This window comes from Felis catus, chromosome D4 (genome assembly GCF_018350175.1).
Source record: "Felis catus isolate Fca126 chromosome D4, F.catus_Fca126_mat1.0, whole genome shotgun sequence".
NCBI classification, from domain to species: Eukaryota; Metazoa; Chordata; class Mammalia; order Carnivora; family Felidae; genus Felis; species Felis catus.
This window is the reverse complement of record NC_058380.1, coordinates 5,747,232-5,817,296: the sequence shown is the minus strand read 5'-3', so window position 1 is coordinate 5,817,296 and position 70,065 is coordinate 5,747,232. Positions and strand designations below refer to the sequence as shown.

At 41.0% G+C, this 70,065-nt stretch overlaps 1 long non-coding RNA gene across 1 annotated transcript; it reads left to right on the top strand.

The window, feature by feature from the left end:
* The first annotated feature begins 18,070 nt into the window (after positions 1 to 18,070).
* Positions 18,071 to 31,329, top strand: LOC123381633. The gene is made up of 3 exons (XR_006588895.1): positions 18,071 to 18,341; positions 21,327 to 21,487; positions 31,098 to 31,329. It is a non-coding gene; the product is annotated as an uncharacterized LOC123381633 (long non-coding RNA).
* Positions 31,330 to 70,065: the final 38,736 nt, after the last annotated feature.

The window sequence follows — 70,065 nt, the reverse complement described above, 5'->3', positions numbered from 1 at the left end:
ACTACAGTTACTTTCCTGTGGTTACTATGAGCGTCACATATAACACCTTATGTATATAATCATCTGTTTTATGTTGCCACTAACTTAAATGTGAACATATTTTAAAGATCTGCATTTTTACTTCTTTCCCCACACGTTTAATGCTTTTGATGTCACATTTACCTCTTTTTATTTTATGGATCTCTTAAATAAGTATTGTAGTTCTTGTTAATTTTACGATTTTTGTCTTTTAACATTCATACTAGCTTTATAAGTAATTTATTCACTATCTTTGCTGTGTATGTACCATATATTATCTTTTCTGTTAAGAATTTACTTTAACATATTTTCTTGTTATTAACTATGCCATTACTTTTCAGTTTAAATAAAAGTCCCTTAAACATCTCTTGTAAGGCCAGTTTAGTGGTAATGAACTCCTTTATTGTTGCTTATTTGGAAAACTCTAAATCTCCCTATTAATTCTGAATAATAACCTTGTTGGGTAGAGTATTCTTGGTTGGAAGATTTTTTTCTTTCTGCACTTTGAATATGTCATGCTACTCTCTTCTGGCCTATAGAATTTGTGCTGAATAATCTGCTGATAGTGTAATGGGGTTTCCCCGGTGCACAAACAATTTTTTTTTTTTTTTTGCTGCTTTTTATATTCTTTCTAACTTTTGACATTCTAATTATAATGTGTCTTGCTGTTGGTCTCTTTTTTTATATTTGAAACTCCCTGTGGTTCCTGGACCTGGATGTGTGTTTTCTTCTCCAGGTTAGGAAAGTTTTCAGCCGTGATTTCTTCAAATGGGTTTTTTGTACCTTTCTCTCTCTCTTCTCCTTTTGGGACCCCTTTAATTTGAACATTATTTTGCTTGATGTTGTTCCATAGGTTTCTTAAGTTATCTTTAATGTATATATTTTTAATGTTTGTTTATTTTTGAGAGAGAGAGAGAGAGAGAGAGAAACAGAACATGAGCAGGGGAGAGGCAGAGAGAGAGGGAGACACAGAATCCAAAGCAGGCTCCAGACTCCGAGATGTCAGCACAGAGCCCCATGCAGGGCTCAAGCTCATGAACTGCAAGATCATGACCTGAGCCAAAGTCAGATGCTTAACCAACTGAGCCACCCAGGTGCCCAGTTATCTTTAATATTTTAAATTCATTTCTCTTTCTGCCACGCTAGCTGGGTGAATTTTAATGCTTTGTCTTCCAGCTCTCAGACCCTATTTTCTGTTTCATCCAGTCTACTGTTGAACCTCTGTAGTGTACTTTTCAGTTTAATTATTGTATTCTTCAACTCTGTGACTTCTAGTTGGTACCTTCTCACACTTCCTATTTCTGTTGAAGTACCCACTGTGTTCATGCATTCTTCTCCTAGGTTCGATGAGCATCTTTATGAAATTGGAGTCATTACATGTAGATTACTTATCTCCGTATCGTTAAGGTTTTTCTGAAGTTTTATCTTCTTCTGTTATTTGGAACATATTTCTCCGTTTCCTCGTTTTGCTGGACTTTCTGTGTTTCCCTATATTTGGCAAAACAACAACTTTTCAGTCTTGAAGGAGTTGCCACGTGTAAAGATGAATTTTCTCGCTCACACTTGTCCTAGTTCTTGGTTGTTTCCTACCTTTTGTTATTGTCTAAACAGGCTGATTTATTTTGATATGCTGCCACTGTTGAGGGGGTGCCAAGATCTGGCAATGTTCCAAGGAGAGGAATCTAATTTAACCCTTAGTTTCAGGCTGATTGGAAGCCAGACCCTCAGGCAGAAGCTTTTAAAGTGTGAATATATTTATAGTCCTGTAGGGCCACAATCATAAACCCAGCTGGACTCCAGATTGGGGAACCTGGAGGTGTCCCTGGGTGACAATTTAAAACATCAGGGCCCTAGATAAATGTTTAAGGTCCTTTCTGGGATGTTTGGCAGAGCTATAGTGAGGCCAGTGGGGTGCCCAGGGATGGTGTCTCCCTGCTTCTATTCCCTGGGAGTCTGAGAAACCTGAAGCTTGTCCCTCAGGTTGAAGGGTAAGTAAATCGGTCTTTCTCACAGGAAGACTGGGGGTGTGTTTCTGTCGTCTGTGCAGTGCCCTGGGGCAGTTGACCTGCCAAGGAGTGTCTTTCCAATTGTTATGGTCCCCTGGAGCCTAGCAGTGCTGACTCCCTTGGCCACCAGGGCCATGCAAACAAGGGGCATCTCTTGTGTGGTTTGCACATGCCTACTGGCTTTAGCAAGGCAGCTGGTATGTGTAGGGGGCAAAGCACGCTCTCTGGCTTCAGAAAGAGAACAGGAAAATGCCTTGAATGCATGCACTCATGGCTTCCAGCAATGCTGCAAGAGATCGCCCTGTCCCAGGTCCCAGGCTGGGGGCAGGAAGATGCCACGACTCGTCCTGCTAGCCTGCCCTAGTCAGGGAGTGAACTAGCCCTAGTCAGGCACAGGTGTGCCCACCTGTGCCAGCAGAGTAGGTGGAAAGCCCACAGTGTCTGCCAGAGCCTCCAGAGAGGCCCCTGACTCTCCCCTGCCCCTCCAGCAGATACCCTCAGGTGAGCAAGGGTCTCAGAGACTTTGACGTACAGTCTAGGCGCTTTTAAAATTGGTGCTTTTGAACAGGCTCCCCCGGTGAGTGAGACCGAACAGGAGCCATTTAAAAGGAGAATCTCTGTTTCCTGTAGCACTTGGGTTCCTGGGATGGCAGCCTCCAGGGTTTTCTAAGCCAGGCATCTTTGGGAGTTCATCTCTCTGCTGCAGATCACAAGGGTTGGGGTGCCTGACGTCAGGCACCAACCCCTCACTCTTCCAGAAGAAGCACTAGACTGGTGAGATCCCTCCCTATCGTGTGTTGGGACACTGGGGGTTGAGTTTTTGTTGTGAAGACCTATGTCTCTGCCTCTCTTACATGTCTCGAGATTCTTTTATCCTTTGTTGTGGGGAAGCAGTTCATCTAGATTTCACATCTCTTTCACAGAGAAATTACCCATACATAGCTGTAGATTTGGTGTGTCTGTAGGAGGAGATCAGTTTAGGGTCTTTCTTTGCTGCCATATTTGGATCCCTTCCCAGAATACATTTTTATAGTGTCTTTAAAAAAAAAAATGTTTGTTGACTTCACTCATATGAGAACTTTAAGATACAAAGCAGCTGAACATAAGGGAAGGGAAGCAAAAATAATATAAAAACAGGGAGGGGGACAAAACGTAAGAGACTCTTAAATGTGGAGAACAAACAGAGGGTTACTGGAGGGCTTTGTGGGAGGGGGGGTGGGCTAAATGGTTAAGGGGCATGAAGGAATCTACTCCTGAAATCATTGTTGCACTATATGCTAAGTTGGATGTAAATTAAAAAAAGAAATAAAATATAATAAGATAAAATAAAATGAAAAGTTTATTTTTGAAAGAGAGAGAGAGCGAGAGAGGGAGGGAGACTGAGAATTCCAAGCAGACTCCATGCTGTCAGTGTAGAGTCTGACATGGGACTCAAACCCACGACCTCTGAGACCACGACCTAAGCTGAAATCAAGAGTTGGATGCTTAGCCAACTGAGCCACCCAGGCGCCCCAACATTTTTATAGTATTTTTCTATCGTACAAAACAGTACATTTCCATGCTAATTCATCAGCATCTATCAGGTATATTATGTAATGGATTTTTCCTAAGGTTGTTGTTCATATCTATGAGATAGTGTTAGTTTTACTCTTCCTGACCTGTTTCAACCTTTCCACCTCTCTTGAGTCCTAAATGCATGTTGCCTTTATTCCTAAGATCCTGGGAGTGTGCCCAGTTTAAAAGCCTTTATTTTTTTGCCATTGATATTTACTGTTATGCCTTGGCATGGGGCTGATTGATGAGGGTGTTGCATGAACATTCCCCCTGCTTGTTAACTACACTTTATGGGAGTAATGTGAGCTTTCTGTTTTTGGTAATTTACTATATTCTCCACTGAGGACAAAGTAGGGAGTGAGCGTATTGCTGTAAGGCCAAAGAGCATGATTGATAGTGCGGATGTAAAACAAGCCAAGAGTCATGGGCCGTGTGTGTAATAGGTTTTGTGAGTGAGGCAGAAATGGGACGGAGGCAGAGGGAGAGAACTGAAGTGACGCTAAGAAGTAATCTCTCTATTTTTATCTTCTTTAATGGCACCAGCCTGGATCAAAACATTTCAAAGCACACAGAACCAATGAGTCAGAAATTATATTGTAATTATACACCCATTATTCTCATATGAGCTCTTGGATCACGATTTATCAGAGATTTTTCTGGACATTTTCATGGATAAATGGAAAGGTGTTTTTGACAGATATCAGTCTAGCAAATGACTTCAGAGACATAGAGAGCTGGCAAGAGCATTGCTGGAAATTAATTACTTTTTGCAAGCTCATCAGAGAACTGAGATTACAGAAAAACAAGCAACATGAAATCTAAAAAGTGACGGGCATCCACGGGAAGAAATAAGAGCTCAGCATTACTTAGGACAGACGCAGACTGAATAAGCTATAAGCTCAAACAAAGGTTAAACTAGAAAATTCTTAGCAAAGTTTTATTTGTTAAAATAAAATACAAATCCTGGGTCATATCTCAAAGAATAAAATAAATGTCCGTGCATCCATATAAATATAAATTATTGACCATAAAAATAAATAACAGAAAAATTATTAATAATACAGATGCAAATATTCCTGACTCAAAGAAGTAGAGCTTAACTCCCTTCCTCTTGAGTGTGCACTGGATTTAGTGATTGGCTTCTAAATGATAGATACTTTTGAGAAAAGAAAATGTAGCTTTACAGAGGAGAAGTCTGGCGGGCACCACCAAAACCCACGATCAAGCTAACACCCCCGGTGGTTAGTCATGTTGACGTCATGTACCCCTTGGGGGTTCTCACCTTCGTGCTATACTTCGTCCAAACCATAACCTCAGTCTAATCAACAGAAAGTATCAGAAAAATCTAAGGGAGAGAACTTCAAATGGAAAAAGTCATGAAAAACAAGGAAAGGATGTTTTTCCTTTCCTTAAGGATGTTTTTCCTTTCGATTAAGGATGACTAAGCTGATACATAACGAAATTCTATGCGTTATCCTTATTTGGATTCTGGGAGAGAAAAAGGACATTAGTGGAAAAACTAGTGAAATCTGAATAAAATCTGTAGTTTAGTTAACAGTATAGTACCAATGTTGACTTCTTAGTATTACAGATGTACCATGGTTATACGAGATGTTAATATTAAGGGAAGCAACTTCTAGAAGTCATCGCTTTTATCCTTACAATAAGAAAATTCTGGAGAGGTTGGAAATCAATAGCTTTTCTCGGACTCATCAGAGAACCAAGGCTTCAAGGCTAATTGCTACCCGCAAGGCTGGAGAGACAGGCACAGGCAGAAAGCTAGGAACTGAGACCTGCTTGCTGCTTCCTGAGATCTGTGGCAGGCACCACTGTAGCCCTGTACTGGTAGGAAGACTTAAATGATAATTCTGACAAATCGCTGGAGGCTGTGTGACTCATTGAGAATGAGAAAATCCTGGAGGCCACAGTCTTGGGGCTTCTCCATCAGGACTCTTATAGGCTCTCATGGTGAAGAGTGAGATGCCCTGGTGGCTCTGGAGGGGGCTGAATGCAAGGAGGAGGTGGTGGGAGACAGGAATTGTTTGGAAACGTGAGCAGAGCTTTCTATAGAGCAGAAGGATACTCTCCAGGAGAAAGAACTTGGCCAGAGTGCAATTCTGAAATCTTATCCCAGTTAGGGACTAAATAATCCCCCACTTCAGCCCCCTGCATCCTTCCTTTCTCATGTAGGGGGGTGGGTGGGTAAAAGACATCGACAGGTGATAGAGCTTCAAGAAATAGATAGGGAATGCTGCAGTTATGGAAAGGAGCAGGGGCACAGGAAGAGAGATATGTCCCTGCAGCAGAGTCACAAAAATCTGTGAAGGTCACAGCCCCAGACAGAGGCCCACTATAGACTGGGACTCCCTGGCAAGTTCTAGAATGCTTTCTCTCCCTGAAAGTCTACCATGGCACCAACAACCTGCCATGACACCAACAACCTACCATGACACCAACAACCTGCCATGACACCAACAACCTGCCATGACACCAACAGTCTACCATGACACCAACAACCTGCCATGACACCAACAACCTACCATGACACCAACAACCTGCCATGACACCAACAACCTGCCATGACACCAACAGTCTACCATGACACCAACAACCTGCCATGACACCAACAACCTGCCATGACACCAACAGTCTACCATGACACCAACAACCTGCCATGACACCAACAACCTACCATGACACCAAAGCCTACTATGACACCAACAGTCTACCATGACACCAATCTTGTAAGAGTGAATTATAGCCAAAAGAACAGGAAGACAAAGATTCTCTCTGAAGAAGAGTACTTAGGGAAGCCCAAAGTCAAGAGGGGAGACAAAAACAAGAACACTAGAGGCATTTGAAACCTCTGGCACCAACATTATCGCAAACATTAAACATGACCAAACTGATAAAGATTAGAAAGTTGGATCTACATAAAGGAGGTGCTTCCAGGAAGGAAGGAATGAAGGTAAAATGGAATCCTTGAGTTTTCTGATTCTTAATTGATTTCTGAAAGATAACTGTTTAAAGTGACAATACTAACAATGTGTAATGTAGTTACAGAATCTGGATCAGTGAAACAAATGACAAGGATGTCCCAGGGAGGAGGGGAAAGAACTGGCAACACTCTGTTATAAGGTCCCTGCACTACACGTGAAGTGGTGTAATGTTATTTCAAGGTGGCTTTAGATTACTTAAAAATATGTGTTGTAAACTCAAGGCCAACCTCAAAAACTATAAGGAAGGAATTATAAATTATACCATAAGTTAGGAACTAAAACAGAAATATTAGGAGAAATTGGGAACTTTGTACCGGGAATTGTGTGCATTTTTCTGCATCTTTGCTAGTGTTCTAAAGTTATCCCCCCAGATAGTAGGAGTTCAAAATGTTCTTGAAGTATAACTGCTTAATTATGAAATTGTTTCTTAAATAAATTGATGGTGCATCTCTCTCTCTCTCTTTAAAAAAAATTTTAAAATGTTTTATTTATTCTTGAGAGAGAGAGAGAGACAGAGCATGAGTAAGGGAGGGGCAGAGCAAGAGAGGGACACAGAATCTGAAGCAGACTCCTGGCTCTGAGCTGTCAGCACAGAGCCTGACATGGGGCTCGAATTCATGGACCACGAGATCATGACCTGAGCCGAAGTCAGACGCTCAATTGACTGAGCACCCCCCCCCAGGCGCCCTGATGGTGCATCTCTTGACCTCAGTTCTCAGATCAGTTGTTTTAGAGACCTGGAGATCAGGCATCTGAAAAGAGGGGTGCCATAGATGAAAAAGAGAAATACTAATATAAAATGTTACGGTAAGTAAAGAGACTGTAGCCTCTCTGTACCATGTAAAAATGAAGAGACAAAAAGCACATAAAATTAAAATTATGCTTAGTAATTAATTTTCAGTATTTTACCTTGTTTATAAGTGACTTGGGTACCCAAAGAATACTATTTTTTAAAAAGTTTTATTTATTTCTTTCAAGAGAGAGAGGGGAACAGGGGAGGGGCTGAGAGAGAGGGAGAGAGAGAATCCCAGGCTCCGCACTGTCAGTGCAGATGTGGGGATAGAACCCGATGTGGGGTTCTATCTCATGAACCGCGAGATCATGACCTGAGCCTAAATCAAGAGTCAGACTCTTAACCACCTGAGCCACCCAGGCACCCTTCCATAGGATACTATCAGCTCAGTTTAGTATAAGTTTAAGGTTTTAAGTTATCTAAAGAGATTGGAAACTATTTTCATACTACGAATCGTTAAGTACTGTTGAAATAAGTTTGGTCGGAAGAATGGTTCAATTTGGTTAAACACAAACGCATATTTTTTTTTTAATTTTTTTTTCAATGTTTATTTATTTTTGGGACAGAGAGAGACAGAGCATGAACGGGGGAGGGGCAGAGAGAGAGGGAGACACAGAATCGGAAACAGGCTCCAGGCCCAGAGCCATCAGCCCAGAGCCCGACGCGGGGCTCGAACTCACGGGCCGCGAGATCGTGACCTGGCTGAAGTCGGACGCTTAACCGACTGTGCCACCCAGGCGCCCCGCAAACGCACATTTTTAATAATCTGAAGCATCTGGTAGCTACAATGCTGGTTTATTTAACCCAGAAAACTTTATTTTTTGTTGTTTTAAAAGCATTTATTATTATTGTTGTTATTGTTATTTTATTTTAGACGGTGTGAGCAGAAGAGAGGAATGGGGGGGGAAGGGGAGAGAGAGAGAGAGAGAGAGAGAGAGAGAGAGAGAGAATTTCAGGAGGCTCCATGCTCACTGCAAAGCCTGATGACCTGAGCTGAAATCAAGAGTTGGAAACTCAACTGACAGAGCCACCCAGGTGCCCCTAATCAGGAAACCTTTATAAGTTTAGGAGAAATACGTCCGAATAGAATAAAAACGTATGACACTGAAAACGTAGCCATTTTTATTCAACCAACAGTATCAAACTAGTCCTGTTTGCCAAAGATTTACATAAATTAGGTGAACTTGAATTTTAAAAAATCTTTGAGTTAGTTTCGTTAGAGTACTTCATTTTAAAGCATATGAAAATATCAGAAGCGCAGTTCCCTGAATTTCTCAGAACTCTAGTGTGAAGTGTTCATCTTTAGAGCAATCAGAAAAGAAGTCCCTTTAAGAAAGTTATGTTCTAATTTTGTAATACCATCCAAAGGTAGGAAACTATCATGTATTCACAGACATGAACACATACAGGCAGACGCAAACGGAGAGCTTGAATTCGAAAACTTCAGCCATGCATCCCACAAAAGCACAGAAATAAGAACACAAGATCCCCATTTCTGGTTGTGCAAAAGATCTGGTTGTCATCATTGCCGTAAATATTTGTGGAGGAGATCTTTGAGATTTCCTTTGCCCTGATGCGTAGTCTTATGAAGGCTGTGGACTAGATTTTGGGCAAAGGGCCCCGAAGAGACCCAGTGGACAATCTGGATGTCTCCAAAACCCATCTGAGTGGCAAAACGTCCCGCCTCATCCTTCCAATGGGCTTTTCAGCCCCAGATGTTGGCAGCTGTTGTGTTTTAGATTAGTTAAGTTTCTGTTTCTACAGAAGGTTGAGCAGGGGACAGAGTGTGATAGTAGAGGAAGAATTTCCTTGGAAAGGGGCTATATTAGTATATTTGTCAGTCAAGGAGTTTCTTTGGCTTTGGGAGGTCTGGCTTCTAATGTGAGCTTTGATTTTGCAAATTTGGTTTTGATGTTTTATAGTGAGTCTTCTAACAGTGACTTGGGTTCTATTTTTGATGGGTCTTCTTGCACTGTCATTGAACAGTGTTTTCTGTTAAGGGGGGCAGAGGGGTGGTGACAGGAATAAAGGGAGGTCAAATTGTCAGTAAGAGCCATTCAAGGGCCAAAGTGCATAGGCACTGAGTCAGGGGACTGGAGGGTGAGGCCGTCAGGAGAGGAAGGAATACTGATGTTCCAACTGGAAAGCTGTTCTCCTTCCAGAAGGTTTACTGTGGCCATGAGACTAAACAGAAAACCATGCTGGGTAGTAAGAGATTTCTAGTGAGATAGGAAGAGGTTTGGATAAAGGCATGTAACATGGTACACATCACAGATGCATGTCATTTCTAGAATTCTCTGCACCTCCTTGGACTGAGTGGCCTCTGTTAGAGAAACCTACAGGGATTCGTATTTCTATTTTCCTACACAGAAGGCCAACCTAATATAGATGCTGTACCCTTCTAGTCCAACAATGAGTGAGACATTCCACTTCTTTCCTATTACAAATTATGCAAACTGAACATTGCAAAGGGAGGGATAAAGGATCAGTCTCTTGCTTAAGCTTGGCCTCTTATCGGAAGCCAATTGTGTCTTTCTGCTTTAATGGGATATGCTGTTCATAGGAATAAAGTAACAAGGCAAATGAGTCTGAGAGGTCTGAGCATCACATAATAAACACTGAAGGAGGGCTGATTTCCACAATCTTATGTCAGCATCACTAGGCACAGAATGTTCTAGACACACATGAGTGATTAGGGACCGCTGGGTCAGGGTAGCGATCATTTTATGTGAAGTCCAAATAAATAATGAGTATGTGTTCATGCAGAAGAAATCCTGTTTACAGTAAGCTAATTAAGGATGCTCTAGGATGGGAACACAAAAGAGAATCACTGTACTTATAGATAATGGAGACTACAGAATAGTGACATATGTCTCTATATCAGTTTAATTTGTAAATTTAAAAAAGGTGAAGTTTAAAGCATTCTTTACATTTTTATTTTGAGAGAGAGAGAGAGAGAGAGAGAGAGAGAGAGAGAGAATGCAAGTGGGAGAGAGGGGCAGAGGGAGAGAGAGAATCTCAAGCAGGCTCTACGCTCGGTGTGGAGCTCAACTCGGGGTTTGATCCCACGACTGTGAGATCGTGACCTGAGCCAAAATCAAGATTTGGACGCTCAATCAGCTGAGCCATCCAGGCTTCCCAATGTGAAATTTTTACTTGTTTGTAAACAAAGCAAAGTTTAGAAAAAAAAATCCCTTGAGCCAGACACATAATTCTTATTTGATTTCAATATCATTAGGAACAGCAGTGCGATACTCTTAAACATCCTAATTGACAGGCAAGCACATAGAAGTCCAGATGTGTTCATGATATTTCATTGTCATGCAGACACTGAAGACTGTAGGCATCTTGGTATGGTGAGTTTACTAGATTTATATTTCTTAGTGAGGCACCTGTGGAAGTACGCTTTTCAGCTCTCCCTTTCAAAAGAACGTATTGTGACATATTGTAAGGGGCAGTAGGGACAGCCCCCAGCTGCTGCATCTCTGGGACTTTTGGGATCCCCCCCAGGCCTTCGAACTGGGGCCATGCTCTCCCCCAGGCTTCTCCCAGCCAGTGACTGGATGGTAGAGTGGGGCCCTCCCTGCCTGGTGTGGGATTCCCCCAGTGGGCAACCTTTGCTCTGGAGCTCCCCATCTGCCTGGCCAAGGCTTTCTCAGAGCTGCACCGAAGTCCGAGGCTCTTCTTGCTTGATCCTGCCTCTTCCCCTGTCTGGTCTCTCAAGTGTCCTGCATCGCAGTTGGAATGCTCTCCCCTTCTACTCCTGCTTCTTTATTCACCACGAGCATTTCCCGGGCAAATCACTTGTGTGTCTGATTCCATCTTGGTATCTGTTTCCAACAGAGTCCAAAGTGACCCACAAAGTTTTCCCTTGGGCTCTTCTAGACTCCATCGTGGGTCCTTTTAGTGAATGGTGATACTCAACTCAGCGTAACACTCAAGGCAGGAAGGCCGGGATTGGTTTCCACCCCAGATAGTGAGTGATTCATTGTAGCGACATATAATAAAACTTGGGGAACCATAGGAGGCATCTCCAAAGGGCTGGAAATGCTTCATCGAGATTTGATGCAGACAAGGCATTGCCTCCCAAAACCGTGCAGGTCTTAAATTCAACAGACCTATATATATATATATATATATATATATATATATATATGTGTGTGTGTGTGTGTGTGTGTGTGTGTGTGTGTGTGTGTGTGTGTGTGTTGTGTGTATTTTTTTAATTTTCCAAATCTAGAAAGACCTTAATGATTCTCTTAAGCTTAAAATATTTGCATGACTCACGCCAGGTTAGTTCTTCTCAAGGATTTTTAAACTTTGCTTTTACGTGTGATTTTCTTTTTCTTAAGATGCAAAGTAATTCAGATCCTAATCGAGAGAATAGACACCATGTACGTCTTCCGACCCACCCCCTTTATACCCTAAGCGTTGTTTCCTCTCCAACACCATCTGTTTGGTCTCCCCATCTAGCTGAGCACCTTCTGGCCAGGTCTCTAACTCATTAGCTAAGAATCCTTAGTTACGGCACTTAAAAGGGGGAGGTTTTGCCTCTTAGAACAGCTAGAAACCACTGCTGCTGTCTGCAGCCCCCTATACCTGGCACAGCCCGTGTTGTCACTCATGTCTACACAGATGACCCACCACAGGAGGCACCCCCATTTCCTTCTGATGCTTCCACGTGAGGTAGCCCTTCCCACCTTTTCCCCCTTGGTTTGTCTAACTAAAATTATTTTTCTTTCTTTGCTGCCTTAGGAATTGAGGAAATGCAGATTAGAACACAGATACCATTTCTCAACTGCAAATTGGACACAATTAAAAAAACTGACACCATCAACTGTACGTGGTGGCATAGAGCCCCTGAGTCATATGTTTTACTCATTTATCTTTGAGAGAGAGAGAGAGAGAGAGAGAGACAGAGACAGAGAGAGACAGAGAGACAGAGGATGTGAAGCCGGGTCCATGCTGACAGCAGCCAGCCAGATGCAGGGCTCGAACCCACGAACTGTGAGATCCTGACCTGAGCGGAAGTCAGACACTTAACTGACTGAGCCACCCAGGTGCCTCTGGTCTTGTAACTGATGGTAGGGATGTAACCACTTTGGAAAACAGTTTGTTGTGATTTAGTATATGTGAACACGTGGAAACCTTTGGACACCGCAGTTGTACTGAATACAACCTAGAGAAATTCCAGCCCCGGGATCCCGAAGCCTAAGAATATTCATAGCGGTTTTCACTGTGATATCAAAAATGGGAGGAAAAAACCCAATCCAATCAACTAGAATGGATACATTTGCTTGACATAGTTTTATGATGGGATACAATAAAGCAATGACCGTAGGCCACGATGAAACTTTGTAGGAGTTAGTATTATAAACATGATATTGAGAGGTGCCTGGGGGCTCAGGTGGTTAAGCGTCCCACTCTTGATTTCTGCTCAGGTCATGATCTCAGGGTTCATGGGATTGAGCCCCACATCAGGCTTTGTGCTGACACCCCAGATCCTGCTTGCTCTCTCTCTCCCTCTCTCTTTCTCTCTGCCCCTCACCCCCTTAAAGAAAGAAATAAACTTAAAAAAAAATAAACGTAATATCGAGCCGAAAATCAAGTTGAAGAATATACACGGTACGATTCCACTTATTTGAAGTTCAAAAATATGCAAATCAAAGCACCGTCTTATTTAGCTGTATATTCATAGCAAATAAACTATAAAGAAGAACAATGGAGTTAACAGCAGAATGGGGACCGATCCAGGCCCACAAAGACACAAGTGGGTTTTCTTTCCTAGGTGGAGTGGTTACACTGGGCGTTCATTTATTTTTATTCCTTATGTCTTCCGCATAACTTACACATCATTTTGCAAGTTTTAAGAGATAAAGCAAAACAACGATGTCAACAAAAAACCTGGGGAAAAGAAACATAACAATAACAACACCAAAAGGGGAGCCCTATCTGCCAGAGACTATTAGCCAGGGGACAGAAAGCACCGTCCGATTTCTGCACCAGAGCCAAAGCTTGGTTTCATAACCTCTTAAGGACTTAGTGACATGTCCAGCTTTTGAAACAGTGGTTCTCTGCTGCCTCGCTGCAACAAACCAGGTTCAAATAAAAGGACTTCTGATAAAGTACATGGCTAAAAGGCAACGTAAAATTCTATTTCTTCTTTGATACATGCCCCTTGAATCTTTTTCTGGGGTCAGGCTGTGGTTATTTTTATATATGTGGGTCTCACGCCATGATGTGGCCACACCTGGTCCCTGGGATGCCATGGCAAAGCCTCTTAGATGGGAAAAGTAAACCCACACTAGCTGGAAGGCAGTGGTACCTCAGATCAAATGTGTATGGCTTCCGGCCAGTGGCCCTCTACATTAACAGCCTTGGGGCATATGTACAGTAGCCAGAAAGGGTACTTTTAAGGAGAGAAAATACATATTACTGAAAAGAAAATTAAAATACATAATTATCTTCATCAAAATTTAAATACAATTTTTATACATACAACAGAAATATAAAACACCTCTGTATATGTGTATGTACAACATGCTCCCTTTTGTAAGAGCTATGAGGATTGTAGGTATTCATATGAAATAGTCAGAGTGAGCATTTTACGATTGGCTGGCTTTGACATCCCAAACCTCACACTCTGGATGAAGAAACTGATGATAAGAGAGATTAGGTAATTTTTTGTTTGTTTGTTTGTTTGTTTGTTTGTTTTTCCCACCAGCCGTCAGACTGAGCTGATCAGAGCCCAGATCTTCCTGGCTTGGTGCTTGGTCCCTCCTCTTCACAGGACAGCCCTCTCTGAAAAGGTTTGGGACCATGACAATAGCATCTTATCATGTGTCATATCATCTTGTCCTCTGTGATTAAGGCACTTACTTATGAAGCTTACTCAGTGGTCCAGGACACAACTTCCCACCACCTTTGAGTGTCTCTACATCATTTACCCGATCCACAAGATGGTAAACCAAGGACCTTTCCCAGACCCTGGGCCGCAGTAGAACACATCTCAGGCAGGGTGGCATGTCCTGGAATAAATTCTTACAATCTATGTCAGAATATAGTAACCCTGTTGGATTCTCTACAACCTTAAATTGCATATCCTTTTTTAAATTTAAATTTAAATTTTTTGAGAGAGAGAGTACACACGAGGGTGCACGCATGTGTGAGAGTAGGGGAGGGGCAGAGGGAGAGAGAGGGAGAATCTGAGCCACCCACGTGCCCCAAACGTCATATTCTTAATGCAAGACTCTGCAAAACAGTTTAGAAAAATACAGAGAACAAACTGAGGGTTGATGGGGGGGTGGGGGAGAGGGGAAAGTGGGTGATGGGCATTGAGGAGGGCACTTGTTGGGATGAGCACCGGGTGTTGTATGGAAGCCAATTTGACAACAAATTATATTAGGAAAAAAAGAAAACTTCTAACCAAATGAACCAAAATCCAGAATGTGCTGTATAAATCTCATGGAAACATGGCTTGTTATAAAATATTTTAGACATGAATTATAAAAATAATGTAACATATTTCTATGTACTCATATTAAATAATAGAAGATTATTTTAAAAAGAAAGCAAAGGTTTTAGTAAATTAAGACAGGTTAGCAAGATCCCCAGTGCTTTTGTTCGTTTCCATTTCCTACTTTGTGAGCGTTCCTGCTGCAAGTAAATGGTATCCCTTTATTTATGTGAAATGGGCCACATTCCATGTTGGAGAATACCATGGCAGTGGCATGGAGGAGGCGAGCTAGCACGGGGGAGCGCAGGGCCTCCCTGTCCCCGGCGGAAGCACGACACCTGTGAGCGGTAGACAGACATCTGCACAAACAGAGCTAGGCAAGAACATGGCAGGCTTCGGGAGCCAGATACCAACCAGCATTTCTTCTTTTTATTTTTTTATTTATTTTTTTTTTTAATTTTTTTTTTCAACTTTTTTTTAATTTATTTTTGGGACAGAGAGAGAGAGAGCATGAACAAGGGAGGGGCAGAGAGAGAGGGAGACACAGAATCAGAAGCAGGCTCCAGGCTCCGAGCCATCAGCCCAGAGCCTGACGCGGGGCTCGAACTCACGGACCGCGAGATCGTGACCTGGCTGAAGTCGGACGCTTAACCGACTGCGCCACCCAGGCGCCCCTCAACCAGCATTTCAAAGGGATTCCAAAGGTAAAGAAAACTGTTCTAACTATTGGAAATGAGAAAAAGTCAAGACAGTGGTTATTGACAATAAAAGTGAGTCTAGAGATTATAAAATCGGTAGGCGCTGGGGTGCCTGGGTGGCTCAGCCGGTTAAGCATTGGACTCTTGGTTTCGGCTCAGGTCACGATCTCATGGTTTGAGGGTTCGAGCCCACATCGGGCTCTGCGCTGACAGTGCGGAGCCTGCTTGGGATTCTCTCTCTCCCTCTCTCTCTGCTCTTCCCCTGCTCTCTCTGCCTCTCCCCTGCTCTCTGTCCCTCCCCTGCTCTCTCTTTCAAAATAAATAAATAAACTTAAAAAAATTTAAATTGGTAGATGTTGAGATTAAGGTCAGGAGCAGGGTTGGTTTGAGTCGAAGGGTCTGAAGGAGGAGACAGGAAGCCGACCCTTGAATGGCCCTTTCCAGGGGTCCTTCTCTCAAGTGTTACCCACAGCCTCCTCCTTCAATCCAGTGGTGTTTCCCAGGGCTGGTCCTCACCGAGTTCCTCCTGACATCTTCCTCCACAGACTCTGCTTCTCTGGTGGACAGGGCATAGGAGTGAAGGATAAACTTAGGGCCATCAAATAAAAGGGATGAGTAAGAGGAAACAGCTAGATGTCTCTGTCCTATAAACCCAGGGGAAAGGGGCTGTCTCTGACCCGGAACACATTCCCTTTTCATCAAATCCTTTAATTCTTTAAAAGCTGGACGCTGGCAAAACTCCCAACAGAACCCGTCTTTGGGCAGGAGCAAGGGAAGGTTATTTTTGGACACACCGATCCTAGAGAACAATGTGTGTTGTAAGTGGTATTGAACCCACTATAAGGAAAGAAAACAAAGAAAAGTATATGAGTTGTAAACATCCCATCCAGACTCCTTCAACCTCTTCTTTCAGAAAATCTTTCACAATGATGTAAAAGGAAACTATTTTACAAACCCTATTTACTGTTTTTTGGTTTTTGGTTTTTGGTTTGTTTTTGCTAGATGCAGGAGCCCATTGTTTAACTACCTAGGAAGGCAGAATTCTTCCTTTTGAATCTGGCCTCCCAGTCAACACCAGGATGCATCCTGCTGATGCACTGATAACCAAGTGTCATTCTTGAAAAAAAAAAAACATGGAGTTTCTTCCTATTTTCCAGTGCAGGAGTTTTACAACCAAATTTCTTTTCTTAAGGTTTTATATTTAAGTGATCTCTATAACCAGTGTGGGACTTAAATCCACCATATTTCTTTCTTCTTTTTATTACTTTTAACTTTTTTTCAATGTTTGTTTTTGAGAGACAGAGAGTGAGCGGGAGAGGGGCAGACAGAGAGGGAGACACAGAATCCGAAGCAGGCTCCAGGCTCTGAGCTGTCAGCACAGAGCCCAACATGGGGCTTGAACTCACGAACCGTGAGATCATGACCTGAGCCGAAGTTGGATGCTTAACCAACTGAGCCACCCAGGCACCCCAAACCCACCATATTTCTAAAATCCATGGTAATGCTGGTTTTATCAATACACTCCACTAATTCACCTTATGTTATGAATATAGATTATGATTCACCACTGATTAGTTCAGTTCGGTTTACTTGTATTTAATCCCCAGCAGTATATAAAAACTAAGAGTGTAGAATTATATATTACATTTTGTTGTCAATTTTTAGCCGGTCTTGGGGACGCTCTTCGTTCTAGGACAAAGCCACACTTTCAAAACAAGTGCTTTGGGATGGTATTTCTCAAACTTTAGAGGACCTAAGAATCCCAGGCTCCAGAGTTTCTGATCTAATGGTTTGGGAGTCAGGGGACAGGGAATTTGCTTTTTTTTTTTTTTTTAAAGTTTATTTATTCATTTTGAGAGAGAGTGTGAGAAATGCACAAGTCGAGGAGGGGCAGAGAGAGAGGGAGACAGAGGATCTGAAGCGGGCTCTGCGCTGACAGCAGTGAGCCCAGTGCAGGGCTTGAAATCCAGAACAACGAAGTCACGACCTGAGCCCAAGTCAGAAGCTCAACAGATTGAGCCTCCCAGGCAGGCACCCCAGAGAATTTACTTGTCTTATAAAAGATGGCGGCACACTTTGAGAAGCGCTGCTTTACAAGATTCCTCGTTTATTTCCCCCTCATTATTGTGATGCTCGGCACACTCAGTCATTAGAATCCCTCATGATAACGTAACTAAAGAGAGATAAGTTATAAGAAACTTCACTCTGTTTAATTGCTTGGTTTGAAGTCATGCCCTTTGCTAAACTAAGACTGGTCATAAGAATGTAAATGAACCCTTTAAACTCTAATAGGTAGCACATCAAGAATTGGGAATGTGCAGTTTGAATGAACAAGACACCCTTGGTATCTCAGTACAGCCCTCAAACAAAGAAGATTCCAGGTGCTGTCTTGAGTATGATGTCATGACGGCAGACTCAGAGCTCACTCACCCCCACCGAGGTTATTAGCACAGTGACAGTTGCTGCTGATGGCATTTTCTCATTAGACCTTACGTGTAAGGTGCTTGGATAATGGAGGGATACTCAAAATCGTCTCACCTTCTCCTGGTTTGGCCCATCTCCACTCAATTTGAATATTTGGTTTATCCAAAAGTTATATGGATTTAAAGAATATTATTGGGTTTTTTTCGTAGGTTCATAGGCGAGGATCCCTTGAGAGACCTGATCACTCCCCAGGGCTGGTGACTGGCACTCCCTAACCTCGGGTCCTTTCTGGCTGTTGACAAGAGATACCAGTGCCTTACCTTGTGGGCTTGTTCATACAGCAGCATACAACATGGCAGCCGGCTTCTTCCAGAGCAGGTGATCAAGAGAGGAAGGGTAAGGTGGATGCCACAGTCATTTTGTCACCTAACTTTGAAAGTTATAGTTCTGTATTCGCTTCTGCTGTGTAGTATTTATTAGAGGCAGGTCAATAATTCTAGTCCATATTTAAGAGGCAGGAGGATTACGCAGGGTGGGAATCCAAGCAAATAGGGGGTCACTGGGGTCACCTTAGAGCCTGCTTCCCACAAGCGCATTTTTGAAATGTTCTCTAAATTCATAACGTGAACTAGTCTCCTCAACTTAATCTTCATAAAATTTCCCTACTCAGTTTTTAACATTAAACCAACATACATTGTGACTAGCCTTAATTATTGGCACATTATAATAGTTATTGTTTCTAATTTGGGTAATGCCACTGCAATGTTTTATCACTTTAAATTTGATAATTTGTTCCCTGGTTTTCCTATACAACTTGTTTTATTAAAAAAAAAGATGAAAGGCCAGTTGTGTACTTAGATGTATACTTTTTAGATCTTAAAATCAGAGAAGAGCATTGTCCATTTTACTTTGGGGTGATTAAATGATCATTAGAAACTTCCTTAGAGTATGTATTTGCCTATAGAAACTTTCTTTCCAGTTATACAGAAGAAGCTAGGGGAGGGTTGTCTGGAAAGACACGTCTGTTCCTTCTTTGAACTCAACAGCTACACTGCCTGGGAAACCACAGGTCTGGGGTCAGACGTCACTCACCTGAGCTCACTTTAATTCCACCCTGATAGCAGTGAGTGCAGGGCAAAGGCAGTGCAGGGCCAATATCCTGCACTTGAACACACTCTTGCATTCGAGTGTGTCCTTGGCCTTATGAGGCCTCAGTTTCCTCTTTTGGTAAAGTAGGGACCTTACGTTAGACAGTCTTAATACAATACCAAAAACACCTGTGATTAAAGATAAATTTGTGTTTGTAAAAATGCAAACATCCTGAACTTCAAGAACACCATTAACAAATGGAAAAACAAGCCCCAGATCAGGACCCAAATTTTTCAAAACATATGTATGATAAATTACTTGTATCCAAAGTCTGTTTTAAATGCTTACAGCTCAATTATGGGAACACAAAAATGCAATAAAATTTAAGCTAAAATTTTGAATAGACATTTCATCAATAAGCACATGGCATGTTTCTCAGTATTATTAGCCATCAGAGAAATACAGACTAAAGCCACAGTAAGATGCCATTCACGAACGCTAGGATGACTATAGTAAAAACAATGGTCAACTACAAGAGTCAGGGAGGCCATGGAGAAATTGGAATGCTTATCCATTGCTCATGGGAAGATACAAAGGTGCAGCCACTGCGGAAAGCAACCTGTCACTTATTTAAAAACAAAGACATAAATTTACCATATAACCCAGCAATTACTTCCCTGAATATCCATCCAAGACAAATGCAAATACGTGTCTGTGAAGAGACTCATGCATGACTGTTCATGGCAGCATGATTTGTAACAGCCAAAATGTAGAAATAATGCAAATGCCCTTCCATGCTACAACAAAAACAAACCTCCAATATATTATGCTAAGTACATTTTTAAAAAGCACAGATTTTGAAATCCCATTTATATGAAATGTCCATTAAAGACAAACCTACAGAGGCAGAAAGTACATTAGTGATCACTTTGGCTTGGAGTGGGAACACAGAGCTCTGGTACGTGAGTATGAGGCATCTTTATGTGGTGATGGAAATGTTCTAAAATTGGATTGTGGGAAAAGTTGCACAACACTACAAATTTACTAGAAAGTACTAAATTGTGCACTAAAATTGGGTGACTTTATGATATATACATACTTTGCATACTATATTCGTTAAGTATATATATTACAGTATATATATTATACTATATACTATATATTACATATACATATAGTATCTATATAATACTATATTAGGTATGCATATACTTTGTATCATATATTAGCTATGTATATATATTACAGTATATATAATACTATATGTTATATGTAATATATAGTATATAGTATATATATAATACTATATTAGCTACGTATATACTTTGTATCATATATTAGCTATGTATATGTGTATGTGGTAAAAAATAAAATAGTGACCTTCAGGATTGCTGTTATAAGTAGAGTTTAAGTGCTCCCTATTGACTAGGGACTAGTCAATAAATTGCTGTTGTCTTAATGTCTGACTCTGCCATTATTGCAACTTCACAACTATTATGCAAGATTATTATCCTAAAAGACCAATCCTGCATATGTATTAAAAAATGGAGTGCTAATCCATGCTTTTTGCCATTGTCTTGTGTCATTTAGATAAAAAAAAGAATATGAAAATTGTATATCACCAATAGATGAAATTATGCCCATGATTTAGCCAAACCTTATCAATATTTGAGATTATTTCCCCTAAATTCTAATCCATAAAGTAAAAGCTCAATCATTTCTGTTAGAAATTTTCACTTTGCAGTGAAACCAAATTATTTAATAGTATTTGTATCAACCGAATCTTAGGAAGCCATTTATATTTTAAAACTTTGGTAGTTTTCTTTTATAATGCTCTTGTGAAATATAAAAAAATATCCTTTTAGCTTATAGTCTATAATTAGAGATACAACCAGGAAAAGAAATAAAAACTGAAATCCCAATAGCAGAATGGATTTTACAGGCTAATTAGAAACTTTGAGAGCCTCAAATTTTAATTAACACTTTCCATTTGCAAATTAGCTGTAGAAATGGTTGCATTTTGCTGTCCTTCTCTCCGTAAGGAGCATATTTTAAATAGTGAATGGAAAAAACAAAATGGGAAAACAAACCAAGAATGCAAATATTTTGCTTGCTTTATGTATTCTTAAGCTTCTCCTCCAAGCCTCACGCCTCCTTCTTTTCATCATTAACGAATAATCCTCTACTAGAATGGGGGTAAAGCAGTCAGAAAATACCAGTAAAACCAAAGTTCTGAAAACAATTTTAACAAGAACAGTAATGCTAAATACCTGGAATTTTGTTTCATTGCAGAGTTCTTAGCTCCCTGTTAGACAGAGGCTAGATGTGGTCACGTTCTTCGGATTTCAGAATAAGCCACGAGGGTGCTAGATGCCAACAGAATTCCCGAGTTGATGAAAATCTTCTTTCTGATTTATTTAGATAAATCCTGGGATCATCTGTGATTTTAAGAGGTAAGAAAATACATTCTGAATATAAAAAATCAAGAAAGTTAAAGCAACAGGAAGTTACACTACACAGTGGGAAGCAACGGGCAAAATTCAGGTCAACGTAGCCCTTTTGGAGCAGGAGGGAGGGAGAGTAAATGTGGGGAAGCGGCGTCCATGCCCTGCGGATACAAGAAGCGCTCATGAAATTAGGTCTCCAGCTCCCCTAGGAGAGAAAGAGGAGCCCCTGGGTCTAACAGTGATCTGTGATCCCTGCTCTGCACCCCTAAGTCTATTGCAAGGAACCTTCCAAGGACCTAATTGCTGTAACATGTAACTCACCCTCTCTTCTGGGTGGTGGTGCTGTCTCCCCACCCCCGGATATTTATTGTTCTGTCACGTGTTCTCTTTCTGAGAGAAACGGTCCACCCCCTTCCTCTGTGAATTTTCTGTTAACTCTCTGCAACCCCTTCCAACCCCATGATCTTCATGGGAGACGCCAGGGTCTTTGTTGACCCGTGACTCAAGGTTGGGACGACCAGGTTTCTTCCTAAGGAATCTGAAGTGGGGCTAAAATGTTTCACTTCCCCACTCCCATCTGATTCGTCTCCTGAAAAAAACCATAAACTTAGCTGGCCGCATTCATTGAAGGAACGAAAACACCATTTCACCCAGAGGCATAATAATTACGCACACTTGCCGAAGAAAGCTGAGAAAAGAGAAAAACTATTGTTTTCTTTGATTTAGGACATTAAAGTTGGATTTCTAGAACTTTTAAAAAAAATTATTACCTGACATATTTCTAATACCAAGACTATAGTTGTAATAAATGTCCATTGGGTCCCCCACCCCTCTTTGTGTAGATAGGATGTGTTCACTTCAAGTTTAAAAACAAACTGTGGAATCTTCAAAAAACTAAAAATAGGATTACCCTATGATCTGGCAATTGCACTATTAGATATTTACCCAAAGGATACAAAAATACAGATTCAAAGGGGGCACATGCACCCTGATATTTATAACAGCACTACTAACAATAGCCAAACTATGGAGAGAGCCCAAGTGTCCATCGACTGCTGAATGGATAAAGATGTATACTCAACCATCAAAAAGAATGAAATCTTGCCATTTGCAATGACATGGTTGGACCTAGAATGTATTACCCTAAGTGAAATAAGTCAATCAGAGAAAGACAATTACCATATGATTTCACTTATATGTGGAATTTAAGGAACAAAACAAATGAACATATGGGAAAGGGGAGGGAAGAGAGAGAAACAAACCACAAGAGGCTCTTAATGATAGAGAACAAACTGAGGGTTGATGGAGGGAGGTGTGTGGGGGATGGGCTAGATGGGGACTAAGGAGGGCACTTGTTGGGAGGAGCACTGGGTGTTGTATGCATGTGATGAATCAATGAATTCTACTCCTGAAACCAGTGTTGCATTGTGTGTTAACTGACTTGAATTTAAAATAAAAAAAAAATTATTACAGGCAAAAACAAACAAACAAACAACCAAAACAACACAAAAAACTCTGGGCCATTATCTAAATATTCAAACCAATTTCATGTTGAAGCACACACTTGACTGCTATTGAGATATTACACGCCTTCATACATTGAAGGACAAAGCTCTCAGAGAATGATGGACCAATGCCACCCTTCTCAATGACAGATCACTGGACATTAAATATTTTCTTATCAGTTGAATGAAGTCTTGCCCCCTTCCTCTGCCAAACTGCATTTCACATATGAATAAGAAATAACCTCTGTTCTTTATCCACTAAGATTTTTGGAGTTTTGGTGCCATAGCATAAACTTACCTCTCCTCACTGGCATGATTATATATATATATATATATATATATATATATATATGTGTGTGTGTGTGTGTGTGTGTGTTTTTCACAGATCCTGAGACACTATCGTCCCGCAGTGTTTGCATGTCTGACTTGCATCTCATACGGGGGGTGGTATAATTAACTGGTGTATACCCCTAAATTAAGTCAGCCACATGAGCAGAACCTTAATAAACGTTGAATGAAATGAATTTGTTTGGGAATATTTTCCCCCTGACATGTTCAAAATTTCATGAGACTCTGATGTCAACTCCATTTTCACAAATCTCGAACATCAATTTCATCTTCACGAAACAGATGGTCCTTGTTGTCTCTTCACCTGGTTGACTACCCACACTTTTCACGCATTTTATTTTTCCCAGCTCTGTATTTTATTTTTCTCCACACAGCTGGAAACTTTTGTGCAAGTCCTGGTTCTCAGTATGGACTTCTTCTCGTCCTTATTTTGTTCACCGTAAGGGTCATCAGCCACTTCCCTTGACCCTGCCTGTTCCATCTTTGTCCTACATGATCCTCGCCAATGGATTCCAACTCTTTTCGTTTTGAGTCATTCAGAGAGTATGGGTTGCTGGGTTTCCTCCTGCAAGTGCATTCTCTTGGGAAGTACGGTCTCTCTCCTCCCCTTGATTTTGATCTTAACCTTTGTTAAGGACATTTAGGTTAAGACCCACTGTTTTCTCTGTCCTCATCATAGAGCCCACCCTCCTCTTTTTTTTTTTAAATTTATTTTTGAGCAAGAGAAAGAGACAGAGTATGAGTGGGGGAAGGGCAGCGAGAGAGGGAGACACAAAATCTGAAGCAGGCTCCAGGCTCCGAGCTGTCAGCACAGAGCCCAACACGGGGCTCGAACCCAAAACCGTGAGATCATGACCTGAGCCGAAGTTGGATTCTTAACCGACTGAGCCACCCAGGCGCCCCCTCTTTTTTTAAATTCCATTTATTTAAACTGAAAAATGAGAACAGTTTACCAATTTCTTCCACCTCTCGCCCCCTGATGAATAGTTATGTAGCTTTTAACATATATTTTTGACTTTTAATTACATGGAACTCATTTCATTGATGTTTGATATGAGATTATAGGATATAGGACTTCACATGACCATTTTAAATTAAATTGTGTGCAATTATACAATTTAATGTTTATTGACTTTTTTCTATATACATCTCAGGAAGAGTTATAGCAAAATTATATTGACATTTTCAGTAACTACTATACAAGCTTAAGAATTATTCTTGAAAGGGAAGAAAGTATGGCAGCGAATTAATTAGAATCTGTGTTTGACTGCAAGAAATACTATCCCCAAACAATTAAGGTGTTTTTTTTTTTTATTATTACTATTAGATGCTTATTTTTTCTTTCACATAAAAGGACACATTGGGGCGGCACATATCACCTCCGTGATATGATTACAGGGCTCTTTCTAACAACGGCTCTACCAGCTGAAAATGAAAACATAACAAAACCCACTCATATTTGCTGTAATTCTCATATATATCGTTGACCTACAACTACTGTACTGCAGGATCCTACTAACAGTTACATTAAACTGCCATATCTTATTTTGTTTAGTGCTCTTCCAAATGCACGCCATTTCACATCTTCTCCCAACTTCCATCAAAATTGAACGCACACACATTTGGTTCATGCATGAAACACCCTGGATACTGCTCTCACGGAAATAAGGTTTGCAGCAATCTTCGACTTCAGGGATTTCCACCAGTAGTAATGCATATTATCAAGTCTCACTTGGTGCCGACAAGATGGTCCCAGCCCTGTTTGGGATAAAAGAACAGAACTCCGAGTCTGGAAGCAGGTCAGAGCAGTATATGACGTTCCCGGCTGCATTTTGATATGTGTATGCGCACGGCCAGGGAATCAAGGAAAGACAGAATATAGAGAACGTGGTCCCCAAAGTTGCTTCTATACCCTTGACCATAAAAAGTTTCTTAAAACTGACTTCGGGGGCGCCGGGGTGGCTCAGTCGGTTAAGCGTCTGACTTCGGCTCAGGTCACGATCTCGTGGTTTGTGAGTTTGAGCCCCATGTCTGGCTCTGTGCTGACAGGACAGGGCCTGCTTGGGATTCTGTCTCTCCCTTTCTCTCTGCCCCTTCCCCACTCTCATGCTCACTCTCTCTCTCAAAATAAATAAATACACTTAAAAAAACAAGCAAACCTGACTTTGTATTAGAAGACAACCAGCACCACCACATTAACATTAGCAACAGGTAGCACGATAAAATACGATGTAACCAACGATATTGGAAACATTAAAAAAATTAGCTGCTTATGTCGTGAAATGCTGAGAAATTCGTTATTTAAAAAAATTGTTTTAATGTTTATTTATTTTTGAGAGAGAGAGAGAGCATGAGCAGGGGAGGGGCAGAGAGAGAGGGAGACACAGAATCTGAAACACACTCCGGGCTCCGAGCTGTCAGCACAGAGCCCGATGTGGGGCTTGAACTCACGAACTGTGAGATCATGACCTGAGCTGAAGTCGGACGCTTAACTAACTGAGCCACCCAGGTGCCCTAAGAAGGGTCAGTTTAAATCATTGTGTGGATAACACGACTTTAAGTTGAGCCCAATCAGACTAAATGAACTCGCTCAGAAATTCCAGCAGGAGGAAAAAACCCTAATACCATCTTATATGGGCAAGCTCTGGACAAGGTTTCTGTTTGTTTATTTGTTTGTTTGTTTGTTTTTTACTAACAGTTTGCTTGAAGTACAATGAAATGTGTAGTGGGTCGAATAGTGTGCCCTGAATTCCTGTCCTCCCAGAGCCTCAGAATGTGACCTTATTGACAATAAGGTCTTCGCAGATAGATTGAAGGTAGAGATCAAGACGAGATCCCATGAGATTAGCACAGGTGCTAAATCGGGTGAGATTGTCCTAATAAGAGGCAGAAAAAGACACAGAGGCCCAAAGGAGAATGACACGTGAGGACAGAGGCAGAGACTGGAGTGGTGCATCTATAGTTGGAGAAGTGCCAATGACAGCTGGCTGCCTCCGGAAGCCAGGAGGGAGGGGTGGAGCAGGTGGCCTTCTCAGAGCCCCCAGAAGGTACGCCCTGCCCTTGCCCCACCAAAGCCTGGATTCTGGACCTCAGGCCGGGTGTTGTTTTAAGCCACCAAGTTTGCAACAATTCGTTATGGCAACACATGAGGAGAGCGGCTTCAAAACTGGGTAAAGACGAAGAGTTTTGAGGCCCATGACAGGAAAGGCCTGATTTTTTTAAAAAATATTTATTTATTTATTTATTTATTTATTTATTTATTTATTTAGAGAGCACAAACAGGGGAGGGGCAGAGAGAGAGGGAGAGAATCCCAAGCAGAGGACTCGGGGCTCGACCCCCACGAACTGTGAGATGATGACCTGAGCTGAAATCAAGAGTTAGTTGGACGCTCCACCCACTGAGCCACCCAGGCGCCCCAAGGCCTGATGGTCTTGATGAGAAGCGAAAAGCATGGATGGTAAGGGCGATTCTGGTGACAACTCGGAAAGAAGCCAGAGGCCCCTGCCGAGAAAGTTTCTCATGGCGAACATTCAGTTGTTCCTGAACAGAATCTTGGCAGAAATACAAATGTTAAAGGTGCTTCGGGTGAGATCTTGGAAAGAAATGAGGAGCATGTTATCGGGAATTGGAGAAAAGGTCATCTTTGTTAGAAAGTGGTAGAAACCTTGCCTGAACTGTGTTCTTTTGTTCGGCGCAGAACAGAATTTACAAGTGATAGACTTGGGTGTGTAGCTGAGGAGATTTCCGAGCTAAACTCCTTCTGCCTTTAGCACAATGTGTGAGGGAAGAGATGATTTGAGGAGGGGAGTGCTCGATAAAAGGAACTAGCACTCGATTGTTTGGAATGTTCCAGGCCAATCCCGATGACAACGGATGGGAAGATGAGGCCATTTGCTATGGGGAATTGTGTTCCAGAGAGGAGGCCCAGGGGGGAGGCTGGACAAGCTTTTGCTGAAGAGATTAGGTGGGGGTCTCCTGGACCCAGTCAACCATCTCAGCGGAGGCAGGAAGAGAGATGGGGTTTTGAAGGAGAGATCTAGTGTCATGGGTCCCCACGACATATACCACGGATCAGCAAGGTTCTTGAGAATGTTGCATCAGAAGAAACACTCTCGGCTTCACCTGAAGGAACAGAGACAGGAAGGCACGAAGGGGAGGCTGTCAGATTCTATAAGCAGGAAATGGCTTTGCAGAGCTACTTGGTGACAAACACGGGCTGTCCTTCAGGAACAAGGAAGAACGACTCCAAAAACACAGATGTGAACGTGAAGGCAGAGGCCAGAGAAGCAGGGTCAGGGCCAGGGACCAATAGGACAGCCCCTTAGAGCCCCAGGGACGGGGCATCAAGTCTAACAGGATGTTCCCAGCCTGGAAACCTAATGGGATTTGCTCTGCTGGGTTTGGACTTGCCTGGTGACCCCTCTCTTCCTTCCTGTTCCCTCTGTGGAAATGGGAATATCTATCCTATACCTGTCCCACCATTCTGTTCTGGAAGGAGATAGCTGTTTTCTAGCTTCACATGTCCATGGATGGAAAGAAAGTCTTCCTGAGCATGGCCCCTACCCATTGTCACACCCATGCCTGATGTCCATCATTCAGAGGTTGAGATTTGGGACTTACAGGTGATGCTGGGATGAGTTAAGACCTTGGGGGATGTTGGGACGGGATGAAATTATTTGGCACATGGGAGGGAGGTCAATGTTGACTACCTGGCAGGTGATGTCATTCGCTACTACTCCGTTATTCAGAGTTTTACTAAAGTTTTAAATTTTCCCATGTGAACTTCAGAATTGGCTTGACTAAAGGACCGTACCACTCACTAAAACGAAAAAGGAAAACCAAAAACTGTTGGTGTTTTAATCGGGGTCTCATTAAATGTATAAATGAACTTAGGAATAGCTAATATTTTAATTACACTAAGTCCATCTACTCAAAACTAATGTTCAAGACAGATTTACCTGGCCAAATTACTATCGATTCCTGCTCCCTCTGCCCATATTCCTTGAAATGCCTCTCTGTGTATATATCGAGTCTATTTCTTTGTCATCTCAGTTCTACGTATTTTTAAAAGATACAGTGTAGAATTAGTGATTCTGCTCACAAGCTGTCTATGGTTTCCTAATGAAGATAAGAAGTATGCATCTATAATTCAAATCTGAGAGATAAAGGAGTAAGAATCCAACAAAACCAGAAAACCTTCTTCAGGATCTCAAGAGCCTAGAAGCAAAGGCTAAAGGTCTCCATTCCCCTTTGTTATTTACTGGCCTATTTATTAGATTGATGCATCAGTGGGTAGTGGAAAGTGGGAAGGATTTGGGCTTTGCAACAGGCAGACCTGGGTTCATTGCCCGGGAGCAGGGCTCTGGTAAGGGAACTTGCCTCAAGTTTTGGAACCAGCTTTCTTGCTTGCCTAGTGGAAATGTTCATATCTTCTTTTTAGAGTTCTTATGGAGATGAAAAGAAATATTCTTCATAAAACATCTATTAAATAAGGCATGCCCTTTAAGTTGCACTGCCTCTTCTGATACACTTTGGGTCTAAAGTTCAGTGAGTCTCTCACAATGGACACAGCCCACGAAGGGAATATATTTATTAAAATGTACTTTGAGAACTGTATGTCTTTTTTAAAAAAATGTTTATTTAGAGATAGAGAGGAAGAGAGAAAGAGGGCATGCGAACAGGGGAGGGGCAGAGAGAGAGGGAGACAGAGAATCCCAAGCAGGCTCTGTACTGTCAGCACAGAGCTGGTTCTGGGGTTTTGTCTCATGAACCCGTGAACTGTGAGATCGTGGCCTGAGCTGAAATCAAGAAGGGGATGCTTAACAGACTGAGCCATCCAGGCGCCCTGAGAGCTGTAGGTCTTAACTTCTGTCATGTTTGTTACAGATGGAAATTGCATATCCTTCTTTGAAGTTAGTAAATATCACTTGAAATTTCAAAGCCATAGGTATCATTACTAAAAATAAATCAAATAAATAGAACAAAAAAGACTTAGCTTGTATCAAACAAGTTTTCCTCATGGAGGTTTTGTACATTACTTTAAAACATTCTTGCGATATCTTCTGATTTTTTGTTATTGATCTTGTTATGTAGATGAGGTGGTTTCTTTCTGTTTCCTCTCAATGGTGGTTGATTACAGATGTATCTTTTTATAGTGCAGTTCAGTCTAGAATGGAATTCTGCAAAACACGCAAAAGTGACACAGTTATAAATGCATATTTTCTTCTGCAACCCAGCCTAAGTTAATGTGTACTATTAATCCATACCTTCTTATCAGAAGTTCATTAAGGGTGTGGATGTCTAGAACATAATTATACTGCATCTCTGTTGATAATTGTAAAACTATTGATCTCGCTTCATTCATCTTGTTTTATCTCCTTAAATTTTTATGGATTTAACCATAAATCCATGGTTCTCCAAAAGATAAGTTATTGCTGATAGTGTCAGGGTGGTATAGTAACCCTATAATAAATTGTTCCTAAGAATCACAAAATTCTTGAGACTTGATTTGCTAAAGTGACAGATGGAAAGAGCATCTCCTTTAAATATTAGTCACTGATGGGAAAAGCAAGATTAAAAATATAATATCCATTGTGTGTGAAGGGTAGGGGCTTTTTAACAGCTTTATTGAGATGAGAGTCATACCATAAAATTCACCCATTTAAAGTGCGCAGTGTTCTTCAAGCAGAGTAACAGGGCACAAAACCATCATGACAATGAATTTTAGGACATTTTCATTACTCTCCTAAGGAAACTGACACTCACTAGCAGATACTCCGTATCTTCTATGCTCCACCCCACCCAGTGCTTACTGTAACTAATTAGCAATGTTACTAAAACACTTTCTGCCTCTAGACCTTTGCCTCTTCTGGAATCGCAATGTAACGGGATCATAGAGCCTATGTGGTCTCTTGTGACTGGATTCTTCTACTTAGTGTAGTATTTTCAAGCGTTCATCCATGTTGAGCATATATCAGTACTTCTTACACTGAGTATTTCATTGTTTGGTATACCGTATTTTCTGTATCCCTTCAACAGTTGATGGACATTTGATTGTTTCCACTTTTTGGCTCTTACGAACAATGCTGAACATTCACCCACAAGTTTTTCGTCGGACCTCTGTTCTCACTTCTCTTGGGGTTATGTTTACGAGTGGAGTTGCTGACCTGAGCCCAAGCTGGGGTGCTTAACTGACTGAGTCACCCAGGTGCCCCTCCCAAACAGTTTTCTAAAGCAGATGCATCATTTTGTATTCCCATCTGCTATGTATGAGATTCTCCATTTCTTCACATCCTCACCAACACCTGCTGTTGGCTGCTTTTTTATTTTGGCTATCCTAGTGTGCCTAAAGTGTATCTTATTATGATTTTGGTTTGCATTTCCCTAACGACTAATGATTTTAAGCATTGTGTGTGTGTGGGGGGGGGCTAGTTACCACTTGTATATTTTCTTCGGAGAAATTTCTATATAAATCCTTTACCCATTTTCCCCATTGGGTTAGTTATCTTATTATTGAGTTGTATGAGACCTTTACATATTTTGGATATAAGTCTCTTATGAGATATATATGCTTTGAAAATATTTTCTCCCATCCTGTGCTTTGTCTTTATTTTTCATAGTACTAATTATTTGGTAGAGCACAAAGGGTTTTAATTTTGATGAAGTCCAAATGATCCATTTTTTTTCAATTTTTTGTGCGCCTTCTCTAAGAAGTCATTGCCTTCCCCAATCATGACGATATATTTTTATGTTTTCCTCTAAGATAAAGACACTGCACTGAATGTGTGCTACTGCATCTAAGACCCACCGCACTATCCTTGGATGTAAGTTGACGGTGGAGACGGGAGATGCTCGAGAGGAAAGCCCCTCAGGGGCAGGAGCAGTGGTGAGCGTGAGAACCAGGAGGGCAGGGGTGCCGTGGCCCCTCCCACGTCAGTGCTCACTGTGGACTCTGCCCACAGGCAGGCATCCTCGCTGTGCTCCGGAAGCCTGACCTTGACCAGGGCGCTCAGCAAGGTGGGGTGGGGGCAGGTGGTCCCCGTAGTCCCCTTAGTTCCTCCAGCTAACAGAGAGGACCCCCTGAACAAAATCAAATCACCGTTCCCACTTTCCAAATGCTGTCACATTCAGACTTAGGGGGTGTTGATTACAAATGTATCCAAGGTAGAAAGCTGTGCTAAAATGGTAAAGAAATGAACTTGAAGCCCTTTGGAAGTAAGCACACTAAAACATTAACTCCTCACTTACAGGAGTTGGGGTTTTGAAGGATGTGTATATCTACCTAAATCATTTTCTATTTCCCAAATATTTTCTAATAACCATGAATTCCTTTTATAACTAGAAAAAAAATTTTTTAAATAAGTAGACAAGGACATTCTATGTTATTTCAGATTTCTTGATTTTTATTTATTTTTTTTTTTTTAGCAAAAAGAGACACTGCCAAGGAGTGCCTGGGTAGCTCTGTCGGTTGAGCCTCTGACTCTTGATTTCAGCTCAGGTCATGATCCCAGGGTTGTGGGATTGAGCCCCGCCTGCTTAAGATTCTCTCATCTCCTGTTGTCCTCCTCTAAAAAAGAGAGAGAGAGAGAATGCCAAATTAGACTGCTGAGATCAAGTTTCCACCCAGGTGCTGAACTAGGTGCCTGTTCCAATGTTTGCTCAACGTTCCAGTTAGTGGTCCCAGACTCTACAGTGTCCAAGATGCTAGCATTAGTCTCCGGCAGAACTGAAACTTGAACCCCATCTTTCAACTTCGGCTCAGGTCATGATGTACAGTTGGTAAGTTCAAGCCCCACATCGGGCTGTCTGCTGTCAACACAGAGCCCGCTTCGGACACTCTGTACCCCCCTCTGTCTGCTTCCTCCCTGCTCATACTCTCTCTCTCTCTCTCTCTCTCTCTCTCTCTCTCTCTCTCTCTATCTCAAAAATAAACATTAAAAAAAAAAAAAGAAGTGCAGGTGGGGCTTTCCCGTCACCCACCACACGCAGGCACTTGCGACCACAGGCATTTCTGGGCCAGGAGCAGGTGACAGTCAGGTGGTGCCGGTGTTACACGAAGACTGTGAGGGTGGAAGGGAATTACTCCGCATTGATTGCCCTGCGGGGACACACAGCCCCCCTCGCAGTTTGAAATCTGCTTCCCGTTTGCTGCGGCTGAAACACGACTCCTTCATTAGCGCCCTGCCGCTGCCTCGATTTCTTCCGACCGGGGGAACGTGCGAGCACCTCACCCGCAGGGCTCCCACCTGCTGCAGTGTTAAATAATGAACACACAAAAGATTTCATTTTCCCACTTGCTAAAGATTTTTTGGTGTTTCTTACAGTAAATATAAAGACATATTTTTTCTATACTTCATCGCATAAAAAATAGGTTAGTGTCGAGTAGACAACTAGATATTAGTATTATTGATCCCGTTTTCTGTTATTTATGATATTTGCTTTTAACTAAGCAGTTGTCCATGAATCGATGTATAGGATACACAAAATAGATAAACTGTTTTTGGCTTAATATTCTCTAGTGCTTTAATAGAGATCATTGGAGCTGTGAGCAACTCATATCATACTTCTAACATCCTATTTTTTTCTGACTCGGATAATCCAATTTATGATTCTTTAACTAATTTAGAGAAATTTTTAATGTTATTTTCAAAATGCATTAATAAAGGACTGCTAATCACTTTTTCCGTCAACTGTAAACTCCATTAATTGGGGCTTCTGAATCGTATAGTGTCAGCTGAGATTCTGAAAAAAAGCATTCGATACATATTTGTTGTATGAATAAATAAGCTGGTTAATGATCCTGAGGCACTATAGTGCTGAATAGTCAACTTTTCAAAAATTTTCTCGCTGTTAATTTTTTAAAAAAATTTTCTTTACATTTCAGTGTGCATGTTGTGCAATCTGTTTTCCATGTATAGCTGTATATATGCCTATAACTTGCTAAAGTAGACATTTAATTTTTTCCACACTGTTATCCACTATGCATTGAATCTACTCACTCGAGTAAAAGAATACAAACAGAAAAGTCAATACATTTGGGAGCAATTTTCACATCTTAAAATTTCTATGTATTTCTCTTTTTTTTTTAAGTTTATTTATTTTGAGAGAGGGAGAGAGAGAGAGAGAGTGCAAGTGGAAGAGTGTCAGAGAGAGAGGGAGACAGAGACTCTCAAGCAGGCTCCATGCTTTCCGTATAGAGCCCGATGGGGGGCTCAAAGCCACTAACTGTGAGACCATGACCTAAGCCAAAATCAAGAGTTGGACGCTCAACCGACTGAGCCACTCAGGCGCCCCAGTTTCTACGTATTTCTCATAAAATGAAAGCAAATATGCTTTTGTTGTTCACAAGTCATAAGAAAGGTAGCAATAATATACTTATAAAACCGGAATCTGAGGATGAAAAGATGGCGAGGAGTGTGGTTTGACAGTGGCTTTGAAACCATGTCTGGAAGGAGTTGCTTATGACACTCTCAAACCCCTCTGCTTGCCTGTGGCCAGGACAGAAGTTCTGCAATGGGAGAGAAACACGGGAGGCCGAGGACGTAAAGCGTTAGGGACCCATTGCAATGAAGACAGATCAAAGTTAAGAATAACCTCAAAAATATTTGAGAACGAGGGACAGTTTCCTTAGTGTGTTTCAAGGAGATTAGTCGCTACAGATCACTGGAAAAACGTGGAATCTTAATATTGGAATCAAAAGACAGATTCTGTGTTTTGATATAAAATTTAGCCCTTCTTGACAATAATTAGGATAGAAATGTATGTCCCTGGGTGAGAGACTTATTCATGGCAGACTAGTGCCCTCACTAACAACAATGAAGAAAACTGGAATAAATTATACAACATTACGTGTTTGAAGGCATCTGGTATATGGGGAAACAGCAGGATTGAATGAATGAAAATTTCCAAGAGGGCAAACCTTTCCCAGTGAACTGATCATAAGCAGTTGTTATTCTTTCTATTGGCAGAGTTTGACCAAGCAGAGCACCGGGCTGCAAATGGGAAAGAAGAAAACTAACAAAAATGTTAGTAGTCACATGGAGCTAGAATCACAGAATTGGAGACTCTGACGAGACCCCAGAAAGCACTTTCCGATTTCTACGTGAGAGAGTAAAAGGCATATTCCAGAATCTTCTGAAAGGTAGCAAAATCTCCACTAACCTCACAATCTTTAGGAAGCAAGCATCCCCCCGCCCCAACCCCCCCTAGTCTGGTGAAGGTGAAGAGGGCCAGGCAATAAAACAGACATGAGAAGAAAGTTCTAGAGAGAGCGGTGAGTCGGCACTGAGGAACACAGCTGCGTTTTACTTGGATATAATTCGTGCGATTATCAGAGAGCATCTCCTGGGGACAGAGAAATTGGGAGAGATTTTAACACTTAGAAAAATGCATTTAAGATTCAGCCATGCTATTTTGTGAATCAACAACCCACTGTCTCTTATTTCTGCACGGAATTCCATTGTACAGGTGTACAGGGTGTTTATCTTTCCATCTGCTCAAGGACATCTTGGCTGTTTACAGTCTTTGCCAACTGTGAATGGCAATTATATTCATGTAAAACATTTATTGTTCTCATTTTAGCAATTCTAATTGTGGTATCTCATTGTGTTTTTAACTTGAATTTCCCTAAAGACCAATACTGTGGAGTTCTCTGCCATACTCCATTGATATATGTTTTTTTCCCATTGATATTTTTATTCCAAGCTAGTTAGCGTGGTGCTGGGGATGAAGTTTAGGTGATGGCAGAATTTTCTGATTTTCCAATTGAACCTCAGTTTTGGGCAATCACTCTAAACATTGGTCTTAAGACTGAGGTAGTGTTCCTACTCCTCCTCCAGAAATAGAACTTCATTTTCCCCTCCTTCATGTTGAGTGGGTTTCCATTACTGCCCCAGCCTGCAGTTTCGTCACTGTTCCCACTGCAGACTGAGGCTTTTATTCACTTGAAAGATAGGGGAGAAGGATCTGGGTAGATTTCAGTGGTGGTCTCCATTCCCTTTCCCCAGGGCCCCAGACTATGGTTTAACTGATCTTCCCTCTGTAGATTTGGACTTTTGGTTTTTAGGGAATATAAGGAATGGGTCTGGGTGGAGTTTTGGCAATGGCTGCTGTTCCCTCTGCCAGCCATTACCTTTCTTGGGATTCTCCCCATCTTCCTTGTGGTTGTCTGGTGGGGTTCCTACAGGAAAAACCTGCAAGAGGGTGAAATCCCTCCTTTATATCAGTGGTTTCCAAGGGTTTCATGCTCTCAATAAAGTCCATGCTTAAATATCCTGTTAAAAATTTCTTGTTTGACTTTTCTACCTGTTCATATGATATTGACCACTTCTTTTTTTATTAAAATTTTTTTAGTGTTCATTTATTTTTGAGAGAGAGAGAGAGAGAGAGAGAGAGAGAGAGAGAGAGAGAGAGAGAGAGACAGAACACGAGCAGGAGAGGGACAAGGAGAGAGGGAGACACAGAATCTGAAGCAGTCCCCAGGCTCTGAGCTGTCAGCACAGAGCCCGACACGGGGCTTGAACTCACGAACAGCGAGATCGTGACCTGAGCTGAAGTCCCTCCACTGACTAAGCCACCCAGGTGCTCCCAACTTTTAGCCATTTCTGTCTCAGGTAAGCAAATGTTCTGTTGCTGTTCTACACACAGGTACCTGTCTCTGTAGCTGTGACTTCAGTTCTTTTGTGGTCTCAGAAAAATGAGTCAACTTCCAGCTTCATAGCTTTTTTCTCACTTTAAGGATGGGAGTCATTCTCTTTCTAACTCTCTATATAACCAATCTAAAAATCAGAATTCTAGTTGTCAAATTCTGAAGCTGTTGGCTGGAAGACTAAAGAACTAAGCTTTAAAATCCTCAGAGGACAAAAGTGGATCTCTTAAACCCATCTTCTGTGTTTTAATTTTAGATACTGTACTTTTTAATTCCAGAATATCCACTTAGGTCTATGGTATTTGGAAGACCTACCAATTTTTCAGTTAACAGCTTTTGAGGGCCCCACCCTAGAGGAAGGATGAGGGAGAGCTAAACTAAATCTTAAGCAACGTGAAATTTAGTAATTAGATGACAGTTACCAACCACTTATTGTTTCTGCCTGAGAGACGAGAGAGATAAGTGATGGGAGATACTACCTGGACCCTCAGAGTTTCTTTTGTCCAAAATATGCTACATGCAATTAAAAATTACAAGACATGCAAAGAGGTAATATGGAACAGCTAAAACCAACAAGAAAAAAAAAGCGCCAAATAATAAAGCTCTAAAGAAAGTCTGACAGATGATCCAGAAAATAACCTCTGCAAACCATACATTATAATCATTATGATTAATATGCTGAAGAAAATAGAGAAAGACCTAAAATGAACATATGGATAACTTTTTCCGAAGAATTAGACATCCTAGTAAAATAGCTTATAACTGAAAAATACGTATGTGGAATTAAGAACAGAATGGATAGGCTTAAGAGCAGATTGGACGGAATAAGATTACTGAACTGGCCAATAGAAAATGTCCAAAGGATGACACAAAGAAAGTAAAGAATAGCAAAACGTAGAAGAGACTTGTTGGACTTGTCCAAAGTTCCCAGTATGCGTGCAGTTGGAGTCCAAATAGGAGGGAATTCAAACGGAAAAGAAAAAATGTTCCGAGAGATATTTTATCTATAAACATATCATGGCAATGATATCAGCCAAGTGACAAGCTAGAAAGTTCCAAAGACTGATTTCTCCACATAACACACACACACACACACACACACACACACACACACACACACCAGAAGCTGTGTATGAGTCAATTTCTAAGAGTTCTGAAAACGGTAAAAGGCTTATAGAAACCAAGCAAGAGTCATCCTAACCCCATCTCCTGCCTGACTTTACCTGGTGAGAGTCTTGGTCTTAAGCAAGTAGTGACCAGGTTGCCAGCTCTCCCCTCAAATTAGAGAAAGTGCAACACATTAAAAAAATTTTTTTTTAAGTTATTGTGTACACCTGCTGTGATCTGAGGATACCTGAAAGTCTGATGAAGGCATTCATTTCTGTCTTGCATAACTTGGAACATAGCAGGAAAAGTAGTGGAAAGTCTGTACACACAGATGCTTGATGCAAGAGATTACAGGTGGAAATATAGAATGGACCATCTAAGGCCCAGAGAAGCTGGGGTTAGACTCTTGGAAATTAGGATATTCAGAAGCAGCTGCATATATGGGGAGAATTTAGAAAACCATGTGCGTGCCCAGACAAGATGTACGCTTGGAAAATATCTGAGAGTACATTAAGCTTTCTCCCTGGCTGATGGCTGAACCAAGAGGGTTCACAGCAAACCTACATAAGTGTTGAAGGAATGCCCCAGCACAGAGCCAACCCAGAATAGCAGGGGAAGGAGGTTGTTCATTTTGGGGGTTTATTTATTTATTTTGTATTTTGTTTGTTTCAAGCTTAAGGCATTCAAGAAATTCTGTGTCTGTGTAGCTAAACATGAGATAAGGGAACAGACTTCAGCAATCACAATGGCAAGGAAAAGTTTTTGAAAATTAGTTGAGACAAATCTGAAACAAATGGAGTACTATAACCTTTAATAATTAAAATAAAGCAACCCCCAAATCATTCCTGAGTCCAGATAGCAGACTTATTAGAGAAAGTCTTAAAAAAAACTGTTCTGAATATACTCAAACTAAGGGAAAACATGGAAAAGTAACTAAGGAAACCAAGAAAAGGAATATAAGGGCAAAATGAGAATTTCAGCAAAGAGATAGAAACTGTAGAAAGGAACCAAACAAAAATTCTGAAGCTAAAAATGTACAATAACTCAAGTGAAAAATTCAGAGAGATTCAGCATCAGGTATGGGCATGCAGAAGAAAGAATCTGTGAACTTGAAGATAAGACAACTAAAATCATGGAGTCTGAGGAGAGAAAAAAAATTAGAAAAAAAAAAAAAGAATTAATGATGTATAACACTCTCAAGCAGACCAGCGTAAGAATTATGGGAGTCCCAGAAAAAGACAAGAGAGAGAAAGGGATGGAAAAGATATTTGAGGAGATGACATAAAAAATTTTCCAAATAGGATTAAAGACATAAATAATGCAAATCCAAGTTCAACAAATTCCAAGTAGAATTTGAAACACACTGTAATGAAATTATCGAAAAACAAAGACAAAGAGAGAATCTGGAAAGCAGGAAGAAAAAATGAATTATCACATACTGGGGACATTCCATAAGATTATCAGTCAATTTCATACCAGAAACCTTGGAGATTTGAAGGCAGGGGGTTGATATGTTCAGATAGCTGAAAGAACAATGTTACCAACTGAGAATTTTATAATAAGCAAAACCGTCCTTCCTTTTTGAGGGAAAAATGAAAGAATTTAGACATTTCCAGATAAACAAAATCTGATAGAATTCCTTACTATAGACCACTTCCATAAGAAATGCTCAAAGAAATCCTTCAGATTGAAATGAAATGACTTCAGGGGCACCTGGGTGGCTCAGTTGGTTAAGTTTCTGACTCTTGATTTTGGCTCAGGTCATGATCTCATGGTTCATGGGTTCAGGCCCTGGGTCAGGCTCTGTGCTGACAGTGTGGAGCCTGCTTGGGATTTGCTCTCTTTCCCTCTTTCTCTGCCCCTACTCTGTGCGTTCTCTCTCTCTCTCTCTCTCTCTCTCTCTCTCTCTCTCTCTTTCCCTGTCAAAGTAAATAAACAAACTTAAAAAAATTTAAAAAAAAGAAATGACTTGATAGTAAATAGAACCCATATGAAGATATAAAGATCTCTGGTAAAGGTAAATACATGAGCAAATATAAAAGCCAATATGTGGAATATCAAGGAAACCTGAAAAGCAAAAGCATCCTGAAAAGAACAAAACTGGAGGGCTCAAACTTCCTGATTTTAAAATTTACTATAAATCCAATAATCAAAACAATATGGTATTGGAATAAAGATGGAAATATAAATTAATGGGATAGGATAGACAGCCCAGAAATAAACTCTTACACATATGGTCAAATCATTTTCAACAAGGTGCCAAAACATTTTAATGGGGAAAAATAAACAGCTTTTTAAACAAATGATCCTGGGAAAACTGGATATCCGCAGAAGAAAGAATGAGTTTGGGCTCTTACCTTATATTGTATATAGAAATTAATTTAAAAAGTATCAAAGAGGGGTGCCTGGGTGGCTCAGTGGGTTAAGCGTCCGACTTCAGCTCAGGTCATGATCTTGGGATTCATGGGTTCGAGCCCCAAGTCTAGCTCTGTGCTGACAGCTCAAGAGTGGAGCCTGCTTCAGATTCTGTGTTTCCTTCTCTCTTTGCCCCTCCCCCACTCCCTCTCCCTCTCTCTCTCTCTCAAAAATAAATAAGCATTAAAAAAATGCATCAAAGACCTAAATGTAAAGGCTAAGACTATAAATCTTCATGACATTGGCTTTAGTAGTTACCTTCTAAGTAATGACACCAAAAGTATGGGCAACAAGAGAAAAATTAATTAGACTCTATCAAAATTAAAAACTTTGTGTATTAAAAAACATTAGCAAGAGAGCAAAAAAGCCCCCTAAACTGGGAGATAATATTTGCAAATTAAGTATTTGATATAGGGTTAATATCCAGAATATACAAATACTACATTTCAAGAACAAAAAAGAAAAAACAAAGAGCTCAAATAAAAAAATGGGCAAAGGACTTGAACAGACACTTCACCAATGAAGATCCACAAATAGCCAAAAGCACACGATAAAGGCTCAATATTACTCACCATTGGAGAAATGTAAGGCAAACTCCAGTGAGATAGCACTTCACACCCTGTAGGATGGCTATTATCAACAAAGCTGAAAACAGCAAGTGTTGGTAAAGGCATGGAAGAATGGAGATTCATGGACATTTATAAACGGTACAGCTGTTGTGGAAAATAGGTGGTTCCTCAAAAAGCTAGATGATATGATCTAGCAATTCCATGTCAAGGTATTTTCTACCCGCCACCTCCGCATTGGAAAGCAGTGACTTAAACAGATGCTTGCACACCAACATCCACAGAAGCATTATTCACAACAGCCAAAGGTGAAAACAACACAAATGTCCATCAACAGATGAATGGATCAACAAACGTGGTATATACATTCAATGGAATATTATTCAGCCTTAAAAAAGAATAGGGTTTGGCACATGCTCCATAGATATGAACCCTAAAAATATTATTACGCTAAGTGTAATGAGCCAAACACAAAAGAACAAATATTATATGAATCTGCTTCCGTGATGTACACAGAACAGTCCAATGCATAGAGACAGAAAGTAGACTAGAGGTTGCCTGAGGCTGAGGGAAGGGGGAAATGATGAGTTATTGTTTAGTGGGTATAGAGTGTCTTCAGTGATGAGAAAGTCCTGGAAGTGGGTTGTGGTGATTAGCACTGTAAATTTGGATGCTTCTAAAGTTTACAATTAAAAATGTTTAAAATGATAACCATTATGGTAAATGGTAAAATAGTATATGTTTTTTTTAATAAATAAATACATACATACATAATTTAGAAAAAATATATGGGATTTATATTTCTACTAAGTCAAGCAAAATTGATATCTGTTATTTTATCTTTTAAGTTTATTCATTTATTTTGAGAGAAAGAGAACCAGCAGGGAGGGGTAGAGAGAAAAGGGGGCAGAGGGTCCCAAGCAGGCTCTGTGCTGACAGCAGAGAACCCCATCTGGGGTTACTTACGAACTTATGAACCGTGAACTTACGAACCGTGAGATCATGACTTGAGCCAAAGTCAGGCGCTTAACCGACTGAGCCACCCGGGCGCCCTAGGTATCTACTATTTTATTTTATTTAACTGAATGATTAATCTTGCACAATAGACCAACTAATGCTGGTGTTTGTAATGTTTCTTGAAATTAGCATTCCTATTTTGTGATTATTAAAGCTGTAACAACTTTTTTTCCTTGAAATGAATCAGGAGTATTTTTTCTTTTATTAAACCAAATGATAATCATTTTTAAACAGTTTGAGATGTCTATCATGAATACACGATGATAATTATATCTAAAATTTTATCCATTTCTTAGTAAATATTGTGATTGAAGTAATCAACAAAACCCCGAATTGGTAGTTATAAGTAAAAATATTATTGAAGAATCATATGCTTGGAAATGTTGAAAACAGCAATAATAAAATACAAAAAAATACAGTTGGTAGAAATACTCGGCACAAAAATATTGACAACAGGCAAAACTTTACTTAGTAAGATGTTTTATTTGGTAAAATATGGACAGATAATTAAAATATTTTTTACAAAGTTGAAATGTTCAAGATCTTGAATAATTGCATTTAGTTAACAACTGTGTACCAAACAAAATACACATTGACGTAAGATAGACTTAGTAAACTTTGATCAGTAAATCAACTTTTTTTCCCTACAGTATTAATTAATTAATTGGAACCACTAAAAATACATTTAGTGAAAAAAAAACTGTAGATATTGATATAGAATATACTATGTTGAACATAGGTTTTATCTATAGTGTCAAGGAAGTGAATTAAGTGAATTAATTGAATATTTTAATGAGACTTTCTTAATTTTGAGATGCATTTGATTAAAATTTTGTATTCTTTTGATAAATGTGGAAGCAGCCATGTCAACACACGAACTGCATCAAAATGTCAGTAACAAAACTATGGAATCAAGAAATCTTGTAACATCAGATTTTCTGGTCCTTTGCATTAAATTTTGAAAGGCTTTCATTCTTCTCTGAGAAGCAAAGAGGCGGATAATACACTTACTTGCTTTTGAGCCCTATACCTGGCGCTGAGGACAGGAGAAATATTTTCTTTCAGGAAAAAGATACACTTTACCAATTTTCTTTCCCTTACCAATCTTTTCTGATTCTAAAAAGACCTATATTATCTTCTATCTTCAATACATTACTGTGGAATGGTCTCAACTTCTAAAGTTCTGTGTATTCCTCTAAGTTTGAAGAACTCTAGGAGTATAATTTTGCATCATAGAAATGACAAGATCAGATTTATTTTAAAAAGTAATTCTAGGGGCTCCTGAGTGACTTAGTTGGTTAAGTGCCTGACTTCAGCAGGTCATGATCTTGTGGTTTGTGAGTTCAAGCCCCGCATCGGGCTCTGTACTGACAGCTCAGAGACTGGAACCTGCTTAGGATTCTGTGTCTCCCTCTCTCTCTGCCCCTCACCCACTTGTTCTCTCTCTCTCTCTCTCTCTCTCTCTCTCTCTCTCTGTCGCTCTCTCTCTGTCTTTCTCTCTCTTTCAAAAGTAAATAACATTAAAAAAAGTAGTTCTATATCTCACAAATGACATGATCTCAATAAACTATTACAACTTTTCTACCTTCTTTTTCGGAACAACTCTTACCTCATACATTTAATGTGAAGATTAAATAGAACACTATTTGTAAGTCACTTGGCATATCAAATATTATTTGATAACTCATCACTTGCCTTCCTTCCAGTAAGAACTGTGAACCAAAGCCAGTTCATTAATTCCTTATTTAGGTCAACCTCAATTCAGTTTTGCATCCAAGCATTTTCATATTCATACTCCAAATTCAATATTTAACTGATAGATCTCACTGCTAAGTCACATAGTATCTTATACAACTGATCTCATTGCTAAGTTATGTAGTACCCTATACATCTAACTCTGATTCAGGTGGGCTGTTTGAAATGGAAGGACTCAAGTTGGCCTTACTACGTCAGTGGGCGTTTGTGGTTGGGACCCTGTGCCAAGGAGGGAGGCAAGGTTCATGCCCCGGGACAGGTTGTCCTGCAGAGAGGATCTTTGTTAAACTGGGGAACTGCGGGGATCCAACACAACTTGAAAGGCTAAGGTATCTCACCGGCTCCTTTAATTGACACATAGGCATAATAACAAACTTTTAGCATGATTGTTCAATCCAAGGCTATTTATTCAGCATACAACCCATGGTAGACAGTGTGATAGGCTGAAGCAGATTTTTATCTCAAGGTGGGTTTTTTTTTTTTTTGGTATATATGTGTTTTTTAAATTCCTAAGCATAAGATACAATGCATATAAGGCTATAGGTGGTGGGAAATAAAATTACCACACCTCTTAGGAAAAGCATTTTCCGGTGAAAGAGGAATCGTGTGGGTTGGGGGCTCTCTTTCTTGAGGGGCAAGGTTCTGGATGTTGTCTAAGAATAGCTTCAACAACATCAGGCCTGAACGAAAATGTGACATTAATGAGAGAACTGCCATGATAAATAATTCTTTTTCCGCTGTCCCAAAAAGTTTTCTGGGGCAGCACAGCACATTCCAAAGGAAGGTATTGTTAACAACACATTATAAATCTGAAATGACAAATTATGGTGATAAAATTTAGGGGAAAGAGTAAGGAAAATTAAATCTGTAGGCTGGAGTTTTGTTTTCAGCTATATTATCTTAGGAAAGTCTCTTTAAACATACTGGCTGATTTTTCTCATTTGACTAATAAGGGAATTAGAGTACATTCAGTTTGCAAGCTCAAATAATTTTAAGTTTCAGGCAGGTTAAAATAAATAATTGATGGTTCTTTGACAGCCAAGGTAAATTTTCACAATAATAGAGAAAGCTTATTTCCACATCTAAGCCAGGAGTTGGAAATAGTTGACTGGGTCTTGCCTGGTGCTTGTAAAACCAAAATGAGTTTAGAAGTGTGCGTGTGCGTGTGTGTGTGTGTGTGTGTGTGTGTGTGTGTGTGTGTAGCTGATAGGACATAGTATTTTATAATGAAATATTCTTTAGGGTCAATTCAAGGTTTAAAATTCCATGATTTTGTAACTTTTCTTTAACTGAAGCTTCTTTACCAGAGAAGGTTTTAAGCTGACTTCTCCTGTTTCTGGCTTCATAAAGCTTATCGTTTTTACAGGTTTACTTCTTTATTTTGTAAGTTTACTTATTTAGTTTGAGAAAGTATAGAGCATACGAGCAGGGGAGGGGCAGAGAGAGGAAGGGAGAGAGAGAATCTCAAGCAAGCTCCGCACTCGGGAGTTGGGGCTGGATCCCACGAACCTGACCCAAAATCAAGAGTTGGACACTTAACTGACTGAGCCACCCAGGTGCCCCTAGACCATTTCATCTCTTAAATGAAAAAGATAACAAACAGAAATTAGAGAAATTTTGAAACAGCTGTACCAACCCCCCTTCTCCAATCAGGATCAATGTGAATATGGTTACACCTGGTTTTATTTCATTCTCTAAGAATTATTTTTTAGAAAAAAAATTTTAATGTGTATTTATTTTTGAGAGAGAGAGAGAGAGAGAGAGAGAGAGAGAGGGAATGAGTGGGGGAGGGGCAGAGAGCGGGAGACACAGAATCCCAAGCAGGCTCCAGGCTCTGAGCTGTCAGCACAGACCCTGATGTGGGGCTCAAACTCGTGAACTGTGAGATCATGACCTGAGCTGAAGGTGGACGCTTAATGGCCTGAGCTACCCAGGTGCCCCTCTCTAAGAATTATTTTTTAACAATTTTGTTGGGATATAATTCACATATTATAAAATTCTCCCATATAAAGTGCACATTTAATGTTTTTAGTGTATTAGCAGAGTTGTGCGTTGATAACAATTATATAATTTTGGAATATTTTCATCACACCAAAAAGAAGCTCCTTATAAAAGAGCCATCATTCCGTATCTCCCACCACTAGCATCACCCAGTGTTCAGCAAACACTAATCTACTTTCTGTTTCTGGAAATTTGCTTGTTCTGGAAATTTCAGTAAATGGAATCATACAATACATGGTGTTTTGTTTTCCTCTGGTCTAGCATCTTTCATTGAGCACAATGTTTGCAAGGTTCATCCATATTGTAACCTATATCAGTACTTTATTCCTTTTTATTGTAGAATAATATTCCTCTGTATGGGCATACCACATTTTACTTATTCATTCATCAGTTGATGGCCATTTGGGTCATTTCCACTTCTTAACTATGTGGATAATCCTGTTTTGAATTTGGGGAGATCAATGTATAGGGATTTCTTGAGTTTCTACTATGTATTAAGCATGACAAATAAAACAGTGAGCAACCTAATGTGTCTATAAGCTAGAGCTAACAAGTAAGTGAAAAAGGAATATACATATACACAAACAAAAAATTATGACCCTCAGAGTGCTTCAAAAGGAACAAACAAGGTTTGGAAGAGAATAATTAAAGGATCCCACTTTATTTATTTATTTTTATTTGAGAGAGAGAGAGAGAGAGAGAGAGTGCATGAGGCGGGGAGAGGGGCAGAGGGAGAGAGAGAGAATCTCAAGCAGGCTCCACACTCAGTGCAGAGCCCAACATGGGGCTCAATCCCATCACCCTGGTATCATGACTTAACCCAAAATCAAGAATTGGATACTCAACCAACTGAGCCACCCAGGTGCCATGAAGGATCCCACTTTAATGAGATCCAAGAGGGAGCCAAGTCAGGCAAAGGCTGAGGGAAGAACATTCTGGATAGTGTGCGTGAATGGTAATGGAAAGATGCATCATCGGGAAGAGTCTGATTTCTCTGCAAGATTGAAAAATGGCATCTGTGACGACAACAGAGGGAGAGGAAGATGTAAATAACACGGTAAATGGAAACCAAACGACAAGGGTGTTTTAGCCCAGAGAAGGCTCTGTATCACATTCTCTATTAAACGATAAATCTTTGAAGGGTTCTTGGCAAGGAATGAAACCACCTTGTTTACATTTTAAATAATCTATCTGTAGTCCTTGGAAAACCTATGAGGAGCCTATGAAAGCAAAACTAGACAGACAAGTTAGGAGTCTACTGCGATTTCTTAGTGAGAGACAAGAGTGACTTGGGTCCTGGGGGAGCCAATGGGTGTGGAAAGTGCAGAAGGATTTGGATCTGCGTTGGATTTGGAGAAAGAGTGTCACCCCAACGGTCCCCAAGGATGCCTCACCTCTCATCTACACTCTTACGTGATCCCTCTCAATGACTTGACTTGGCTGGCTGACATGTTTTGACCAACAAGACACTAGCAAGTGTGGTACAAACAAGAATTTGAAATGTGCCTTCACCATGGCGTTTGTCCCTTCTTGCTGCCCTTAGACCACCACGTGAAGAAGCCTTGGCTGGCTTCACAGCCGATTAGACCCTCTGTAGCAGATACAGGTGGTCACCGCTGAGGCCTCCAAGCCACCAGGCTCTGGCCAACCCACCAGCTAATGCTGCCACTTAAGTGCATTCAGTAAGACCAAGGGAAGAGCCGTACATTTGTATCTAGCCCAAATCGCTGACCAGCAGAACTGTGAGATAATGAAGTGTTTGTTTTTTTAAGCTACTAAGTTTTGGGTCATTTTTTACACAGCTAGGTAACTGATACTGAGACAGAATTAGCTGAAAGGGTGGAGACATCTGGGAAAATAATGAGCCAAATGTGTTACAGAAGTTTTTGCTTGAGTGGCTGAGTTGATGGTTTTAACATCTGGAAATGTGAGTCGGCACAGGACCAGAGGGATCAAAGGTGTGGATTTAGACGTGTTAATTCTTACAGAGTTCCAACTTACAGCCATAAATTAGGGAAGTTGCAGGATAAAGTTGGCAGAGTAAAGTCTGAAAAATAAGCTTATTTTGCAGACTTTATGTTTTCGTAAGCCAATATATTTAAAAATGCACTTTAGAAGAAAAATTTTACTGTTCTTGTCTTTTTTATTTATGGGATACCTATTAGTTTCTTGGGAACAGCAATGTTTGGTTTGAAAAATGCTGAACAGCCCAATCCCTTTATTCTACCAAGGATTACCCATGCTGGAGGAGGGAAGTAACTCATCTGAGGTCACAGAGCGCATTACCGTAGGTCCTGATGCACAAGCCTGAGTCTCCTGACTTTATCATTGTCCACGGCCCCTTCTTCATGGTACACCCTCTCATTTAAGATAGGCTCTGCATCAGACACTCATATTACTCCCAGGTGGGAGACAGGTAACATCAGTGAGAGAATGCAGACGGTAAATATAACAACCACGAGATGCCCGACCTCCGCATTGGCTACACAGTGAGGGGGAGGGGAGGGATGTGGCAGGGTGGAGAATCTCATACTTCAGCCTACAGATGCAGCCGTTTTCCACTCTTAACCAGCTGCTTGCTGCTAAGCTTCGCAGATCTTAATTTTTTAATTTTGTATTAAAAAATTTTTTTTAAACATCCATTTATTTTGGATAAAGAGAGGGAGAGAGAGAGAGAGAGAGAGAGAGAGAGAGAGCAAGTGGGGGAGGGGCAGAGAGAGAGAGGGAGACACAGAATCCCAAGCAGGCTCCAGGCTCTGAGCTGTCAGCACAGAGCCTGACGCGGGGCTCGAACTCACAAAGTGAAAGATCATGAACTGAGCCAAAGTCGGACGCTTAACAGACTGAGCCACCCAAGCGCCCCCGTTTTTAACTTTTTTAAATAAGAAGTTGCCAATCTACATTTAAAAAAAGCTTTGATTTAAATTCCAATCAGTTAACATGCAGTGTGATATTAGTTTCAGGGGTGCAATATAGTGATTCAACACTTCTGTACAACACCCGGTGCTCATCACAACAAATGCACTCCTTAATCCCCATCACCTACTTCACCCATCCCCCCACCCACCTCCTCTCTGGTGTTGGGAGAACTGGACAGTTACATGCAAAAGAATGAAACTGGACCACTTTCTTACACAAAACACAAAAATAAATTCAAAATGGATTAGAGACCTCAAACCATAAAAATCCTAGAGGAGAACATAGGCAGTAACTGCTTTAGCACGGATTGTAGCAACATCTTTCTAGATATGTCTCCGGAGGCAAGGGAAACAAAAACAAAAATGAACTATTGGGACCGTATCAAAATAAAAAGCTTCTGCACCGTGAAGGAAACAATCAACAAAACTAAAAGTCACCTTGCGGAATAGGGGAAGATATTTGCAAATGACGTATCTCATAAGGGGTTAGTATCTAAAAAATATAAAGAACTTATAAAACTCAATACCCCTGAATTGAATAATCCAATTAAAAATGGGCAAAAGACATGAATAGACATTTTTCCAAAGAAGACATCCAGATGGCAAACAGACACATGAAAAGATGCTCAACATCACTCATCATCAGGGAAATGCAAATCAAAACCACAATGAGATACCACCTCAGACCTGTCAGAATGGCTAAAATCAACAACACAAGAAAGAAGGGGTGTTGGCAAAGATGTGGAGAAAGGGGAGCCCTCTTGCACCGTTGGTGGGAATGCAAACTGGTGCAGCCACTCTAGAGAACAGCATGGAGGTTCCTCAAGATGTTAAAAAGAGAACTACCCCACGGTTCAGCAATTGCACTCCTAGGGATTTACCCAAAGGATAAAAAAATACTAATTCAAAGGGATACAACACACTCCAATGTTTGTAACAGCATTATTTACAATAGCCAAATTATGGAAGTTAGCCATCTACATTTTTATTAAAAATTTAATTTTTATTATTTATTTATTTTTTAAGGTTTATTTATTTTTGAGAGAGAGGGTGGGGGTGGGGCAGAGAGAGAAGGAGACACAGAATCTGAAACAGGCTCCAGGCTCCCGGCCATCAGCACAGAACCTGACGTGGGGCTTGAACTCACAGACTGCGAGATCCTGACCTGAGCTGAAGTCGGACGCTCAACCGACTGAGCTACCCAGGTGCCCCCCAAATTTTAGTTTTAAATGCAGACAGCAAGTTCATTGTGAAGAACAAGAACAAAACAAAACATGGAATTTCGGTCTCTGGGCCACCAAATGTCAAGCGTGGGAGTGATGCAGGCCTAAGAGCGTTTGGTTCCAGCAGAGAATGGAGAGCACTGAACCATGGTGGGGCTGTCCATGTGAGGACCCCCCAGGGACCTGTGTCAGTCCCTGCAGGTGATGCTGGAGGATCTGAGCTACTTCTGCGTCCTGAGGATACTCCACTTTCTAAAACGCAGAGGTCCTGATACTCACCCCTTTTAGGAGTCTGTATTCTTAGAATCCCTAAACTGGAGACTCCCAAGTTCTTGGACGTTAATGATTCCTCGAGAAGTAAATACCTTTCTTTTTCCAAAACCACGTATGTTATCTAACTGAAGTGTGTCCGTTAAGCGTCCTCTAAGGTTCAAAATAAATCCACTTAGGCTCCGAACTTCTAAAGCCTAGTCACCTTATGCTCTTTTGTGCTGTGAGGGCTGCAAGATGTTGACATTTGGGGTTCGCGAGAGCATTTTTGATCACTTTGTGATGTCTCGTGGATAAAGGGTGCCCGATCAGATGAGTTTTGAGGCTGTGATTTAGGGTATTATGTATGTAAACCGAAGCACTTTCCAACTCACCGAGTGCTAACTGTGCATGAGACATTGCAATATGTTGTCACAACAGCTCAGTTCCACTCGTCACATCCAACGTGGTAGATTGAAAATGAATAGATTCCTTGCACTACACTGTATCGCCAAGTTGGTTAAAAGTCTGTCTCCATCATGTTAAGAAGTTCTTCATCACCACAGTGGTTCTTAGTGACAGCAAAGGGCCGAAGCATCCATTATTAGAAAACTTGAAATTTCAAAGGATCCATGAATGCTCTAGAATGTCAGAAAGCTGTTAGAAGTAATGCAGTACCAGAAATAAGGTTAAAAACCACCACGTTGATGAAAAAGGATGAAAGAGAATGCAATCAATGGCAAAACACAATGCTATTTTGCACACGAAGCACACGCACGATGTTAGGAATCATGGAAGGAAAGATATAAGTGGGCGGAAGGAGAAGTGTCTATGCTTTGCAGGGTAATTCGGATTGGAGTGATTACCATGGGGGGCTGGGAACGTTGAGGGAAAATAATGAAAACAGAACAAGGGACACTCCTGCACAGGCCACGGGGGTTCTTTAGGCCACGAAGTGGGGGTGCACTTGTCCCCCCTCGGGCACCATCACTACTAACTTCCCGTGGTTGCATTTTATGTGGATGGTATTTGGGGGGGATTGTGTCAGACCCTAACACAGTTCTATCCCTCCCTGAAAGTCCTGGGCCTCAGAGACTCCCAACGTCCCACTTCTGCCAGTCGGGGAGCTTAGTCTCAGGGCTTTACCTCCTGGCCTCACCTCAGAACCTCCTTGCTGGCTTCTGATTTGCCTGGTTTGTCTTCCGTTGCCCCTTCTCTCATGCCAGCCTCCTGTGGGATGTCTCAGGAGGGCAGTCTGGCTGGATTTTCGTCTGCAGGACCCGGTTCCCGCCACTGACTCTGTTGTCTCCCATCTTCTGGAGCACAGACATCAATACGTGGGCCAACCCCACTTGCCTGGGACTGGAAACAACTCGGCCTGCCGCGTCCCAGGGCCCCAGGGTCAGACCTGTCAATAAGCGGGCCCCAGGCAGGCACTTGCACTTCAAATCTGATGAGGAAGGCACTTGATGAGGGAACAGGCTTAAAACCATATAAGGCATCGCATCACTGGCAGTGAAACGTGTTGCTGGAGACCGTTGTACCCACGTCAACTAATGGCACAAGAGAGCAGACAGGTGTGCTTTCTAATGTAGTTAGTGCCAGCTCTGCTGAGAAGCGGAACCAGAGTGCAAGACTGCTCATCAATGGGGCAGACCCGTCAAATATGTCCATTGCCAAAGTGGGTTGGGTCTAGGAGCTCTGAGAGACCCAAGTAAGCGACAGCAGCAGTCTCAGCCATCGGGAACTTCTTACAGAGGGAGGAAAAACCACCATTTAGAAGACAGGACTACTGTCAGGTTCTGGGACGTCCTCAGAACCCAAGGGAGTGGACAAGAGGCCAGGTCTGAACAGGTGAACTGCAGGGTGTGGTGCGCATTGCTGTATGACAAAAGACCTGATAAAGTAAGGCAAAGAGGCTTGCGGACTCGGAAGAAAAGCAGAGGGCAGGGTGGTCCAAGCAGGAAGTGAGGGTTGGTATCTGGGAGATGAAGTTACAAGGATCGAGGATCTAGAAAGAACACAGGAAATTGAAGGTCAAGGTCAGGATCAGGGACAGACCTGGTGTGACTCCTCAGAGGGCAGGCAGGGGGACAGGGAGTCTCCTCTAGCCTAGGGCTACTGCACAAGTTCACAGGCTGGTCATGGGGTGAACCACACTGGAGGGAAGAGGACAGGGTATTCCGAGGGACCAACTGGGGGCACGGGCATCCTTAGATTATTGAATTATGGCCACAGTCATGGCTACAAATATATAACCAGGCATAGAGTCTAATTCTTTTAGCCAGGAACTGGATTTGGGTTAGGGGAAAATCAGAGAAAACCTCTGCTTTCTCCCTCAACAGCCATATCTGTTGATTGGCAAGTCTCGGTGCTATTAACCCTCAGTGTCTTTGACCTTCTAGATCAAACCCCTGCTTCCAGCCCACATTGCCTCTTTTCCTTGGATTATTTTCCTTCGATGTTCATCACTTTTACAAAATTTTTTAAAGAATTACTAAATCCATAGTTTAAAAATAACTATGGAGTGTTTGTTCCCGGGGGTGGGGGGAAGATACTGCAAATGTCTCACATTTTTCTGTTGGACCCACTCAGAATCGTACTGGATAAAATAGAGAGCCTTTGAAAGCCATAAAACTTAGAGCAATTGTACTTTTCATTTACTTGTTTCTAAAGGTTGTTCACTGAACTGAGTCTGCAAGTGACATTTCAGTTCATCGGCCATCCACACGTATATTTTAGGATGTGCTCTTTCCCAGAATTTGAGAAGGTTAAAGCTAACGCAGGCCATCAATCTGTTATGTGTTTGCCAGAAAGCCAAGTGCAGTTGAAGTTCATGTGATCAAAGAAAAACAGCGGAGCGATAACTCGGGGACTTGCAGGCACTTAAACATTGAATGAGAGTTTTTCAAATGGAAAAAAAAAGTGTGCACTTTTTCAAATCTCGTCCTGTTAAGATAAAAATAAACAGGATTTTGTGTATGAAGGGGATTTTTTTTGACTCTACATCACAGGTAAGTATATTTTAATTTATTGTTCCATAGGGTATAGAGTCTTGATTTGTCTCCCAGGTCTTTCCTTCAGAACCAATTCTGAGAGCTTAATAAATGCTTCTTCATACCACGGGACTTTACATGTGCTGTTCCCTTTCCCTGAAATGCCCTTCCCTCCTCTCCTTCATGAACAAGAGCAGTTCTCAAGCTGCTGTCATCCCCTTGTAAGTGCCTCTGATGGGTATTTTCTGAGCTCTAAGCCTTCATTTCAATTGTCACAGAGTATAAAGAGAGATTTTATTTTGTAGTGACTTGTCATCGCCCTCTCTTGACCATAAGCTCCATCAGGGCAATGACCGCTTTTTGCTCATTATGGTATTCTTCACATCTGGTTCAGCAACTGTTTGCTGAAAGAACAAGCGTGTGTAATGTGCATGCCTGTGTATGTGTGTGCATTCTGCACACAGCTCTGTGGGCATGTGTGAGCAGTGCGCATGTCTGTGTGTGTGTGTGGGGGCGTAGGTATTCTTTCCAGAATGATCCACAGAAAGCCAGAACACTGAGGGAAGAATGGAAGGGCACGATCTCTGTAGGAAAGAACTCAAAGGGGACCCAAAGCAGAGTGCCAGGGCCTTCCTTGGACTTACCTGCTAGGCCTGGGCAGTTCAGCCCTCAGTTGCCCTGCAAAAGCACAGCTCTGGGACAACGTCATTGATTTATTTAATTTAGCTTTTAAATGTTTATTTATTTATTTTGAGAGAGCGTGTGTGAGTTGGGGAGGGGCAGTGAGAGAGGGAGAAAGAGAATCCCAAGCAGGCTCTGCACCGTCAGCGTAGAACCCCATGTGGGGCTCGATCTCACCAGTGGTGAGATCATGACCTGAGCAGAAATCAAAACTCGGATTCTTAACCAACTGAGCCTCGCTGGTGGCCCTGGGACAGTTTTAGAGTGAAAGTCTCAGACTGCAGGATGGCAAGGATGGAGAATTAATGTGTCAAGTGGATGGTCATTGTTGAAGCAAGATGTATATTCTTGGCTTAGAGCAATGCCCATGGGAAGAGGTTTGGGTTTTCATAAAGGTAAGTTTGACTCTCAGAGGCAGGAAATCGGTGAATCTCCAGGAAGAAGATCCAGATTGGCTTTTGGAGACCGTGGGAAGGTCATGTTTCTTCACATGAGATCTCGACACAGGCAAGTTTATATCCGGTCTCAAGCTTTGTTGGGCCACATCACAAGTCCCCTTGGATATCTAGCCCCACACCATCAAGGACGTGAGTTTACAATCACTCTTCCTTATGTCAGTAGTTCTTTGAGAAACTGAGGGCCTGTAAAGGCACTGGTCTGAGGAAGCCATGGTCCTGAATTTCGTGACTGCAGAATAAGGTGAAAAGACACCAAAGGGCGAGCTGAAAGTGAAGAAAAAAAAAACAGCATCTACAAAGCAGGTGAAAAGAGAAGCCGATGGGAAAGAAGTCTCTATTTTTGCAAAGCTATAGGAAGACTGATCTCAGAAGAGCAAGGGTAGAGGGTAGACCCTCGGTAAGGGATGGAAAATTGGGGAACAGAGGGAAAGACAACAAGATTCGGGGATCTGCAGGAAGACAAGGGACCCCATGGATAAGCAGGCCTGGCCTTGGCAGGAAGAAGTGGGGCCTGGGGAGTCTCCAGAGGTTTCCGAGCACAGTGCAATCAGATCTGCGGTCCAGAACGACAATTCAGCTGTCCCTGTGCAACACGAAGGCGAGGAGGAAATTGTATGAGGACGGGACCAGCTGGAATGATCAGAACATCAGCCAATTAAAAAGGAAAAAAAAACTTTTCTGTGACCTCTTAAAAACTGACTGTACATCTTATTGAAAAAAGGGGGGAAGGCTCCACTTAGATATGCCAGGAAGGGGAGGAGGTGACTCGACATCAATTGCCACAGGACACTGACAGCAGTCATCTCAGGCTCGTGTGACTGCAGCACGTGGATACCCTCCCATGACCGCATCTCGCGGGACAGGGGTCAATCGGGAAATGTGAAAATGATTTTGGTAGTGCGTTCAGTGAACGTGTCTTTGAACTGTTAGAGAAGGAACAAATAAATTAAGGAAAATATATACGCATCGATTGTAATCTATTTTCTGTACCGGACTCATCCTCATACTTGGCAGGTATGGAATCTGTAAACTGCAAAGCCAATTTTATGACTGGAGAGATCATCCTGATAATAGCTCTGGCAGAATTAAATGCTAGATCAGCAAGCTTCTAGGGCACTAAATGGAGTTGGGTCGTATGACGGATTATATGTACTTTGCATTACATAAGATCCATAAATTTAGGAAACAGGATAATTTTGTCCTGCAAGTGGATTAATTGCTTTAATATTTTCCAACTTTGCTGTGATCTTTAGTATGTGGCATAATTGATTTCATCTCATCTTTCCACTTGATGTTAAATATAAAGAAAACGGAGTAACCACGGATTGCCAATTTCTCTGATAGATTTTTAGACATACGGTGATGGAACTCCTGATACTTAGAGATTTTTAGTATTTTGATTTGGTCTTTATTTTAGATATACTTTTACATGCAGATGTGATCTCTAATAGGTGAAGTTGAGTAAATACTATGCCATGTTGCTCTTAAGCCCCCAAAGCCTTCGTCTAGAGAAAATATAGAAAATCAATGCAAAGTGTCGAGGGTTTCGGGAGGTAAGGCTTGAAACGATGCTCCTTACAGAGATTGGGTACATTTAACGTCCTAATGACCCCGCTAGAAACTGGCAGAACCAGACTTGAATTCAGGTCCATCTGACCTTCAACCCCCATATTTTTTTTTAATTTTTTTTTCAATGTTTATTTTTGGGACAGAGAGAGACAGAGCATGAACGGGGAACAACCCCCCATATTTTTAACCACCTGCCACACTGCCTCTTTCCAAAAACACAGCAATGCAATATTTAGGCACTTTTTCCTTCATTTGTTCAGAGGGGATTTAGTTAAGCATCTCTAGTATGACCTGTGTCGAATACAAGAAATACAAAGCTAAGAAAAAAGCGGAAGCGTTTGTCGAAATGGATTTTGTGTCTCTATACTGTGACATTAAATTAAACTGTACACAAATATGTCTTTAGGATGTCTTTTTTTTTCCCACCATTTATTCGCCAGCCAATGGCATTAGTGCAAAAGACATAGGACGCCATTAAATAAGATTTTTTTAAAAAAGGGGATTGAAGAATATTAGAAAGCAGTTACTTCTTTACCCACACATCACTTACTATTTCCAAGTCTACATAAGAAGCTTAGGAAAGCTGGTTACTCAAAATGGCTCCAAGTCAGTGGCTCTAAATGAACAATCCCTTTGTCCGATTAAGAGCAATAGTCCGGGGTCGCTTGGGTGGCTCAGTCGGTTGAGCGTCCGGCTTTGACTCAGGTCATGATCTCACAGTTTGTGAGTTCGAGCCCCGTCAGGCTTTGTGCTGACAGCTCAGAGCCTGGAGCCTGCTTGGGATTCTGTGTCTCCCTCACTCTCTGCCCCTCCCCCGCTCATGCTCTATCTTTGTCTCTCTCTCTCAAAAATAAACATTTTTTAAAAATTAAAAAAAAGCAATATTCTGAACATTGGGTGATATTTGGATTTAGCCATCAAAAGCCTATTCAATTCATAATGCGCAGAATGGCTAAAAAGTAATTACAAAGTCATGCAAGTCTGCAGTGGTGGACTTTGCCAATTTCGGACACTGAGTCGCAGCTCTGTCCCCGGCGCTCCCTCTGCTTGTTCCGACTTTGTCCTCATGGTCCCGCTTGGTCCCTCGTGGTCCCTTGTGGTCCCTTGTGGTCAAGAGCAGTGGAACAGCCCTAAGCTACACAGCCATACACTAGACCAGACACGGAGAAAAGGAGCATCGTTTTACTCACACAGTAAATAAACTCCTAGTTGTTACTCTGACTGAACCTCTTTAGCCTGCACACCTGTTCACGATCAATTCACCGGGACAATGGTGATGACAGTCAAGCCTATCTGAAAGGGACTCCGAAGCTACCAATAGTGCCAATTCCACAAAATCCTCATAGGTTGTGACATGGGAGTGATGCCTACTACAATACGCTATGACAACACAAACTACATTTATGGCTTTAGATAATTTCGAAACAACACCCAACAAATCATTGATTTCTCATAGTGTCTCCTATTTAATCCAGTGCTATTGATTTTGAAGACCTTTGAGTGTAATTTATTTATTTATTTATTTATTTATTTATTTATTTAATTTATTTATTAAAAAAATTTTTTTAATGTTTATTTTTAAGAGAGAGAGAGAGAGAGAGAGAGAGAGAGAGACAGAGCTCAAGCAGGGGAGGGGCAGATGGAGAGGGCGATTCAGATTCCAAAGCAGGCTCACAGGCTCTGAACTGTCAGCACAGAGCCCGATGCGGGACTCAAACTCGTGAATCAGGTGATCATGACCTGAGCCGAAGTCCGATGCTCAACCGACTGAGCCACTCAGGTGCCTCTTTGAGTAAAATTCAAACGACCCCACCTGCTTGCAGTGAAATTACATCTACTTATTAAACAATTTTTAAATGTTTAGTTATTATAAAGCACTTCTGTGTTCTACTCCTGAATTCTCCTAAGTTATCTCTTTGAAAGAAGCTTCCATTTCATAAAGTAAAACAAAGATAATTTGTTATTTATTTCAGTTAAACTTGTTTTTTTTTTTTTTTTTTTTTGGATGGAAAGGATCCTTAAGATTAAAAGAAAAGTGTGATCACTGTAGACCGAAGGTGTGTATCTTCTTAGTTGATTATTTTCTGGGGAAGCTGAAAGTGGCTCTTACTTGTTTGGTGAATTTGGGCGCGACTCTACATGTCCCGTCTTCAACTTGGTGCTGAGTCTTCCCAACAAAATGCACAATAAAAATAAAGCCACGAGGTCCATTCTTCCACCAAAAAATTCATTGATTTCTTATTAAAACTAATTGCACATGAACAACAGTGGAAGAGAAGATATCCAATTTGTTGAGTTACTTTATCAATCATCCTTTTAAAATATGAGATTTTTGGGGCGCCTGGGTGGCGCGGTCGGTTAAGCGTCCGACTTCAGCCAGGTCACGATCTCGCGGTCTGTGAGTTCAAGCCCCGCGTCAGGCTCTGGGCTGATGGCTCAGAGCCTGGAGCCTGTTTCCGATTCTGTGTCTCCCTCTCTCTCTGCCCTTCCCCCCTTCATGCTCTGTCTCTCTCTGTCCCAAAAATAAAATAAACGTTGAAAAAAAAATTTTAAAATATGAGATTTTAGACAAATATCACTAACATTATTATCGGAGACTGAGGTATTCAAAAGACAACTTAAAACAGGGAATCGGCCTTTTACCTCATTTGCAAAATAGGGTCATAAATGAAGATTTTTCCTGAAAGACTGACATCTTAACAAAACAGATTTAATGGGAGTTTAGAAATACTAAATTGAAACCACTCAACACTTTTATATAGCATATCTGAGGTTTTGAAATTGTGTCTTTGGTAAATCGAACGAGTTTAATCGTAGATTGACTAATAAATCTAGCAACAGAACCAAGGACTGCTAAGATACTTGCTGTCATCTTTTCTTAAAACTTTTACCAATTGAAATACTTTAGTAGAGCTCCAATGAAAGAGAAAGACCCATGTCCAAGAACCCGAATGATTCAATGAAGATTAGGAGAGTTTTGCTGAACAAAGGAAGGCAGTGATTCAATGATGCATCGGATTCATAGAACAAATAAGAGTTTAGAGATGTCAAAGCCATGCTTAATGCTGAGTAAGGACCCTGAAAAACACAGGGACTCACTCACTTGTCCAAGGTCATACAGGTTGAAATGGACCAATGGTCCTCAATCCCACCTCTCTGCCATGACATCAAATGAAGGCTGAATTTCAAGCCCCTATCCATGTCCTCTCTCTTCCCAGAGTCCCTTCTTAGAAAATATTGTAAGCATTTTATCCACATTCTGATCTTGGTGCCCGCGTTAAACACAAAGCATTTCTCGTGGTGACATACTTGATGACATAGGCTGGGTACAGTCCTTATTCCTTAATAATAGGTACTCCATAAATGCTTACTAGTTTTAATAGATTTCAACACATTTTAAAATACTTTAAGCTGTATTCTAAAATTATATAATTGGAGCCATCCCAGATATATATTTTCCGAGCACAAAACATGTCTGCAAGAGAAAGATGCTAAAGTCAGAGAGCGTTGCTGTCTTCCGATAGAACAGATTTAGTGAGCCATGTTACTCTAAGAAATATTTTCATAAAGAGATGAGAGTGTTCTCTCTTTTTCTTTTTATTACTTTCATATTGTTGAATATATGGCATCAGAAATATGCATAATTGTATTTAGAGAAGTTCCCTTTAGGAATGCCATCTCTAGTCACATTCTAAATCTTGGAGTCATAACAACATCTCTTGCAATGCGGTATATGTACTCAGTAAATGCAAAGATTTCTCAACTTGGTATATTTGAGAGGACACACAGGCTTCATAGAGCATATTCATGGAATGTTTTTACTTAAAGGAAAAGGATAGAAGGTAGCAAGATAAAGATGGAGAAGCAGGAGGGGGTCCAAGCTCCGAAGCTCCCCAGGGCTCTTATTCACACATACAGACTGCCTTCTGGATTGAACCACCACATCTGCATGAGGAATCTTGACTTTGAAAGCCCAAAGCAGACATTCTCGGTGGGCTTTTATGCCCCTTTGGTCCTGAAGTTAAGCTGGGCGTCTATCTAGCTATGTCAGACGACAACCATATTTATTCAGTATGCTGTAATTTAAAACACTAGAAACACTTAAACTTAAAGTGTCTCATTTCCTTGTAAAATACTTAGCAAGAGTATTTTGGACTGTGCCTGCCTTCTTTTCAGCACACGACTGACAAGATGGAGTGGCCATCTTTTCTGTGCCGTGGAGGAATTATCCCACAACTTTCTTGGGATCAGTTTCCCACATCTTATCTTTTATGCTTTTCAGTGTTGGGAAACATTTTTGAGAATTGCTGTCATGTGAATTTATTTTCTTATGCACAGCAAAAGAGAAAGGGTTTTGACAGCAGAACTCTTAGCAAGTCATATGCCCAGGAAACAGCGGGTCCATCACTTCTGAGAGAAGACACAAGTGTGGGGTGTCTGGGGGCCTCTTCTTTGTTTAAATTTTTTTTTAATGTTTATTTATTTTTGACACAGAGAGAGACAGAGCATGAGCAGGGGAGGTGCAGAGAGAGAGGGAGACACAGAATCCGAAGCAGGCTCCAGGCTTCGAGCTGTTAGCACAGAGCCCGACGCGGGGGCCCTACTCGGGACTCAACGCAGGGCTTGAGCTCACCAACCGTGAGATCATGACCTGAGCCGAAGTCGGACGCTCAACCGACTGAGCCACCCAGGCGCCCCTGGGACCCTCTTCTTATAGTAATCACCTCATGTATTCAGGGAATGTCTGCCCTCTAGAGTGTCAAGCAGTTAATCTAAGTCCTATTCCTTTATGTTCAATTCATGTTTTTATGATTTCTTTCTGTAGTTATGAGAAGTTGTGTCTTATGGATTGGAGAACTGTTACTTTCTTAAATTAGATGCATGTACACAGTCCCACAGGTGTTTTTATTCTATTAGCAAAAATCTTAACCATTTCTTCCCGCTGTTTCTATTTTTCTCCTTTTATTGTTTCTATAAAAAGATGCTGGTGGCTGGCCCCCACTTATGTCAAATAAATACCAGTGGCTGCAGATTGATTTTAGAGAGAGAATAGAGGTCACAGCTGTGGCCATCCAGGGAGGGCACGGGAGCTCTCATTGGGTGACCAGCTATGTCCTGATGTTCAGTGACAGCAGGAGGAATTGGAAGCATTATCGGTGAGATGGAAGCATCTGGTATGTTTCTTTATTTAAAGGCCCACGTGTTATTTTAACCTACATTGAGTAGAGAAACCAAATCTACCAACTTATTTTGAAAATATTTCCTGAGAGACAGTAAGGTCCATATTGCACTTTAAATGCATTGCACTTGATGAATTCCTAGTAACTGATGAATGGATAAAGAAGATGTGATTTATACATACAATGGAATACTGCTTGGCCATGAGAAAGAATGAAATCCTGCCATTTTCAACAACGTGCATGCAACTGGAGGGTATTCTGCTAAGTGAAATAAGTCAGAGAAAGACAGATAGCGTCTGTTTTCACTCATATGTGGAACTTGAGAAACTTAACAGAAGACCATGGGGGAGGGGAAGGGGAAGGGGGAAAAATAGTTTCAAATAGAGAGGGAGGTAAATCATAAGGGACTCTTAAATACAGAGAACAAACTGATGGTTAAGGGGGAGTGGAAGAGAAGGGACAATGGGTGATGGGCATTGAGGAGGGCACTTGTTAGGATGGGTGTTGTATATAAGCGATGAATCACAGGAATCTACCCCCAAAACTAAGAGGATACTGTATACACTGTATGTTAGCTAACTTGATGATAAATTAAATTAAAAAAATAAATGCATTGCACTTGTATAAGTTGGGTGGGGGGAAAGGTGAAGCATTTTCTGAATGGGAATGTGGTGTGGGTGTCTAAGAAACCAACAGTTTTTATAATCTATTTTTGTGTTGTTTAATTATGTAGCCTTTGGCCTGGCCTCTGCATTTTTTCACATTAGTAAAAGTTACTTATTTTTTTCACTTTCTGATTTAATCTGGAAATTCTAAAAGACAGTGGACATTTGAATGTAGAATAAATGAACAGGTGTGTTGAGGGACACAGCACTTCCCCTGGCAGGAATTCATGGCACCGGGTGGCCCCCAGTTATTGGGTTGTGGAACCCACAGGCTGTAGGAGACTCTTGATATTATCCTATATTTGTAAATGGCTTTAGTATTTGTCCGTCTGGGTCTATCCACTAGCCACATTAATGTTGACTATTGATAAAGGTCCCCATCCCTTATCAGCAATTCTGAATTACAAAACAATCCAAAAGAAACAAGGACTGTCATGAAGTCAAAACCTGGCTGAACCTGAACTCATAAGCAGTAAAGCCTAACCTGACTGATGACATTTATAAAGTCTTTATCTTATTTAATATACATATAAGGGTTTTTTTTTGGTTGCAGAAATCATAATGCATACAATTTTGCAGAATGCATAATGCATTTTTTTTTTTGCAAAATCATGATGCATATGATTATCAGTATATGGCACAGACACAAGGTGACCTTTCCAACACGTGAAAAAGCCTGAATTCTGAATCATCTTTGGATGAGTTCTCACCATCCACCACCTCACCAAGGACTTGAGATCAGGGACTGGGTAATAACCTACCAGTCCCCGAATGTCGGTTGTTCAAATGGTTTATATTTTAGCCTCCATCACTTATTAAAAAATGCTTTATATTAACTGCTCTTAAAAGGGTTAATGAAGTCTCTAGTTATGAATGCTATTTTTAAAGAATTTTTTTTTCAACGTTTATTTTATTTTTGGGACAGAGAGAGACAGAGCATGAATGGGGGAGGGGCAGAGAGAGAGGGAGACACAGAATCGGAAACAGGCTCCAGGCTCCGAGCCATCAGCCCAGAGCCTGACGTGGGGCTCGAACTCACGGACCGCGAGATCGTGACCTGGCTGAAGTCGGACGCTTAACCGACTGCGCCACCCAGGCGCCCCATGAATGGTATTTTTAAAAGAGATACCCTTATATTAAGCAAGTGTGTGTGCGTGCGTGTGTGTGTGTGTGTGTGTGTGTGTGTTTTCGTAATTACTTAAGAAGTTTCACTATCTGTTACACTTTAGGCAACAGCGTTACCTTCAGGTAATACCTTATTTTTACGACACATGCATAGTAAATAACCTGAGTTAAGCATCAGTCATGCCATTATTCGAACAGGATGGAATGACTGTGAATGCTAAGGAAAATGGCAGATGTGTGGGAGATGTGGGCAATTGTGTTTCTGCTTGCTGCTTGCTTGTCTAAGGAACCACTTGTCTAATAAGACCAAATGCTCAGAAGCCGTGTCAGGATAAAAGATTAGTCAGAAATCCAGCCTAACAGTGCCTTGTGAACATTCTGGAGGCAGGCTAAGGAATTATTATGTGATGACATTCTACTGACCAAAGCAGTAGACTGATGATCGCGGGCAAGTCCGTCACTTTCCCTCATGTCTCGTTCCTGCTTATTTCTGTGAGAATTAAGAACCAGAATCTCAAAAGAAATAAACGACTTGCGATTCATTGTGAAAATTTCTCGAGGCTGCCCTGTAAACCAGCAGATCTGAAGCTAAGCTCATTACTTTCCATTTTGAAAGGAACTATTGTGAGCTCTGGTCTGAGCTCCCCCTGCAGAGCCTTAGAACTGTCATCAGATAGCATATCTGCCCTGCTAAGAAGTCTGGCAGCTGCCAAAACAGGTTGGCAGAAGGCTTTGGCTTTCAGCGGCTGTAGAGGCACCTGTCGGGCCACGTATTGACAGCGTCCTGAGGAGGGCAGACTCCTCCGGTCCCTGCGTGTCCTTCTTAGCACCTGTTTTTCTCATGGTGCAGGGAGCTGTTGCAGTGTTTACTGGTTAGGGTCCGCACCCTCTGAACTGCTTTCCCTTCCTCCCCAGAATCAGCGAGCTGACAACCAAAGACCCATCTGCAGGGAGGCCGTGTTGGTGGCTTCCGTTGTACTGAGGCTCCATCTACCCTGGGGACTGTCTTCTAATAACCCTTGGTCATCTTTTCTTGTCATTTATTTATTTGTTTGTTTATTCGTTTATTTATTGAGAGAATGAGTAAGGGAGGGGCAGAGAGAGAGAAAAAGAGGGAATGCCAAGCAGGTTCCACGCGGTCAGCACAGAGCCTGATGCAGGGCTCGAACTCACAAACTGTGAGATCATGACCTGAGCTGAAATCAAGTCAGACGCTTAACTGACTGAGCCACCAAGATGCCCCTCTTCTCTTTTAGCTTGCATTCACTCTCTCCTTTATATGGCTCTCTCCATCACTTGCTGTGCTAGACACATATTGCTGCATAACAATGTTGTCACAAACTTAGCAGCTTGGACCGAAACACATTTATTATCTCACTGTTCCTGTGAGTCGGGAGGACAGGCGTGGTTAGTTGGGTTCTGTACAAGGGCACACTCAAGGTGTCTGGCAGGGCTGGATTCTCACGTGGATGCTGGACTGGGGAAGAGTCCACTTCTAGGCTCACTCATGTGGTTGGCAGAATTCTTTCCTCACCGTTGGAGAACTGAGGGCTTTGGCTTTGGGTTGTTCATCAGCCAGAGGCTATCTTTGGGTCCTAGAGGCTGCTTACAGTTCCTCACCAGGTAGCCACCCCGCCCCCCAAATAGCTGCATGCTTTATCACTGCCTGCAAGAGAGAGTCTCCAGCAAGACAGGTAGCCATGTTATGCAACTTAATTCTGCATACACAATTACCTATGTCTATCACCTTTGATGGATTATATAGATTAGAAGCAAGTCACAGGTCCTGTCCATACTCAAAAGGAAGGAGCTATGTAAGGGCACACCAGGGGACAGAAATCATGGGGACGTCCTTACCAGATGACCAGAGTCATGGCGGCTCCCAATGATTCATGCCCTTCCTAAATGTAAAATACATTCATCCATCCCAAGGTCTCCAAGAGCCTCACCCCATGATAGCATCTGCTCAAAGTCCAGAATTGCCTCATTTAAGTCAGTTCCTGGTGTGAATGAGACTCTTGTGTGAAGCTCGTCTTGACTGGTTGATCTGCATGTAAATCTCTAGGACCAGCGTCCAGCTTTAATTAAAGTTACCTGTATCCTCCTCCTGCCTCCCACGTGCAGTGGTGGGATAGACATTGATAACAGGTGTGGATATCCCCAGTCTAAAAAGGAGAAACAGAAAAGAACAAAAGGGGTGCTGGTCCATAATAGTTCTGAAACCCAGCCAGCCAGCTGTTGGGAGTTTCTTGATTAGGTTTCCAAGAATGAGAATAACCTTCCATAGCTCTTGTTTCCAGCCTATGGATTCTTGTTTTAGCCATATGAGTTGTCTTTCCTTCTTCATGGGGGTAGTATGTATTTGCAGTTGAGGGGTTTCATTACTCTGCTTTTTGACAACACAATTTTAGGATTTTGGTAACCCCCTTTCCTTCTGTACTCTATCTCCTCCAGTCCAAGCTGGTGAGGTTTTTACTGACATAATTTTATCAAGAACCTGTGGGTGTCCCATGAATTTCCTGGAGGGGGGCTCACGTTTCTAGACAAAAGCCCCCAACGTCTTTTGTGGATAAGGCCTTTCTACCTGGGGTTCCTGCTGTGAAGGCTAAGGGACAACACTGTTCAGCTTCTTCTTTTCTTCTTCTTCTTTAAAAATTTTTATTTACTAGAGTGAGAGAGAGAGAGAGAGAAAGAGAGAGCTGGGGATGGGCAGAGAGAGGGAAAGAGAGAATCCTAAGCAAGCTCTGCATGGCCAGTGTGGAGCCTGGTGAGGAGCCTTCACGAACTGTGAGATCATGACCTGAGCTGGAACCCAGAGTCAGACGCTTAACTGGTTGAGCCACCCAGGTGCCCCTCTTAAGAAGCCCCAGCTTCTCAAAGGCCCTCAAAGGTTCTGTGAGAACATCCTTGATCATTTGAAAGGCCTTTTGAATACTCTGGTCATTTGATATTTCTGAAGCTTAACAAAATTCACACGGTCACACTCTTGGCTTTTTCTGTCTGCCATGTGGATAGGCTGTTGGAAAATTTCAAAACAATCAAAACCTGGATTCTGTTTTTCAAACAGTGCCCCCCACCCCCCAGTTTCTCTCTCTCCTCTTGCATTTTCTCTAAGTAGCAAGTTTACTATGTGCAGTACTTGACGATAAATACTATGAGTCAGAAGGCACCTGTATCTTTCCTTGGAAATCTTTTTAGTTACAAGACCAAGGTCGTCACTTACAAGTCCTGCTGCTTCTCAAGCAACCGTAGGAGGTGATTTCTGCAAACTCTTCTTATTACATCACAAAGATCTCCCTTCTTTCAGCTTCCAATAACGTGCTTCTCATTTCCTTTAGGGCTCTCACCGTCAGCAGCCTCAATACCCAAATTTCTACCAACCATCTGCAGTTCTAGCCACAAAGGCAGCACCATGACATCAAGTGCTCTTTTCTCTCTTTCTCTTTTCCTGTCCCTGCCTCTCTTCTCTTCTCCTGTGTTTTCCTCCCTCAAATCCATTATCTTTCTTTTCCTCCCTCTTCTCTTTCTTCTACAACAGAACACATATAGACTACCAAAAACATTTAAATCTCATTCTGCACCGATAAGTCTCCCTGTTTCTGCCTGGAATCCTAAGAATGATGCTGTCTGCTTTCGGAAGTCCATCTGTCAGCCCAAGCACAGGACTCTCACTGCAGTTGACCTGAAGAACCTTCCTACAGCAGTGCTCTTATGAGGGGTGGCAGCCGGGGGCACGTGTCTGCCTGGTAGGCATTGGTCTGGAACACAGGGCTGGGAGAAATCAATAAATAACAACCAGATGTTGGAGAGTTTAGAGGGCCATCATTTAATCCTTAATCTGTACGCTCTGCAATAATTAGGGCTTTGTCGTTTTCATTAAAAACTCATCAGAACTCTAATTTAAAAGGTTATTACAGCTCTTATGAATTCAAGATGAGACTTACTATTCTGAATACATTGACAGCTTAAAATTTAAGTGGGTTTTCTTATCATGTAGTCTCTATATGTAAGAAAAAGTTTCCTTTTCTAAGAAGAGGTTGGAAAAATATTCTTGAAAATAAAGAAATTATTTTAAATACGTTTAAGTTTTAATACAAAAAGTGTTTCATTTAAAGATTTTCCTTAATTTAAAGGAGTTCATTACCACTAAACCTGCCTCACAAGAAATGTTAAAGGGAATTTTTTGAGTGGAAAGAAAAGGCCACGACTAGGAGAAAGAAATTATGAAAGGAAAAAAATTAACAAGTAAAAGCAAACATGTAATAAAAATAGTAGACTAATAAAGCCAGTTTACTGGCTACTAATAAGTAGACTATAAAACGAGTGTGGAGGTAAAAACACAAACATACTAAAATTAATTATATCTACAAAAATCAGCCGAGGAATATACAAAATAAAAAGGTATAAAATATGACATCATATACATAAAACTTGGAAAGGGGAGTAAAAATGTAGTTTATTTAGAATGCATTCCAACTTAAGTGGCTATCAACTTACTACGGAATGCTATATGCATAAGATGTTATATATGTACCTAATGGTAACTACAAATCAAAAATGTACATAGATATACGAAAAGTAAAGAGAAAGGGATCCAAGCATAACGCTAAAGAAAGTCATTAAACCATAAGGGAAAAGAGCAAGAAGAGAAGAAAGGAATAGAGAGAAACTGCAAAAACAACCAAAAAACAATTAACAAAATAGCAATAAGTACATACCGATGAACAATTACTTCAAATATAAATGGACTCAATGCTCCAATCAACAGACAGAGGGCGACAGAAGGAATAAGAAAACAAGATCCATCTACATGTGGCCTAAAAGAGATTCAATTCAAATCTAAAGACACATACAGATTGAAAGTGAAAAGGTAGAAAAATGTGTATCATGCAAATGGAAGCGGAAAAAGAAAAAAGCCAGGGTAACAACACCCATATCAGATGAAATCGACTTTAAAACAAAGACTGTAGCAAGACACAAAGAAAGGCATTAATTACAATAAAGGGAGCAATTTGACAAGAGGATATAGCAATTATAAATATATAATGTACCCAACATAGAAGCAACTAAATATATGAAGCAACTGTTAACAGGCATAATGGGAAAAATCGACACCAATACAAACATAATACGGGACTTTAACAACCCACTTACGTAATGGATAGATCACCCAGACAGAAACTCCACAATGCAACAGTGGCTTTGAATGACACATTAGACCATATAGACTCAACATATATATATATATATATATATATATATATATATATATATAACATTCTATTCAAAAACAACAGAACGCACATTGTTTTCAGGTGCACGTGAAACATTCTCCAGGACAGATCACATGTTAGGTCACAAAATGAGTCTCAATAAATTTAAGAAGACTAAACTCATATCAAGCATCTTTCCTGAGTACAACGGTATGAAACTAGAAACCAATTACAAGAAAAAGTCTGGAAAGAACACAAAAGCAAGGAGGCTAAACAACATGCTCTGAAACAATGAATGGGTCAACCAAGAAATCAGAGGAAATAAATACATGGAAACAAATGAAGATGAAAACACAAGAGTCCAAAATCTTTGGGATGCAGCAAAGGCTGTATAGCAATACAGGCCTACATCAAGAAACAAGCAAAATCTCAAATAAACAACCTAACCTTACATCTAAAAGAGCTAGGGGAAAAAAAGCCCAAAACTAGTACAAGGGAAGAAATAATAAAGATTAGAGCAGAAATAAATGACATCGATGCTAAAAAAATAGAAAAGATTGATGAAGGGGCACCTGGGTGTCTCAGCCGGTTGAGTGTCGGACTTTGGCTCAGGTGATGATCTCGCGGTCCGTGAGTTCGAGCCCCATGTCGGGCTCTGTGCTGACGGCTCAGAGCCTGGAGCCTGCTTCAGATTCTGTGTTTCCGTCTCCTTCTCTCTGCCCCTCCCCCACTCATGCGCTCCTCACCCCCCCCCCCGCCGCTAATAAATAAACATTAAAAAATTTTTAAAAAAAAGAACTTTTAAAAAAATCGATGAGACCAGGAGCTGGATTTTTGTAAAGATAAACAAAATTGATAAACCTTTAGTCAGAGTCATTAAGAAGAAAAGAGAGAGGACTCAAGTAAATAAAAATAGAAATGAAGGGGAAGAAATAACAACCAACACCATGGAAATACAAAGGATTATAAGAAAATATTATGAAAAACTATATGACAGCAAGTTAAGAAACCTAAAAGAAATGAATAAATTCCTATAAACATAAATTCCTATAAACAAATCTTCCAAAACTGGATTAGGAAGGATTAAGAAATCTGAACAGACTGATTACTAGTAATGAAATTTAATTGATAATCAAAAAAACCTTTCAACAAACAAAAGTCCACAACCAGATGAATTCACTGGTGAATTCTACCAAACACTTAAAGAAGAGTTAATACCTATGCTTCTCAAACTATTCCAAAACACAAAACAGAAAGGAAAACTTCCAAATTCATTCTATGAGACCAGCATGACCCTGATACCAAAACCAGACAGAGACACTACAAAAAGAAAACCACAGACCAATGTCTCTGATGAACATAGTTGCAAAAATTCTCAACAGAATATTAACAAAACAAATGCAATAATACATTAAAAAATCATTCACTATGATCAAGTACAATTTATTCCAGGAAGGTAAGTGTGGTTCAATATTCACAAGTCAATCAGTGTGATACACCACATTAACACGAGAAAGGATAAAAACCATATGATCATCTCGATAGACACAGAAAAATCACTTGACATAATACAACACCCATTCATGATAAAAACTCTCAACAAAGTAGGTATAGAAGGAACTTACTTCAACATAAAAAAGGCCCTATAGATATATTTAAAAAAAAAAAACAACCCACAGTTAACATTTTCAATGATGAAAAACTGAGAGCTTCTCCCCTAAGATCAGGAACAAAACAAGGATGTCCCCTCTCACCACTGTTATTCAACATAGTACTGAAAGTCCTAGGTACAGCAATCAGACAAGGAAAAGAAATGACAGATGTCCAAATTGGTAAGAAAGAAGTAAACTTGCCACTGTTTGCAGATGGCATGATACTATAAATAAAAAACCCTAAAGCCTCTGCTAAAAAAAAAAAACAAAAAAACAAAAAAACAAAAAACTAATTAGAACTGATTAATGAATTCAGTAAAGTTGCAGGACACAAAATTAATATACAGAAATCTGTTGTATTTCTATACACTAATGATAAGGTAGCAGAAAGAGAAATTAAGAAAAGAATCCCATTTACCATCACATCAAAAATAATAAAATACCTAGGAAGAAACTTAACCAAGGAGGTGACAGACCTGTACTCTGAAAACTGTAAAACATTGATGAAAGATGACACAAACAAATGGAAAGATATTCCATGCTCACGAATTGGAAGAACCAATATTGTTAAAATGTCCAAAGCAACCCACAGATTCAGTGCAATCCCCATCAAAATATCAACAGCATTTTTCACAGAGCTAGAACAAAATAATCATACAGCTGGTCTGGAACCACAAAAGACCCTGAAGAGCCGAAGCGATCTTGAGAAAGACAAACAAAGCTGAGGTATCATAATCCCAGATTTCAAGACCTTATTACAAAGCTGTAGTAATCAAAGCAGTATGTTACTGACACAGAAACAGACACATAGATCAAGAGAAGAGAATAGAGGCCTCAGAAATAAACCCACATGTATATGGTCAACACACAAGAGAATAAAACTGGGCCACTTTCTTACACCATACACAAAAATAGACTCAAGATGGATTAAAGACCTAAATGTGGGACCTAAAGCCATAAAATTCCTAGGAGAAAACATAAGTAGTAATTTCGTGATATCAGCCTTCACAACGGTTTTCTAGGTATGTCTCCTGAGACAAGGGAAATGAAAACAAAAATAAATTATCGGGACTACACCAAACTAAAAAGATTTGGCACAGTGAAGGAATCCATCACCAAAATGAAAATGGAACCCGCTGCATGGGAGAAGACATTTGCAAATGCTATGTCTGATAGGAGTTAATATCCAGAATATAGAAATAACTTATAGAACTCAACACCAAAGAACCAATCTGATTGAAAAATGGGCAGAATACCCAGAATAGACATTTTTCTTAAGACCTACAGATGGCAA